General features: G+C 45.6%; 1 protein-coding gene across 1 annotated transcript; it reads right to left on the reverse strand.

Annotated features, from left to right (window-relative positions):
* Positions 1-19,141: 19,141 nt before the first annotated feature.
* Positions 19,142-43,846, reverse strand: Slc22a16 (solute carrier family 22 member 16). The gene is given in 11 exon segments (XM_028890234.1): positions 19,142-19,252; positions 23,882-24,000; positions 26,155-26,674; positions 30,307-30,457; positions 37,295-37,448; positions 37,451-37,509; positions 37,511-37,554; positions 37,557-37,611; positions 37,613-37,676; positions 37,679-37,743; positions 43,794-43,846. Coding segments are annotated over 11 exon segments (1,395 nt in total).
* Between the last annotated feature and the right edge of the window lie 28,243 nt (positions 43,847-72,089).

Here is a 72,089-nt window from a genome sequence, read left to right on the forward strand (position 1 = left end):
GGGAACACTGGGGGGTTCCTGGGGTTTGCAAGGTCACGAGTATAGGGCACTTTGTAAAAAGATGCTTGTGTTGGCCGGGCAGTAGTGGCGCACACCTTTAATCCCAGCACTCGGGAGGCAGAGCCAGGTGGAACTCTGTGAGTTCAAGGCCAGCCTGGACTACCAAGTGAGTCCCAGGAAAGGTACAAAGCTACACAGAGAAACCCTGTCTTGAAAAACCAAAAAAAAAAAAAAAGATGCTTGTGGCTGTCACACTCTCAGGTGAGAACACGGTGAAATGTCATTCATCTTTAAGATACGGAAGGCAGCCTCTTAATGCAGCCTACTCTATCAACATCTTCACCTTGGACTCTGTACCTTTCAGAACAGTGACAAATCACTGTTGGTCCAGCCAACTAGTTTATATTTGGTATTGCAGCCCAAGCTGACTGGGACATCAGGCAATAAAACGCAAAGAAATGCCCCAAATCCCTGTGTTGCAATCTAAACTCCCCAGGGTGTAACCGCAGGTGGAGATGAGGTCTTGTCAGATGAAGCTGAGTGAAAACGAGGTCTTTGCATTGCAGCTCTCCTCCATGGCCTCTGCATCAGCTCCTGCCTCCAGTTCCTGCCCTGCGTGAATTTCTGCCAACTTCCCTCAGTGACGGGGAACTGTAACCTAGAGCAAACCTTTTCTCCCCCAAGTTACTTTTGGCCACAGCGGATTCTGTCACAGCAATGGAAACCCGGGGACACTCTTCTCTCTTCATGTCCCGTTTGTTTTATTTTGCCTATTTCACAAGAAAAGAAATGGGGTCTTGGGGGAGGCTTGTTTTAGCTTTTATGTTACAAATGTAAAGTCCATGAATGATTACCCCAGGAACTGGATTAATATAAAATGCTTAAATAATTCTTGTATTTCCCTTAGCAACTTTTTTTAAATTCACGTCGTTGCTTCGCCAGGCCTCCTTGTTAGACAGAAGGGACACCCAGAAGCAAACTTCCAAGTACAAAGGAAACGAAGAGTGAGCTTGTGATGGAACCATAATCAGGAAAAAGCCCCAAGCCCAAGAGAATGCTCGGTAAATCTGAATCGCATTAATAGATAAGAGCACAAAACCATTAGTAACTGAAACATCCAAGACGTCGAGCCATTTTTAAAAGACCTTGCTTTAAAAATGAGATTGAGGACACAATTTCTAGAAAATTAAAAAGATTAATTAATTAAAAAAGTTATCTTATAATGAGAATTTTTACAAGATCGATTGATTTGTATTTTATGTATATGGCTGTTTTGCCTCCCTGTCTACCCACGTACCACTTGTATGCAGCACAGCACCTACGGAGATGGGAAGAGAGCATCAGGTCCTCCGGAACATGAGTTCCACATGGTTGTTAGCAGGTTATGAGTGCTGGGAACAACCCCAAGTCTTCTGCAAGAGCAGTAAGTATTCTTTTAAAAACTATATATATATATAATTATGTATATGGTGTTCTGCCTGCAGGCCAGAAGAGGGCGCCAGATCTCATTACAGATGGTCGTAAACCACCATGTGGTTGCTGAGAATTGAACTCAGGACCTCTGGGAGAACAGCCAGTGCTCTTAACCGCTGAGCCATCTCTCCAGCCCCCATATATGTTCTCTTAAGAGAGCAGGAATGCACACAAGTTAACACTGGCAACAGAGCCAAATGGCCCCTGAACGCTGTGCTGACTGGGCAATGCGCACCATGAGCTAGCATGCCACCGTTTCTCTGTGCTGTCAAATAAACCTACAGAGAGAATTCAGTAAATTTAGGAGGAAAATTAAAATATCAGACTAAAAACTCATTTCCCAGACCCTGGCAGACATAACTGGCCCAAACCTGAGTTTGCACCTTCAAGCATGCTGGAAAGTAAGACATCCTTTTGTAATTCTGGTTTCTTATGGTTTCATTATAAAGGCAAACATCATTTAACAAGTTTGGAAGAAAGATTCACCATCAAGGAAAGAATGTCAGAATTTTCAAGGGGCTTTGATTTAAAAAAAAAAAAACAAAAAACAAAAACCTGTAGATGTAACCAACCGTCTTATTAAATAAGAAACACAGAACCAATGCAAAGAAGAAAGCCAAGAGATCAGAGCTAAGAGCCTTACCCGTCTGCTGCAGCTAGCCTCTTCAGCCAAGAGACCTACTTCCTGTCTGTTTTGTCTTTATATAGACTTTCTGTTCTGCCTTCTCATTGGTTGTAAACCCAACCACATGACCTCCTCATCACTGTCTGTTTGTACAGACCTCCAGATCTTCTATGGTTGGTATTGAGATTAAGTGCTGGCTGTATCCTTGACCACACAGAGATCTACCTAACTCTGCCTACCAAGTGCTGGGATTAAAGGCGTGCTCCACAAACGCCCAGCTCTGCTATGGCTTACTATTAGCTCTGACTCCCAGGCAACTTTATTTATTAACATACAAATAAAATCACATTTCAGTACAAATAAAATATCACAATAAAAACCCACTCATAAAGCCTGGTGTGTAGCATGCCATTCTCCCATCCAAGTACTAACCAGACCCGACCCTGCTTAGTTCTGAGATCAAACCAGATCGCATTCAGGGTGGTATGGCCGTAGACAGCATGCCATTCTCATAACACCGGCACTCAGGAGGCTGAGACAAGGAGACTGCCGTGAGCTTGGAACCAGCATAGGCCACAGTGTGATCCTCTGTTCTTAAAAAAACAAAAAGAGCCGGGCGGCAGTGGCACACGCCTTAATCCCAGCACTCGGGAGGCAGAGAGAGGCAGGTGGATCTCTCTGAGTTCGAGGCCAGCCTGGGCTACAGAATGAGATCCAGGACAGGCACCAAAGCTACACAGAGAAACCCTGTCTCGAACAATTAAACAAAAAAGGGGAGGGGGAGAAGAGAGGAAAGGTGAGCATGGAGTAAGAAGAAGAAAGAAAAAATCTCACATACCCCCTTCCTAGATGATGGTCCTTGGGGAGGGAAAAGGTTGGGAGCACTGGTATCCTCCAAACATATGCAAGGGCAAGGGGTGGGTAGGAAACCAAGGCAAAGGAAAGCAAAGGAGGAACAAAGAAGTCACAATCCACAGCTTCAAAGAATTAGAATTCTCAGACTGGTTTTTATTTCTTTGACTTTTACAAAACAATTGTTTAAAGCTTTCTCACAACATTGTTATGCAGATACAAAAGTAACGTCGGAGGCCAGAATAACACCTCTCCAACAGAAAGTCACGATGGATGTCAACATCCCAAGTGCTGGGTGCCATGGATGACTTATTTATCACCCTCAGAATCCCCCAGGTTAATCACTTCCGGGTTTTCCATCTCAGTGTTCTCAGCTTTGGGAGCGGCTCTACCTGAACTGCCTGCTCAGGTTCAGAAGGGGCTTCACCTGAACCATCCTTGTATGGCCAGGATTCCAAATACCATCTAGAAGAAATGTAAAATAATAATAATAATAATAAAAAATAACAGTAATAGTAAGTGATACACAAAAAGAGATGTACCCTTCAGAGAATAAGAAGTTACTGAACCCTTCTTTCAGAGGGCAGTAGAGTTGGGAGTGACATTAGAAACTGGTGTGTCTGTTGCTGGCTGAGGTCTGTAGGTTGCTTGTACTGGGGTGGGAGTTCATTTTAACATCATTGAGGCTTAGTCTGCATCCATTCACAAACCACTGAGGGACATCTGGCCAAGAAGCACCAGCTCCTGCTTGCATTATTTCCCTTCCAGGCTCTGCCTTAGGAGCTGTGGCATAGGGAAAAACAAAAAAACAAAAAACAAAAAACAAAACAACAACAAAAAAAAAACTGCATTTTTTTTCTAGACCCCAGAGTATACAGAAATCAGGTAATTGAGCCCTGAGTTCATCAGCCCTGTCCATATTCAGGGATTAGTATAGTGCATCATCCAGTGTCATGGAGTTCCTGACCCTGGGGAAAGACCACAGACTCAATTCAATTCTAATTAAAGGATTTATTGATTACTGCTGTCAGGACAACAGTCTCTGAGCTGAACTTGAGGTTGCCGTGAGAAGGGGTTGAGGGAGGGATTTTCAAAGGTGAAACCCACAAGAAGACCTTGAGCATCCGCACAAGTGAGCCAAGAGCTGTTTTACTCTGCTGAGATTAGGTAGCCAAGGCAACCCGAATGTCTGCATAAGCAGGTTCCAGAGCCACAAAGCAGTTAGCCAAAACATAGTAAGTAGATGGTCACAGCTTTACATCTCTGGGTGGGGATGAGGTCACTGAGTCAGGGTTACTGGGAACTTATCTTCCAGGGACTGGAGTCAGAGACAAACAGGTAGTGGGTACCAAGAGGGATGCCTGGCATAAAAAGGAGTCTTTTTAGCCATCACACCAGTAAACGATGAGGAAGAGGAACAAATAACTAAATGAGTCTTCCAGTGAGTCAGAACCTACCGAGACAAAGCAAAGATAATGAAGAATGATTGCTACACGGCATGGTGAGGAAGAGCGCATCTGACTTCCTAAACAAGTTCAGTTTTTTTGAGACGTCACCATGCAGCCTAGGCCAGCCTCAAACTCACAATCCTCCTGCCTTCGCCTCCAGAATTCTGGGATCCCAGGCACACTTCCTTGCCATACCATGTAGGAATAATTGCTAGCCAGGCAGTAGACAGGTCCTCAAGTCCCTGGTCCTCCATCCTGCTGCCCCTACCTGCTCCCACCACCCCACAAACTTCAAAAACACCCCGGCAGGCCTCCACCTCTCCACCCTCCTGGTCAGACAAATCCCTCCATTCCAGTTAGACTCTCTAGTCCCTCGCTGACCCCTCAGCCACCTCTGTCACCCTCCCCAGGAGTCCTTCCCCCTTCCCACATCCTCTTGACTTGTTCCCTTCCGGGTGACTGTTTCCCTCAGTGAAAACCAGTCCTAAGCCGATTATAACTCACAAACCCACTCAGCTCAGGTTCTTGTCACTTGGCACCCCTGGGATCTTGTGTAAACTACTTTAATGCCCTGGCTTCTCCGTTTCCTTATCTGTAAGACAGAACTAAGACCAGCATCCCCTGGGGCTGGGGAAATAGCTCAGCCAGCAGTGTCTGCCACATAAGCATGAGAACTTGAGTGTGGACCCCCAGCACCCACGTAAAAACCCAGGCGGAGCAGCATGCACCCATCATTCCAGCACCGGGGGACTGGAGACAGCTGGATTCCTGGAGCACTGCCTGGCAGTCCAGCCAAGCCGCTGAGCTCCAGGTCAGTGAGAGACCCTGTCTCAAAATACAACGCGGAGGGCCGGCCAGGTGGCTCAGCAGGTAGAGGTGCTTGCCGCACAAGCCTGACAACCTGAGCCCAATCCCCAGAGCCCACGTAAAGGTGGAATGAGAGAACAGGCACCACGGAGCTGCCCTTTGACCTCTGCACACAGGCTGTGGCGCACATGCCCATATGCACACGTCACAAACCCATAAACAGCGTCTTTAGAAGGTGGAGTTGGAGAAGGCATCTGGTAACAACCTCTGGCCTCCACGTGTCCAAAGCCCTGTGCATACGCCCCCGGAAACACACACACAGCACACACACAGGGCAGTACCTGCCCACAGGGACTGCTGAGGTGCTGAGGCATTTAAGGCTGAGAACAGTGCCTGGCTCATCATACATAATCCGTACACCCAAGCGGTCACCGTTACTGTCTCATGACAAACATGTTCACGATCCTGTCACTGCTGCTGCGATAGTCTATCAAGCAGGACGTGTGTTTGATTTCCCTTGCCCCCCCCGTCCCCAGCTCCCCCTCTATCCCCCTTCTCGGCTCTCCTGGCCCTGGCCCTGGGCAGCGTGACAGCCCCTCCCCGACAAGTTGCTCTTCCCAGGCACTCAGGGACAGGTCCTGCCCTGTCCTGGCTGCTATCCTCACCACCTCACTCCCGCCCTGGGGAGCTCAGTCATTACTCCTGTCTGCCCTTCAGTCTCCTCCTGGCTTCCTCTTCACACCACCCTTTAACATCTTTGCTCCTGGGCATCTGCATCTCCGAGCTCAGGGTCTCATCCTAAACCATCTACAGGCACCCTGCCCACATCGTATTGACAGGTCTTTCTTCCACGTCTGCTCCTTCTCCTGGGATCCCTCCAGCTCTTTCAGTGGCTCTTCCTGGCCTCAGACACCCACACAGCCACCAAGGACCACCAGAGACTGTGGATGTGACTGTCCCACTTGTAGTTTGAACGTTATCACGGAAGATGCTCTTCTGGGCTGTTTGCCATCTTCCCAGGCTCTGTACAATAGTTATTGGCCACAGTGCCTGTGACCAGTGCCCCTTCTCCTCCAAACCTCGGCTTTTCTGTTCCCTGTGCCTGACCTCTTCTCCCCTCCCGCTGGCTAACTCATCATGGCCCCTGTATACAGACAAGGTCCCTTCCTGCAGAGAGCCTCTCTGACCCTAGCCTGGGATAGCATCTCACTTCCATGCCCTGTGCTCCAGCCAGATCTCTGCCAGGCAATGTTAGCTCTTCTGCCCTTGCCACTGACTGGAAGTCTTGGGATAACGGCTGTTTCTTTCATTCTTGCTCTTTTTTTTTTTTTTAACCTAGCAGGGTGGTTATTTTAACATCAACACTCAAAATACAGTTGCTGCCTTCTCTGCTTCCTGCCCACCCAGAACTACCTCCTCCACCACATACCACCAAAGTGCCTGGGACCAAAGGACCGTGGACTGAGCCCTCTGAAACTGTGAGAAAGTAATTCTTCCCTCCCTTTAAAAAAAAAAAAAAAGAAGACAGAACACAACTTTGCCAAGTGAGCCGACAAGCACAGAAAAAACGAATTCATTGTTGACCTTCTGTTGGATTAAGTAACGGCTGAGAACATACGCACAAAAACAAGTGATTCTCGGGGACCTCTATTCAAAGGAGAAAATAAAAGCTTCTCAATTAGTGTTTTCCATCACTCAAGGAGAAAACACTGGCTCCCCGAGGCAATTTAATATCAACAAACAAGCTGAATGGGAAAAGTAATCATTTTGTAAAACTCATTCCACACAGCAGGCAGCATCTATTGTACCCAGCAAAGGCACATTGACACGAGGTTCCAGTGAACATGGAGCGTCCCTGCAGCCAGAGCTGTCCAGGAGGAGGGACTGGCCCTCAGGGACAGGAAGTGGAGGGGGAACTGAGGGCACGACATTCCCTTTGGTGCCATTCTCTTGTTGGACTGACTTAATGTAACAGATACTGGCGTGTGGGCTGGAGTCCAAGCTCTATGTCTTCATCAGTGTTCAACTACTGTGAGGAGACACCATGACCAAGGCAACTCTTATGAGAAAAGGCATTTAATTGGGGCTTGTTCACAGTTTCCCATGACACACTTCTCCAACAAAGCCACATTTACTCCAACAAGGCCACACCTCTTAATCCTTCTCAAGTAGGGCTACTCTGATGACTAAGCAGTCAAATACATGAGCCGATAGGGGCCATTCTTATTCCAACCACCACCTTCTACTCTCTGGCTCCCATAGGTTTGTAGCTGTGGGAGTTTCCCTGCAGGCTTCACAGCAGGCAGGGATAAACAAACAATTGATCAGGGTGAGAAAAGAATGAAACTCAGCTCAGTCCGATTTTCTAGCCTCTGGCCCAGATCATTGTACTTCAGCCATATGTGAGCACAGCACAATTTTGGAAAGAAAAAAAAAAAAGCATTCAGATAACAATTAACTCAGCCCCATGAGTACAACAAAGCTGAAGACATGTTTACACTGAAGCTCTCAGCAAAGTACATATGGCTTCGTTTGTAAGATGAGTTCTTGTTGACTCAGAAACAATGCTCAAGATAAGGGAGAAAGACTGAGGTAAACACATACCTGTGGGTGTCAGGATTGGCCTCGCCCTAAGATAACATAGAGGTCACTTAGGCTGTTGTAAAGCACAGGTGACATCACTCATAAGAATGGGTTTGTGGTCTAAAAACAATGCTCCAGATTTAGGGGGAGAGGGTCTTGGAGAAGTAAAAACATAAATTCTGGGAGATATGAACAGAACCTCTCATCAGACCGCAAAGAATCACCAGGATGAGCAGCTACATGTCTCATTCGGTTGAAGATGTAAACTGTGTGTTTAACCTTCCTGGCTTCTCCAGAGCTTATCTGTTTGCCCTCTACATGTAGCCATACCATAATGTAAAAATGCATTCAGTCCAACTTCAAAAGTCCCCCAAGTCTATCAGTCTCAACACTGTTTAAAAGTTCAAAGTTTCTTCTGAGACTCATGGCAATCTCTTAACTGTAACCCCCACACACATCAAAACCAAAAGGCAGATCCCATTCATACTTTCAACAACAATGCACAGGATGTACATTATCATTCCAAATGGGAGGAAAGAGGACATAGTGAAGAAATACTGGACCAAAGCTACACCAAAAACCAGCTGGGCAAACTCCAAACTCTGCCTCTCCATGCCTGATGTCAAAAAGCTCTTCAGAACTTCAACTCCTTCTTTGTTGACTGTACTACAATTCTCTCCCTTGCGCTGGTTCTACTCCCTGTTGGCAGCTCACCTTGGCAGGTATTCCATGACTCTGGCATCTCCAACACCTTTGGGTCTCCAACACAATCCAGACCTCATCTCCACAGCTTCATTTAATGGCCTCTATGGGCCTCCATGCAGGGACCCCCCTGACATATGCCTGGCCATCGTGGCTTTCCTTAGCTGCAGAGGGAGATTCCACAATCCCTCTTATTATATCCTTGACTCTAAAGCCAGAATCATGTGGCTGAAGCTGCCATGTTCTGCTGCTTGATGGAGCTGGAACTTGGCCGCTCATTCAAATACATTTTCATCAGCTTTCTGGTTTTGATGGCTTCCTTCACTGCTTAAACTTTCATTTAATTCCTTTTCATGAGTTGGAAGTTGAGCTGGGTGGAGTCTTGTCCTGAGGTTACCACTCCCTTTATTCCACTTAGCATCAGGCTTTTCTTTAAACTTTTTATCTCCTGGAGCACTGGACTTAGCTCCATTACACTTACTAGTGCTCCTTTTTTCCTCAAACTATACATTTTGATCTTTCCCTTCTCAGTTTGCTCCTTTTTTTTTATTTTTTATTTTTTTATTTTTTGGTTTTTCGAGACAGGGTTTCTCTGTGTAGCTTTGTGCCTTTCCTGGAACTTGCTTGGTAGCCCAGGCTGGCCTCAAACTCACAGAGATCCGCCTAGCTCTGTCTCCCCGAGTGCTGGGAATAAAGGCGTGCACCACCACCTCCCGGCTGCTCCTTTTCTTTATAGATATGATTTATAGAGCAGCCACTAATAACCATATGACATGCTCAATACCAGGTTCTCTTGAAATCTTCTCTGCCAATATCATTAATCCAAAGCTCTTCAATTTAGCCTCAGGCAGCCATATTCTTTACCAAAATATCACAAGAATGTTCTCTAAGTCACTTATTAATTTTCTTTCCATCTGAAACCTCTTGAGCTGGACCATTATAATATGCATTGTTCTCAGCAATGCCGTCTTCCACACTCCTGATAACATGGCCCATTAAGCCCCACTTAAAACATTCAACTGCTTTCCTAATCCAAAGTCCCAAAGTCCGAATTCTGCCAACAAGCTTCATGATCAGGGCTGTCATAGCAACACCCCACTCCTGGTACCAACTCTGTTTTAGTCAGCCTTCTGTTGCTGTGACGAGACACACCATCGCAACAGCAACTCTTATGAGAGAAAGCACTTAATTGGGGCTTGCTTACAGTTTTGGAGATTTAGTCCACGATCATCATGGTGGGGAGCATGGTGGCACACAGGCAGACATGGTGCTGTAGAAGCAGTTGAGAGTTCTACATCCAGATCTGTAGGCAGCAGGAAGAGTGAGACACTGAGTGTGGCTTGAGATTTGGAAACCTCAAAGCCTAGCCCCAGTGACACACTTCCTCCAACAAGGCCACACCCCCTAATCCTTTCAAATAGTGCCGCTCCCTTGTGACCAAGCATTTAAATGTAAGAGTCTTTGGGGGCCATTCTCATCCAAACCGCCACACTCTGTCTCCTTTATGGTGTGAGACCTTGGCTAATAATTATTTTCTGCAAGTCTTTCTCTTTGCTTGGAAACAGAGGAAACAGTAGTATCTGTTTTATATAAAAATTAACATCGGCAAAGCACTTAAAACTAAGCCCATGTGAGTATCTGTTAAATGAAAGATCCTTTCTATTCTATGGCTGTTAAAATGCCCTTGCAAATATCCTTCCCTACAATTATTTAATTTTTTGGTGTGAATTTATAGCAGTTTGCTTTTATGGATCTGTCTGTCTTCTTTTGTGAATTTGGTTCCTCGTTTTAAAGAACATTTTTATCTCCCTCCTTGCCTCCCTCCCTCCCTTCCTGTAAGAAAAAAGTGCTAGCTCAAAGGAGATGTTTTCGCAAAATCCCATGCTTTAAAATGGGTGGTGGACTTTCTGAACACCTTCTATGTACATCAGGTGGCCCCATATTCTTTCTTTTCCTGTAAATAAGCTCTCTCAAGTCTTATTGAACTTCAACTTGCATAGCTAACTTTATTCCAGTCTGTTCTAGAAGCTATCAGTGACTTCAAAATCACTTGGATCAGTAAGAGCTGGCTACTCACTGTAGTGTTTTCTGAACCACTGTAATTGTGGGCATCAGATTTCACCGACATGGTGTACTGCTTAATTCTCATCTCCTCAGCACTAGGCAGTCATTGGCAAGGACGACCAATTTCACTCGACTCAGCTGGTCATCTTCACGATTTGCTTTCTACCCTAGCATCATACGCTTTCCCCTTTCATAACAATTTTGGAGCTTAGGGGTAACTCACCTCCTTTACCATGTGCTCTGTGGCCACCATTTTCCTTTAATATTTGAATACAAGAGAGTCCCCTACCAAGAGCAGTTGCCCATGTATCCAAAGAATGTATCTAGAAAAGCAAGCCACACTGACCAAAGCTATTTCTCAACCTCAGAGTCAACTGGTTAAAGAGGCTGGGCTCCAGTACCCCAAGGAAGCAGACTGTACTGAGCATTTGTTCCTGGGATATGGGTGCTTGCTGGGGGATGCTCTGTATGTCAAATCTATTGCTCTGATTGGTCAATAAATAAAACACTGATTGCCCAGTGGCCAGGCAGGAGGAAGTATAGGCCGGACAAGGAGGAGAGGAATTCTGGGAAGTGGAAGGCTGGGTCAGAGAAACTGCCAGCCGCCACCATGACAAGCCGCATGTGAAGACACCGGTAAGCCACAAGCCACGTGGCAGGGTATAGATTTGTAGAAATGGATTAATTTAAGCTATAAGAACAGTTAGCAAGAAGGCTGCCATGGCCATACAGTTTGTAAGCAATATAAGTCTTTGTGTTTACTTGGTTGGGTCTGAGTGGCTGTGGGACTGGTGGGTGACAGAGATTTGTCCTGACTGTGGGCAAGGCAGGAAAACTCTAGCTACAGGTGCTACTCCAAAAGGCCATTGATTCCTAAAAAGGAATTTACGTACCACTTGTGTGTACAGGATGACACTGATGAGTCTCAACACTTTTTCTTCTGAGGTTACGCTAGTGTATTCTACAAAACTCTATTAGTTGAAGAGAAAGTGCAGTTAATAAAATGTTATCTACACAAGCACAAAGACTTTGGTTTGTGCCTGAGAATCCACATAAAAAGGCTAGAAGTATTAGAGCATGTTTGTCTTCCCAGCACCAGGGAGGCAGAGATGGGTAGATCCCTGGGGGCTGGCTGCCCATCCAGCCTAGACTACTTGGTAATACCCAGGTCAACTGGTGATCGTATCTCAGAGATGGGTGGCTCCTGAGGAAAGTATGAGGTTGATCTCTGGTCTCTGCACACATATGCACACATGCACACACACACAAAGTACACATGCACCTGCACACACATACTACACACGTATACAAATATATTAGTAGTCAGGAAGTGTGTCACCAGGGTGGGCTTTGAGGTTTTAGAGACTGCCCCCCCCTCCTTTTGCTCTCCCTTAAGGACTCCTGATGTAATAGGACAGGCCAGCTTCATGCTCCTGCTTCCAGGATGGACTGTACCCCGAGCCCCAAATTATAAACCAAAAAATAAACCCTTTCTCTCTTAAAATGGGCTTTGGTGGAGGATTTTACCATAGCAACAGAAATAAAACTGATACCAAGCACCACGAAATTGGTACCAAGTATTGGGACCATTGCTGTGTGAGCCTGACCATGTGGATTTTAGGTCTTTGCTCTATGGAAGGAATTTGGGAGATTTTGGAACTCTGGGCTAAAAAAAAGCCACCGAATGCTACAAGCAGAGCCTAATGGGAGCCTGGAAGACAGTGATGCTGAGAAGTGGAGAGTGAATGCTGTACTGGGTGGTTTTGTGTGTCAACTCGACACAAGCAGAGTCATCAGAGGAAGAAGCCTCAGATAAGGAAATGCCTCTCCGAGATCCAGCTGTAAGGCATTTTCTCAATTAGTGATCCATGGGAGAGGGCCCAGCCTATGGTAGGTGGTGCCATCCCTGGGCTGTTGGTTCCAGGTTTTACAAGAAGGTGGGCTGAGCAAGCCATGGGAAGTAAACCTGTAAGCAGCACCTCTCCATGGCCTCTGCATCAGCTCCTGCTTCCGGGATCCTGCCTTGTTGGAGTTCCTGTCCTGACTTCCTTCCCAACTTTTTTTTTTTTTTTTTTTTTTTTTTTTTTGTCACAGCAATAGAAACTCTAAGACAGATGCCTAGCTCAGGAATTCAGAGGAAAATGAGAACTAACTATCATGTCCTATTTTAGCAAAGAATCTAGCTGCATTCTGGTTATGTTCTAAGAATTTACATGAGACCAGATTTAAAAATAATAGACTAATTCCATGACAGCATAATATTGAATCTGTGGAAAGTTATTATTGATTACTCCTATGCAGATCTGTAGTTAAAATGAGCAATAAATAGGACAGAAAGTAATCAAAAATGTGCAGTTTAGAGAGGAAAATAACTCTAGGAAGCTTAAATGTACAGCCAGGGCATGTCCTGAGAAAGAGGCTGTATTAAAGAGAAGGCTTCTGCTCTTTTGGGAAATAGGAAAAGCACCTGAGGGCTTGTAAACTGGGGGCCCAAGGGCATTTCTTCTCCTGGAAGGCAACTGCCTGGGAAGTTTTCAACCAGCTTCAGCAAATGGAAGGTGCTGGAACTGTGGTCCACAGTGGCCAGTCTCCATCCCCAGCTGGAAGCAGAACTTGTCAGTGTTGTTGACATGATTCTGACTTTAGAGGCATGAAAGATGCAAGATTGAAAGAGTCATGAATTCTTCCTCCACAGTTTTCAGAGAGCTGATAAAGTCAGGCAATGTATGCCAGGGGCAGAGTCCCTGGAAGCCCTGAGAAGCCACTGCCTGGAGATACGAAGGGGAAGCCTAGGTTACAGTGATTAGAGATCCAAAGCTGTGGAGTGTCTGCCAAGGCATGCTGTATACAGCGTGTGGGACCAGCACGAGAGAAAGACAGGGGTGTGGCAGGCAACAAGGCTGGGTGAGTGGAGCCACCTAAGCTTTTGAAAATGAATCTCTAGACACTGGACACAAAGCTACAAGATCTGGTGTTTGTCCAGCTAGACTTTAGGCTAGCTTTGGTACAATCTTTCAATTCACTGAGAAGGCCAGGCAAATACCATGACAGGCTCCTAATAACTCAGTTAAAAACTAGGCTTCAGGGCCAGGCAGTGGTAGCGCACGCCTTTAATCCCAGCACTTGGGAGGCAGAGCCTGGCAGATCTTTGTGAGTCCGAGGCCAGCCTGGTCTACAGAGCGAGATCCAGGAAAGGTGCAAAGCTACACAGAGAAACCCTGTCTCGAAAAACCAAAAACAAACAAACAAACAAAAAAAAATTAGGCTTCAGTTCCTGCTTCTTAAAACTGGACAGACAGTTTCTGAGGAAGTCATGAACAAAGGGCAATCAATCACCAACATCCCCCCAAAAGAGATGAGGGGAACTGCAGGTACCAGACCTGAGCCAGCCCTCCCTGTAGCTCAAGGTAATAACCGAATAAGGACAGAATCTGGGATTTGTCCTTACTTGCCAAAATATGGTAAAACTATGGCCTTAGCCACCCCCTGCTACCAATCAGGAAGGTACTGATATGGTTGCCACTCACACAAGCCAATCCTAGATAAAATGACCTCACTGCCTTTAGAATTCTTTTGGCTGTATATAAAAGGAGCCGGCAAGCTTCTCTTGGGGTTGCTATTTTGCCTTTGTGTCAGATGTGTGACCCTAGCATGCTGGAACTCTTACTCTTGAGATAATAAACACTCTTGTTGATTGCTTACATGGATGGTGATCTTTTGGGGGACTTCTCTAGGCCCTAACATTCACTATGCTTCAATTTCTCCCTTTGGGGATGGGAATATATACTTTATACCACCATAAGTTGGAAGTAGATAATTTGGTTTTGTTTGTCTTTACAGTGGGTCAGAGTTGAGAGGTTGCCTTGAGTCTCAAAAGAGACTTTGGACTTTTAAACACTGCTGGGACTGTTAAAGAAAACTACAGGGACTTTTCAAGTTGAACTAAACACATTTTGCATCATGAGATGGCCATGAGCATTTTGGGGCCAAGGGAGGAATGCTGTGTTTTCAATAGGAAACATCTCCTGTGGACTTCTATGTCTGAACAATTCATCTCTACCAGCTTGTGGCACTGTTAAGGAAGATATGGAATTTAGGAGGTGGAGCCTTGCTAGGCAAAGTATGTCACAGGGAAAAGCTTTGAAATGAACCTAACACAGATGCTCTACCACTGAGCCACATTGCCAGCCCAACAAAGATTGCTTTTAATGTGCGTCTTTCAAGTCATTGGTACTGCTGGGCATGACTATTCATGTTTGTAATCCCGGCATTTGGTGAGGAAGCTGAGGCAGGAGGATTGCCACAAGTTTGAGCCTACCCTGGGCTATAGTGTGAGACTCTGTCTCAAAGGACCAACAACAACAAAAAGTCAATGGTAATTTATCTTTTCCTAGGTCATACACATTTGTAAGTAACTAACTTATATGGTGGTATTTTATTTGTACTGAAATGTGATTTTAATTGTATGTTAATAAATAAAATTGCCTGGGGGTCAAAGCTATTAGAGCCATAGCAAGAGTGTGGCAGTGGTGGCACACATCTTTAATCCCAGCACTTGGTAGACAGAGCTAGGTAGATATCTGTGTGTTCAAGGATACAGCCAGCATTGGAGACACATGCCTTTAATCTCAATACCATAGAAGACCTGGAAGTCTCTACAGACAGGCAGTGACGAGGCAGTCATGTGTTTGGGTTTACAACCAATGAGAAGGCAGAACAGAAAGACTATATAAAGACAAGCATACAGGAAGTAGGTCCTTTTCGGAGAGGTCTCTTGGCTTAAGAGGCTAGCTGCAACAGGCAGTAAGGCTCTTAGCTCTGATCTCTTGGCTTTCTTCTTTGTATTGGTTCTGTGTTTCTTATTTAATAATATGGTTGGTTACATCTACAAACTTATTTAAGCGTGACACTCTTCTGAGAATTAACACATACGCAGTTTCACATGCAATCTTAAGATGTTCAGGAAGCCTACAGAATTTGTTAAAGATGCCTTGTATTAAATATTCATATACTGAGTTCTCCTCCTCTCTCCCCTTCTTTCTTTCCTCCCTCTGTCCCTCTGTCCCTCTCGCTTCCTACCTGTCTGGCTTATTTTTGAGGAAATGTACCTGTGGCTGTAAACTAGCCAACTAAATAAAAGTGGTCTAAAAAATACCATCATATACATAATGCAATGCCAACCAACGTGGTTTGTTTGGATTGCCATCTTTTGGCATATAATACACATTCTCTTAGCAGATACATATGCTGTGAACAGATCTGGAACTAGGGGTACCCATGCCATCCCTCTCCCTCCCACCCCACTCCACCTGCCACCGTCCCAGGCTGGGCAGAAATCATCCAAGAGCTCAGAGGCACCCAGAGGCCACAGCCAACCATGTGCTCTGGCTTATAGAATGCTATCGTCTCTGCACTATCAGTGTGCCAGCCTAAGTTGGCAAGTATACAACCCCCCTCTGTGCTGTGTCATGCCAGTGTCCCCAATGTCCTCTGCATTCTATCCTGCCTATTGTTGGGTAGCTGCACAGGGCTGCCACCGTCCTGGTGTGATTTGAGAGGACTCCCAGAACCCCTTGCCCTGAACACTTTCTCCTACTCCATTCCCAAAATTCAGAGCAAGCAGCTCACCCCTTGCTAATGCCCAGATCTGTTTCCACAAATGCCCTTGCCCATCTCCACTGAATGGCGGAGAGGGTCCAGAAATGCAGAGCTGAGTTCCTCGTGTCTTTGGCCAAGAACCTGATCTCATTTGAATCTCAGTTCCACAGTGTGTAAACTGGAGACGATGGTAGCGAGTTCACAGAATCATTTTGAGGAGTAAAGAAGGTGTGTTTATTATTCACACACACACACACACACACACACACACACACACACACACACACACACACACACCAAACACTCCAGGTGACCTGGAGGGGAAAAGAAAAGCCCACCTCTACCCTCAGACAACTGGGCTAGTGCACAGTTGTTTGGGAAGGTAGTCTGCTTCTTTCCCCGCATGGTAGCGGGGGCTCTGCTAAGTTCCTTTTTGGATTTATGTCTGTCCACCTGTTCTCTACCTAACCACCCACAGAGCCATTGACCTACAGCCAGAACAGTGCATTTACCCAGTCAGTCATGCCCTGACTGTCTCTGCCCAAGAAGGCAAGTAGACACAGCCAGTTCCTAGAGGAAGACTGAGCTGTGTCTAGACTAATAAATTTTCTAGGATGGTGTTGTATGGACTTATCTCTAAAATCAATTTCTTTCCACACTTGTAACGCATGGCAGTAACAGACTCACGGGCAGGGTACCACTGGGCGAGCAGTTAGCCAATGTCCTTTGAAAAAGCTAAATGCCAGATTCTCCTTCCGTTACCAGTAAGATTGGCTTTTCTATAGGCTAAGAAATAGACTCACTGAAAAAAAAAATTCCTTAGAAAATAAAAGCTTCTTCCAGGTATCATGGTACATGTCTGTAATCCTAGTACTCAGAGGGTTAAGGGAAGAGGAACATAAGATCAAGGCCAGCCTGGACAATTTAGCAAGACCTTGTCTCAAAATTAGAAATGAAGGGGGAAAAGAGATTATAGATATAGCTCAGTGGGAGAGTACTTGTCTAGCAGGTGTGAGCCTCTGGGTTTAATGTCTGTACAGAAACAAAGGAGGGAGGGAGGAGGGAGGGAGGGAGGAAGGAGTGGGGAGGAAGGGGAGGGAGGGAGGAAGAACTACTCAATCAAGAGGGCGAGAGGCAAAGGTTACTTGGAGGATCTGGGGGAGAACTGTCAGCAGGGCTGCTGTATCTTTAGAGGGGAAAGTAGGGCACAGGCCTTTCATGGTATTACTGTAACTCTAATCCCTATTTTAAACTTTAAAATAAGACGATTATGCAAAAAAAGGTTGGAAGATCATTGGAGAAAAGACCCTTTCCTGACCTCTCAGGGTCCCACCTATGTGTCTGGCGGCTGATGTGTGACATCTCTGGCCTCAGCTATCCAATCCAGACACCACAGGCTGCAGTAAGAGTGGGAGTCGCAGGATGCACCCCTGAAACCTGCACGTTCTTCTACGGGGTGCTGGCTGGTCTTATGTCAACTTGTCACACAGTCATCTGAAAGGAGGGAACCTCCGTTGAGAAAAGGACTCCATAAGACCCAGCTGTAAGGCATTTTTCTTAATTAGTGATTGATGGGGGAGGGCTCAGCCCACTGTGGGTGGTGCCATTCCTGGGCTGCTGGTCCTGGGTTCGGGAAGAAAGCAGGCTGAGCAGAGGCAGCAAGACAGTAAGCAGCACCCCGCCATTGGTTCTGCAAAAGCTCCTGCCTCGAGGCTCCTGTCCTGTTTGAATTCTTGTCCAGACTTCCTCAGTAATGAACAGTGATATGGAAGTGTAAGCCAAATGCACTTTCTTCCTCCAGGTGCTTTTTGGTGGTGGTGTTTCATCAAAGCCCTTGAAACCCAAAGACATGACAGCCCAGAACAAAAGAAGCTAAGACAAAAGGAGACTCCAGCACCCAACCAGAACTTCCAAAGGACCTGTGTCATTTTCATGGGAAATGGTAGGAAGAATCTTTCAAGGTCTGGAAGGGCCTGGACTCCCAGATCTCTGAGACAGTCTCCAAGAAAGTAAGAGACAACTCAGAATCACCCATGAACTTGGTTAAAATCCTGCTCTCCTGGAGTGTCTGCAGGTGTAGCATGGAGACTCAGGACTGAGGGTTTCTATCAGATACCTCAGAGGTTCTTACAGCTTGGGGATGTTCCTGATGAGGTCATCTCAGGGAGCCAGGGACATGTTGTCAGGGTCTAAACTGTGTCCCCTCAAAATGCAAGTGCTGAAGCCTTTACCCCCCCCCCCATATACTGTCTTAGACTTTGGAGACAAGGTCATTAAAAAAAGAAGTTATGTTAAAATAAGGGGTCCTAATTCAATAGGACTGGTACCCCATAAGATGGTGGCAAGTCACCCACAGCTTAGACCTTGTGAGGACATGGTGATAAGGTACAGATGATAAGCCAAGAGTGGCCTCCAGTATCCCAACACTTGGATCTGAGACTTTGTGCCTACTGAACTATGAGAAAGTATCTATTGTTTACCCATCCTAGAAAATGCATCAGACCACCGTCAGAACACAGAGAAACACATCAGAGGAAAGCAGCCTTGTGTTACGTACAGAGCCAGGAGATAACTATTTTATTTGAGATTTGGTGTTAGGTTAATAGTGTTACTTCAAGCCAGATGTGGTGGCACATGCCTTTAATGCCAGCACTCAGGAGGCAGAGGCAGACAGATCTCTGTGAGTTCCAGGCCAGACAAGAGTTCCTGGACAGTCAAGGATGAACAGAGAGACCCTGTCTCAAATAAACAACAAAAACAAAACAAAACAAAAAAAAATGTTACTTCAAATTAACCCCTTAATTTCCTTGCTAATGAGTTATAAACAATGCCTTGAAGTCAAATTTAACACCATCATGTAATTTTCTCATATCTCAGAGTTGTGGGGGAACATCCACAGAAAGAATGCATTTGTATTTAAAGGACTAAATATGATGAAATGACGGAGTGAAAAATAACAGGAATCCAACAAAAAAAAAAATGTGAATCCCTACCTTACAATTGTTGGGCACAGCTCTGCTGTGTAAACATAGATGAAGGCAAACACTGACCCTATGGCAGTTTTGACAGCCACAACTGCCACGTCTTCAAAGTCTTGTGACTCTGGGGACACATACATAAGGAAATAAGATGTCGCTAAAATTACTTAAAACTTTCTTATTCCACCAGGATGTTTTAAAACAACCAAGAGTTTTAATTTTCCTATTTGAATTTATTTTATAAACTCTACTCATGGACTGCATGATAGAGTTTCCATCTTTGTGAGACTCAGGGGGAAAGTTTTTACTGTGCCCTCCCCCAGCTCCGGAGGAATTGGAAGCCTGTCAGGAAGAAGGCTTTGGGCTGGGATTCACCCAAGTGGTATGTGTTCCTTGTACCAGTCCCAGACCCACCCCTCCCAGACCAGCAGAATGAAAGGAGCCTTCAAAGCAAAATACACACTGTTTATGAGTTATCTCTGAACACAACCATTTGTCTGTCTGTCTGTTGTGACTCATCCCTCAGCACCTCTCAGTTGGGGTCTCCACCCCATTTTCAGCCATCTCCAATGTGTTCCACTTCCAGGGTGGCTCAAGGGGACCTTCCACGATCTGCACCCTCCTTCATCTGGCAGGTGGATGTCAAGCTCTCTAACCTTGGGGTTCATGCGTTAAGAGTGGTAGCCCTGAGGCTGAAGAGATGACTCTGAGGTAAGTCACTTAATATACCCCCCCTTTTTTTTTTCACTATTGCAGTCCTTGAAATTTTTATTTAAAACAAGATAGCTCCAGTATCGCTTTGGCATAAGAGGGAGATGGGGGGAGAAGAGCGGGGGAGATGGGGGGAGAAGAGCGGGGGAGCAGGGGCAGCCCCGCTCTTGTGACCTCATGGCCCGCTCTCCCACCTGTCTCAGACATTGATGGAGGGGGTGGACATCTCTCCCCTGCACATCCTGCCTCATGATAGATGGGTGATGTGGACAGGTCATACTTAGTCCTATTGCAGAGGACCTGGGCTTTGTTCCTAGCACCCACATGGCAACTCCAGTTCTTGGGAATGAGACACTCTTCTAGCCTCCCAGTACACCAGACATGCACATGGTACACAGACATATATGCAGGCAAAACACCCTTACACACACACACACACACACACACACACACACACACACACACACATATATATATATGATATATAATAATAAAATTAATAACAATAATAATAATAACAATGACAGCACTGAATGACTCCTTGGAGCCAAATAGGAACTCCCTAACTCTGGCTAGATACCACACAAACTTCCTCTGAGCATGTAATTCATATTATGTTAAGTCACAGGTTTGGGTGGCTCCTAAGACTGATAGTGTCACAGTTATTGTCCTCAATATTGTGGGAGGCCACAGAGAATCTCTAGTCAGACCTTACTCAAGGTCAGATAATCCAAGCTTGCTTTACCCAGCAGGGCTGCATAATGGGATGATTTGGCCACAGGCATTGTTACCAGGTGTTTTGAAGGGTCTGCATTTGGCTGTACATTGTACTTTGATCTTGAAAGGGGGAGGTCATTTGCCTTTCCCCTTTGCATTGCATGAAAAACCCTTTGGAATAAATCTTGAGGCAACTGGATATTGATCAAGGGCCCTCCCGAAGCTATCCTGTGTCTCTGTCTTTCTTGTCGTCTCTGTCTATATTTCTATCTAACACTTCCTCATTCCTCTCCCCTCCCCACAAGAACCCTTCGACAGGTCAGAGCTGGACTCCAACAGACTCCCACACAACATTCGTTAAATGAATTGGTGTCCTGTTTTGTTTTTCTTTCCTGTGCTAGAGAGTGAACCCTGGGCCTCCACATGCCAAGCAAGCACAATACCACTGAGCTACAGGTCCAGCCCCAATTAGCATGAATAAAAAAAATAATCACTTGCACTACATTGACATTATCTCTGAGGGAGAGATTTTATTAAAGGAAATACATTTGAAATTGTGAGCTACTGCTTTATTTCTAAAATTCTCCATCAGCCACTCTCCTTTCCTTCCCTACTACTTAAGAAATGTAAACTTTTTAAAGATTCTGCTAGATTCAAAAGCGGCTGCCACCAAGCCAACCCGGCTACCTTTTAAACGGCATAGATCAAGTTCTCTCAAACTGTCAGGAGACTTCCCTGCCCCGAGTGGTTTTATTCATCTTAACTTGTGTGCCAACCACTTGGGAATTCAGAAATGTAAAACATTTGGTTCACCAGCCCTGATAACTAGGCAGTGTTACCAATAAAGGGGGTCACCTATAGCTTAAACTAACTTGCAAGCAACATGCAAAAGTTAAAATGCTTTGCTCTAACCCCTGCTACACTGTCATTTAATAGAGATGTTTGTTGAAGGAATTGACACAAACTATTCTAAAATACAGCTATAGTCGCCACAGTTTCCAAATTAGCATTAAAATTCAGGCTCCGGTAGCACTGGGGTTAGGGGTCTTCTAGAGCCATGATTATTGTATGTGCTTGCGCTTCACCAAAATACAGTGACGAAGAAGTCGCCTCCATCACGCAAAGGAGCACTTCTCATTAGGAAACTGCATCTTCAAAACCATGGTTTGGGCTACAGAGATGGCTCCGTGGTTAAAAATGGGTACTGCTCTTGTAGAGGACTCAAGTTCAAGACCCAGCACCATCAGGTGGCTCACAGCTGCCTATAATTTTGGCTTCAGGGAGATCCAGTGCCTCTAGTTCCCACAGACACCATGCATATGCCTACACATAGGTGCGTGTGCATGTACACGCGTGTACACAGACACACACAGACACACACACACACACACACACACACACACACGCATTTAATTTTTTAAGTTAAAAAATATAATTGCTTAGGTCCAACTTTCTCAAAAGATTAATGTATATTACATTCAGAATCACTGGCCGGCCGTGGGAAAGGCAGAAATGGTCTGAGTGTTTGACTCATCGGCTCATTCAAATGTCCCAATGGCTCCTCCACTCAGGTTTCTGATCTTAGAACACTGGCCTGCACGTTCAGGCTAGCTCCCACAACTCGGACTAAGCCACGCCCTCCTGCCCCTCTCTCCGGGACAGCGTTAAAAGTTAGCCTGTGCTGTGACTGCCAGCTCTCTCCGTTCACCATCCTTGGCTCCCCCATGCTCTCCGTCATGTACATTATTGCTGAACTAAATCGCGTGATGGGAAACTTCCTGCTACCTCTGAAAGCCTCTGAAAATCAGATTTCTCCTTCGTTCGGGAGACTGGTCCAGAGGTTTCTCAGAGGGTGGAGGCATGGCCCGGAAGTGCTCTGAGGAAGCTCCTCTGGTTCCCCAGTCCCTGGCCATCCCTCTCATGGCCACTGTCGTCCTCCCTGTCTCTCTCTCTCTCCCTCTCCACGAAGCTTCTCCTCCCCACACTGCACTATTCCTGTCTAATGTCCCATCTCCCACCTCGAGAGGCATCCATTCTAATAGACCTCATCCCTGAATGGAACTGTGTGTCAGCCCCCTTACCCAGTGAGTGATGCTCTGCAGGGAACCATGCAGTCGGCCTGGCCTCGCTGCCTAAGGTCATTGGTTTCTCAGGTTCTGAGTCCATGGCTCCTGGGGCATAATGCGCCTTCCGGTTCCTGAGAGACTGACGCACTCCTCAGGCAGTGAAGCGTTCAGGCTGTGTGTGTTTCTCTGTGTGTTCCCTTAGTAGTCAAGGACGCATGGGAACGTGACAGCACAGTTGGTCTTAGACATTGATCTTGTGGACCCTGTATGGCTTGTAAGCTTTACTGTATCCTGGCCACTACAGCTGTATGGATCCTGGCAATTGCCATTATCTTCCGTTTCTGATAAAGGCATGAAAAGTCTGATTGCTCTCAATAAAACTGTCACAGCCTCAGCTATGCCGTGGCCCCTCCAACCTGACCTGATTTCATTCCTTGAGGTTGTACCAATGGCATTGGCCCGGTAAGTAAACACGGACGCTTACAATGCTCTCCTTGGTTTGTTTAACACTGATCACGTGTCACCTCTGAGAGGTGTATCACCCTAGACACGTTCCTCCCTCCCTCCAATTCACACAAATATGCCACCAGCCCCCTTCCCTCATCCCGTTTGTTTTTTGTTTACAGAAACTTGATTCGCTTGTCCTCATTCCATGCTGCATAATCCTTGCTGGATCAACCCTGCTGAATGGATAAGTGAATGAGTGTTAAGCTCCATACAGTGCCCTGCGGGTAGTACGGTAGTACGGCTCAGTTGGTAGAGTCCTTGTTTGGCATGCATGAAGTCCTGAGGTTCCGTCTCAAGCACTGGATAGAGCCGGCCATGGTGGTATAAGCCTGCAATCCCAACGCTTAGAAGAAGTTCAGGGTCATCCTTGGCTATATAATGAGTTTGAGGCCAGCCTGAGCTACATGAAACCCTGTTTCAAAGAGAGGAAATTCCAGAACCACTGGCAGATGTAATCAGCTTCCCTCCCAGGAAATAGTTGGGTTTCTAAAATTGCACCATTTTTGGCAAGTGGGGTTATGGAAGAGATAGATAGATAGATAGATAGATAGATAGATAGATAGATAGATGATAGATCCCACACACACACACACAGTATTTACATAAAAGAAACAAATGTGTTTTTAAGATGACACCTTTAAATATTATCTATATACTATGTCTACATGTCTGAATCGGTCTTCATACTAAAAAACACTAAAAGTCCATGAAACTGCCACAGCCATTCCATAAATAAATGAAATGACTCACCAGGGGCATGGCCACATACACCGCACGGGTGAGCAAGGCTGACAAAAGGCAGAAGTCCACGGTGTTTCTTCTTCCCACCCTCTTCAACATGAAGAAGTAGGCAGGAATTTCCACAGCACCTGTCACTGAGCTGAAGAGGGCTGTGTGAGACCACTGCTCAGACACACGGTCACCCCACTCGTCAGCCCACCACCCAGAAGGAGCCGGCAGCCCACTCCCTGCTTCCCAGGCTTTAACTCACTGGTGCGAGACAAGTGTTTCCTGTGACTGGAAGAATCCTCGGAAGCCCTTTATGCTGCCCTAGGAGCAGAGCTCTCTAGGACCCTGTGCTGCCCAGAGGTCTGGGCTCCGGAATGAACGGAGAAAGTGCAGAGAGTGGGAATCTTGTGCTGGGCAGAACTGGGAGACAATGGTTTGGATGTGTAATTTCAAACAAGTGAAAATGGAGGGCACAGACTGTGTAAGACCCCTGTCGTCACCAACAAGCCAACTGCGTTTAAGCACCCTGATTTCTACCATCCGCCTCTAGTCATGAAAGTAACACAAGACCAGTGTAACGTAGTTCTTAGCATGGGGTGGGGAAATCAAACCCGTCCACCACGGACAAATCCACCTCAACAGCTCCGCTCCTCCTAAAGAATGTTGGCGTTACAGCCAGTTGTAAAGAAGGTCAAGACGCTTCCTCCTCTACGTTTTCAACAGTGCTGCCTCTCACTTCAAAACTATTGTTTTGTGGCACAATAAACTTCTAAACTTAAAAAATTGATGTGATTTAATTTTTTGACAAAATTAAAGTAGTAAGCTGCTAACTAAATAGGAACTAATTACATTAATAACAATATATATATATATATATATATATATATATATATATATATATATATAAATTTTTTAAAGATAGGGTCTCATGCATACCCAGGCTAGCCTCAAACTCACTGTTTGGTCAAGGTTAGGGTGACCTTGAAGTTTTGATCCCCTGCCTCTGCCTCCTGAGTGATGGGACAGCTCAAGCCACCAGGCCCTTACTGATGTAGTGCTGGGCATTGAACCCAGGGCTTCAAAGATGCCAGGCAAGTACTGTGCCAACTGAGCAATAGCCTGACTCCCCATTTACCAGATTCGAAACCGAAGGGAAAACATTTTAAAATCTAATAGTCCCCCGCTGTGGAACAGGGTCTTTGTCTTGGATCTCTTCACTTGGCTAGAAGAATGAAGAAAAGCCTGAACCCATACATTTATAGATCCATTCATGCACAGTTCCTTACCTTAGGGAATCAAAGCTTGACTCTTGGACCCAAAACATGAAACTACTGGATCCAGCTGTTCCAGGAAGCTTCCCAACCCCCTCCATGTACACTGCACCCAGCTTCTGCAGCTGTTTGCTGCCATTCTTGAAAACTACATCATTTCTCAAACTGACATACGGAGAGGGGTGGGCTTTTCTTATAGACTTGTAACATTGGCTCCCAAAAATGTACTTCTTAAAATGATTTCTCTCATAATTCTTGCTGAGTGATAAACAAAAATAAATATGTCATCAGGGTACTTTGATGAGAAAATATGATATCTACATATAAAATGGTAAAAGCCATATTTTTCTAAAGATAATATAACGTAGCAGTCCACACCAAAACAACCAGTGCAGAGCAGATAGAGAAATACAAATTTCTAACATCTCTCTGGGTCTCCCCACCCTACCTATTTAGCTAACGTTTGGTTATCCTTGGAGTTACAATCTGCCGTATCTAAAGTTGTTCTAGCTTTTACTAAAAAATAAATAAACATGACAACAATAATAGTTGCAAGCAATGAAGTTCTTTTTTATTTTTTACAAATTAAGGGCATTTGGAAGGGCTCAAGACTTGTTATATCAAAAGAAAAGCAACTTACTTAGAACAGTGTGTTGTAAAAGGATTTCATTCATGCCAAGCCATGGAACATTTATGTTGCATACGGAGGTAGGATGCATAGAAAGAGAGCTGAGTATGCACAGGCCAAACATTCTAGAAGTTATCTCTGGGAAGAACTACAGGCTAGGGATGAAGGAAGGAAGGAAACAAGGAAAATGGGGAATTAAAATAAAAAAGAGGGGACCCAAGCCCTTGTAACTTTTCCTTTTTTCAGACAAATATGACACTCATCCTATGGTATAACGACACTAAAAGATATCACACTAATATGGTCACCAATGTTGCTCCTAGCTTTAAAAGATAATCACAACACACCAGAAACTTGACCTCGACAGCCCTAAGGAACATGTATTTCCCACTTACCCACTAGGAAGAGGTATAGGTACTCATGCTCTCTTCCCCAAATAGTCAGGTAGTATCCAAAACTTGCTGTGAAGAAAACCAGCCAAATGATGGGAGTCCTTTTTGCAACATCCGGGTCACAAAACAGATCTGCTAGGCCGAGCTTCCTGATGCCCTTGCAGTTTTTACCACAGGACCTATTCATGTCCAGTGATAAAAGCTCTTCCAGGTGACAGGAGCCCGATTCATCCCACTCAGCCATGGTATCGACGGTTCCTTGTGCTTCTCTGTATCTCCCTTCTGAGAGTAACCAAGCAGGAGTCTCCGGGAGCATCCAGTAGCACGGGATGAAAGGGGCAGTCACTGTGCACAGGATGATCTGATAAAGCCACCGGGTTTTGACTAAATAGCTTGCCAAAGCCACCAACATTACTCCAATACCAAAGAAGGTATCCAGATGCATGGATGCCCACGTGCGAGACTTCTTGCCGATGAACTCCATCATGTAGACAAAGACCACCACAAAACAGCCGCTTGCAGGCTGACAGACAAGTAAGGAAACAATACAGTTACAATGACTGGGAGGGCTGAGACCCTCTGCAAACTCACTTTAGTAAGAAATAATCTTTCTTCTGTAATCTTTTATCTTTCTCCACCCTCCCTACTTCAGGAGCAAACATGAGAAGACTACAATAAAAGTATTAGATGCCACTCTGTTTAAGAGTTCCATTATAAGGCGGATTTATTTCTTAGTTTCTTCTGAAAGCACATACCTTCGTATCTGTATGTCGTTGTTATATCCTAAGTGTAAAATAGGTTCAAGGTTTTATGGGGACCAATGGGAAAAAAAGTAGACTTGGTTAAAACTTTATTTTGACAGGCCACAACAGTAAACAAATTAGATTTGATCAAAGTTAAAAACGTCTATACTTCAAAAACTATGACCAACAGAGTGAAAAGACCACCTACAGAATTAGAGAAAATACACTGAAGTCACGTGTCTGGTAAAGGATTATACAGAGAACTCCTTACAGCAAAACAAAACGCTCAGAAGACCAATTCAGTTCAAAAATGGACAAATGATCCAAATGATCTGAGTGAGCATTTCACAAAAGTTACCGAAGTGACCGAAAGCACGTAAGAAGGTATTTGACATCACTGTTAAACAGATGCAGGTTGGTGACACACCCTCATATTCTCTAAGACATGGCCCAGGGCTGGAGAGATGGCTCAGTGGTTAAGAGCGATGACTTCTCTTACAGAGAACTGGGGTTCGACTCCCAGTATCCACATGGCAGCTCACAATTATCTGTAACTCCAGTTTGAGGGGATCTAATGCTCTCTTCTGGCCTCCGAGGGCATTGCACACACGTGATACACAGACCTACAAAACACCCAGACACCTAAAATAAAAATAAATATTTTTCAAAGACACCTACTTTAAAAAAAAAAAAACAGAAAGGAAATGCTGGGGATATAGAAAATTGGAGTCCTTTGTGCACTGCTGATAGGAATGTAAGATGTAAAATGGCCTCTGTGGGGAGCAGTATGGCAATTCCTCAAAAAATAAAAATATTACACAATCCAGTAAATTCACTCCTTCGTATATAACCCCCTCCAAGAAATGAAAGGGAAGCAAGACCTCAGAGAGGTGTCCATGCACCAATGTCAACAGCAACAAATTCACAGCAGGTAACAGAAACAACCCAGATGTCCATCCTCGGATGAACAAGTAAGAGAAAGTGTGGGATATTCAGGTAACTGCCGTGCGGTCCTAACTACAAGGTAAATTCTGGTGTAAGTTAAAGAGGATTTAACTATGAGGATATCGTACCAAGTGAAATAAGAGAGTTACAAAAGAATAGAAATTATCCTGTACCACTTGAGGTAGCATCCAGTAGTCAACATCATAAAGACAAAACGTCCTGCTCATCAGGGGCTATGAAGAGGGGGAAGAGTGAATTATCATTTAATGGCCAAAGAGTTTTGGTCTTGTAAATGACAAACATCGTTAGACATAACCTGCCCAATAGAAGTTTGGTAATTTTTTTTATTTTGAAAATAATGTTGTTTTGCTATTGTTTTATTTATCAGTACATAGCCCAGGTTAGCCTCCAACTTGGGATCTTCTTGCCCAGTGCTGAGGGTATAGCCTGCACTACAACCCCTGGCTAAAATATGCTTAACTTTAATTTAGCAAAACTCAGATCACAAAAACAGTATCTCCATGCTCTTGTGATGAACAAAGATTAAACCAAATGATCAGTTCTAGATGGTCACGGTGTCACGTGCCTTTTGTCCCAGCACTGAGGAGGTAGAGGCAGATCTCTGTGAGTTCAAGGCCAGCTAGGGCTGTATAGTAAGACTCTAGCAGAAAAAAAATAAAGTCCAACATGAATAACTGTGAGAAAAATTAATCTCTGCAACCATTCCCAGCTGATGTCTTATTTTTGAGAATTTCATACATAAGTACTATATATTTATTTCTCTCCCCCTCCAACCCTTCCCATATGCCCCCTCTCAAATTTAAGACCTCTTCTTTAATTACTAGTGTTTTACACACACACACACACACACACACACACACACACACACACAACTTGATGTTGCTGGTATCCATATGTGCTTAGGAATGACTTTGGATTTGATAACCTCTCAGTGGGTCTCATCCTTAAAGAACTCTGATTCCCCCTCCTTAGTGACCATTCGTTTCCCTCAGCTATTCAGGGGTGGGACCTGGTGATATTCCCTCCAGGTTGGAATGCCAGCTGGTGGTGTCATCGTACAGGACTTGTTTAAGTGACCACGATGCCAAGACTTCGTGGGTACAGCTCCCTGTTGTGTATGGACTATATCAAAACCAGCGTCCTGGTCCTCTGCCTCTAACAGTCTTTCTCCGCTCTTCGGTGACCTTCCCTGACCTTTTGTGCAGAGGTCCTGTACAGATGGATCAGTTAGGGCTGGGCACTCCATACTCAGTTGTTTCCTGCATGGTGACCCGGTGTGGACTTCTGTGATGGTCTGTGTCTGCTGCCAAAAGAAGTTTCTTTGATGAGGGGTGAGAGCCATACCCCTATATGGTATGCGTATGAAGGTAAATATCAGAATGTGGTTGGGGATCAGAGTGGCTTAGGAAAGCTGGGGTAGTAGATTGTCCTCTTGGGGCTATGACCTCACCAGCCATGGGAAGTTGGCTGGATCCACAGCACTAGCTGAGCTATCTCAGTGACCCAAGATGTTTATAAGTTGTGCACTTTTATGTGCAAGATTTTATTTATTTGTCATAACAGATAATCTGCACTCAACTGGGCAGTGGTGGCACACGCCTTTAATCCCAGCACTTGGGAGGCAGAGGCAGGTGGATCTCTGTGAGTTTGAGGCCAGCCTGGTCTACAAAGTGAGTTTCCAAGACAGCTAGGGCTGTTACACAGAGAAACCCTGGAGTGGGGAGAGGATGTGCACTTGTGTTCACATACACATAATTTTAAAATAAAATCTTTTAAAGAAATCAGTGCTGCTGCTGCTGCTGCAGGAAGCCTGTCTAGAAGTCTCGGCCAGCATGGGAAAGCACCCTTGCTTGCTGACCCACTTCCAGTTACGGTGCCGAGCAGCCACCGGCTCTGTGCCAGCTTCCGTCACTGTGGGTGCTTACACTCCACGCCACTGAGTCCACCGGCAATCCATGAGATGGGTGTCATCGTCCAAAGTTTACAGAATGTAAACTGTGGCCCAGAGGGGCTAACCTGAGCTCAAAGAGAGCAGAGCTAGCAAATTCACACCTATCCATGACTCCCCTGCTCCCCATAACCCGCACAGGCTTCCTGTCTCCTCCACATTCTGCAAAGTCATTCACGAATGACTTTAACAGTACCCTTTACCTGTCTGGTGTGTGCATAGAGGTTCCAACTAGACCAATACAGTCACTTAGAAATTAAATAATGCTTTCTTAATGACAGGCCATGTGCCAAGCAGAGCCAAACCAAAGATTTATTCCTAGTAAGCAGCAATTTTTTTTTTTCATTTTAATGAGTGCCATGCTAAACAGAAGGTATTAATATTCACAGAAAGTTTTCTGCAGTGGCCAAAGATCAGTCAGCCTGTGATCTCTTTCAGTAGATCCTAAACAGGTAAATAAAACAAACATAAAGGAGCTAAACTGAATATTCAATAAGCACAACTCATCATAGCAAGAAAAAATCGGGCTGCCATGAAGCTGAAATAATCAAATATATGGATTGATGCTACTCGGAAAAAACAAACAAACAAACAAACACAAAAACCACACCACTGCTCATGCACCAACAGGGCCACTCATCTTCTAAACCTGAAAAATAAATTAAAACCACAGTGGGAAATGCTAGTGTGGTTGTCACAGTTTAATCAGCCTGTCCTGTTCATGAAGGACCAATGTTGCCAACATTATGTATTTGATTTCTATTACCCATTTATTTTGAACAAATCATGATTAACCCCCGTCTTCAGGAGACCAGCCTTTCAGTGGGGAGGCCTCTAGTTAAGCTGCTGATATGCACAGCGAAGCACTCTGGGCCTTGCCCTTAGAATTGAGTGAAAATTTGCCCTTTCCCAGCCTTCCACCCTGTTTGTTTATTTTCCCTGCTGGCTGATTCCACCAGTTGAGGCTGCCACAGCTAACCACCTTTAAAAACTGATCCCTGGGGCTGGAGAGATGGCTCAGTGGTTAAGAGCACTAACTGCTCTTCCAGAGGACCCGGGTTCAATTCCTAGCACCCACGTGGCAGCTCACAACTGTCTCTAACTCCAAGATCTGACACCCTCACACAGACATACATACAGGCAAATACCAGTATAAATGACATAAAAGTAAATAAATCATATATATATATATGACCCCTGGGGCCTGAAAGATCCCTGGGGCTCTGTGGTTAAGTTAAGAGGACTGGCTGTTCTTGCAGAGACCAGGATTCACTGCCCAGAACCTGCATGGCAGCTCACAGCTGTCTGTAACTCCAGTTCCAGGGGATCTGACACCCTCTTCTGGCCTCTGTGGGCACCAGGCATGCAGGTGGTACATATATTCATGCAGGCAAAACACTCATACACATAAAATTAAAATAAATAAATCTTTCAAAATAACACTGGCATCTTGCTACCTTCTACTCCTGAGTAGTATCATAACTGAGGGGGGGATTTCTTGGGGGAAAAAAATCAAGTAACATTCCTGACATTTTGATAGGATTCAAATCCTTAAAATAAAGCCTTTCTGGGTAAAGATGGCAGTTTTTAGTAGATTCACAAAGTTGTGCAACCATAGTCTGTCTTATTCTGAGACCTACACATCACCTCCCCAGAAGAGGTGAACTGAGGCGCCCCCACGCCCCATTCCCTGTCCTCCTAACCTCTGGAAACCACCAATACATTTTGTCTCCTTGGCCTTTTGGGAAACTTCATCTAAGTGGAATAAACAGCATGTGGCCTTCTGTCTGTCTTATTTAAACTGGCATCGTGTTCTCATGATTCACAGCGTGACTCAGTTCTTCATTTCTTTATTATAGCTGAATAATATTCCCTCGGGTTTTCAATTCCTCGGTGAGCACACACTTGGTTCTTTTAATGTTGCTCTGAGCATTCCTGAACAATGTTTTTCGGGAACTTGCTTTCGACTCTCCTGGGTTCATTCACTCCATTTGACTTTTTGTAGAACCGCCAAACTGTTTTCCAAGACGGCTGCCCTGGTTTTACCGCCTCACCAGCACTGGGAGTCACCGTTCCTCCACATTCTCACCAGTGCCTGTAGGTTACTTGCAGCCATCCCAGTGAGAAGAAGGAACCAGTATGCCACCGTGGCCCTGCTACATTGTGCTAATGATTCATGATGTTGAGAACTTTTTCAAGTGTCTATTGGCCGTCTGTACTTATTCTTAGTGAAATACTGATCCTGAGTCTCTTGTGTGGTTTTAAATTATTTTTTAATGTTGAATTTTAAGAGTTATGTATATTTTTGTAAGTGTGGTGGTACATACCTTTAATCCCAGCACTCAGAAGGCAAAGGCATGTGGATCTCTGTGAGTTTGAGGCCAGCCCAGTCTACCTAAATAGTTCTAGGACAGCCAGGGCTATGTACAGTTTTCTCAAACCCACCCCACAAGAAGAAAATTATGTATATCTTGGAAACAAAATTCTTGGCAGATATATGATTTGAAAATACACTCTTGCCTGTGTGTGATCCTTGGCAAATAGTTTTAAGGAGATAGATATTAAATATGGATGCATGTATTCTGCTCAGTAGGTTTACTTGGGACAGCAAATGAAATACAATTACACAGGAAACTGTCATGGCCACGGCCTTTGTGTTAGTTAAGGATCCTATTGCTGTGATGAAACATCATAACTAAAAGCAAATTGGGGAGGAAACAGTTTATTCTACTTACACTTCCATATCATAGTCCGGTCAGAACAGGAACTCAAACAGAGTAGGAACCCAGAATCAGGAGCTGATGCAGAAGCCATAGAGGGGTGCTGCCTACTGGCTTATTCCCCATGGTGTGCTCAGCCTGCTTTCTTATAGATTATAGGACCACTAGCCCAAGGATGGCACCACCCACAATGGGCGGGTGGGGCCTTACTAATTAAGAAAATCCTACAGCCGGATCGATATTGTGAAGGCATTTTCTCAGTTGAGGTTCCTTCCCTTCAAATAACTCTAGCTTGTGTCAAGCTGACATAAAACTAGCCAGGACAATTGACCCCCTTGTCAACTTGACACACAAACACATCACCATTAACCTTTCCTTTCTTGTTTATCCCCAAGATCTCACATTAGTATGACCATCACAATATAAAATATTCCAAATTTTGAAAGTCTCACAGTCTTCAACAATTCAGTCTCTTTAAAAATCCAAAGTCTTTTAAAATTCAAAGTCTCTCAACCCTGGGATCTTGTAAAATCAAAAGTCAGTGCATCAGGAGGGAAGATCCAGAGCACAGTCACAATCAAATCAAAGCAAAACCAAATTCCAACAATATAAATAACTCAAATATCAATTATCCGAGATCCACTCATGATCTTCTGGACTCCTCCAAGGAGCTTGAGTCTTTTCTCCAGCCCCGCCCTCTGCAGCACACACAGCTCCTGTTCTAGGCTCCAGCCGGCTCCACTCCACTGCTGCTGCTGTTCTTGGTGGTCATCCCATGGTACTGACATTTCCAAAACGCTGGGTCTTCTGCTGCAACCGGGCTGCACTTTCACCAAGAGCCTCTCATAGGTTCTCCCGTGGTGCCAAGCCTCAGCTTCTCTGCATGACCCCTTCAGTCCAGGGCCTTCAACTACCACTGAGGCTGCAGCTTCACCAATGGCCTCTCCTGGCCCCTCACAGTGCCAAGCCTCAGGGGCTCTCCATGACCCCTTCACACCTTCAAAACCAGTACCATCTGGGTGACTCTTACACATGACCAAGTCCGGTTGCCAGCACAAGGTACAACCTTGGCCACCTCTGCAATGCACTGACTCTCAGGAAATGCTTCCCAGAAGATTTCATCTCTCTCTCTCTCTCTCTCTCTCTCTCTCTTCTTTCTTTTTTCTTTTTTTTTTTTTTGTATTTCAAAACAGTGTTTCTCTATGTATACCTGGCTGTCCTGGAATTTGCTCTGTAAAGTAGGCTGGCCTCGAACTCACAGAGATCCACCTGCCTCTGCCTCCCAAGTGCTGGGATTAAAGGCATGCGCCACCACTGTCAGGCAAGGAAGCTGGTCTCTTCTTAATCACCACTAAATTCTCAGCTCCAGCTGACCAGCATTAAGTATCCCAGCAAAGTAAAGTTTTGCTTTAGTGGTTCTGGGATCTTGTTAATCATGGCTGATTCTTCAGCCCCAGCTCACCAGCACCACAGAATCTTAATTCAAAATAACAAAAGGGCCCGTCGAGTCTTTAAACTTCCCTCAGGAACTCCACAAAGCAGGCCTCCATCCTCACCACCCTTGTCTTCCAGGCTCCCACAGAACAGCTCACCAAGCATTAAGCACTCAATGGCTTTTCTAACCTAAAGTTCCGAAGTCCTTCCACAGTCCTCCCAAAACACGATCCAGTCTGTCACAGCAACACCCTACAATCTTGGTACCAACTTCTCTTAGTTAGGGTTTCTATAGTTGTGATGAAACACCATGACCAAAAAGCAAGCTGGGGAGGAAAAGGTTTATTCGGCTTATACTTTTTGCATCACAGTTCATCATTACAGGACAGGAACTCAAGCAGGACAGGAACCTGGAGGCAGGAGCTGATGCAGAGGCCATGGAGGGGTGCTGCTTACTGACTTGCTCCCTGTGGCTTGCTCAGCCTCCTTTCTTATAGCACCCAGGACCACCAGCCCAGGGATAGCACCACCCTCAATGGGCTGGGCCCTCCTCCATCAATCACTAAGAAAACGCCCTGCAGCCGGATCTTATGGAGCCGTTTTCTCAGGTGAGGTCCCCTCCTTTTAGATGACACTAGCTTGTGTGAAGTTGACACAAATCATCCTGCAGAGCTTTCCTTAGGCTCCTCAGCTTCCACACACATCAGTAGGGACTGCTGGCTGAATTCATGAGAGGGGTGCCTACGGGTGCCATCGGAGACCTGAACAGCACCAGAAACTCTTTTAACTGTTGCCGATGAGGCCCTTCTGCCACGCCACCGATGTCTTCACTCTCTGCAGGAGAGCAGCCACCTCTGATGACCGTAGACCATCAGAGGATGATCCTCAGCTTCCTGTCCTGCCCACTTGCCTGCACAGCCAGCACCCTCCCACCTCATCTACCACCTAATCTACCTGGATCTTCTTTTCCATCTTTTCTAGCTCCTTCCTTGCAGTTTGATCTCTTCATCCTAAACGATAACCTTCTCTTGAACCCATGGCGCCGACAGCCAGCTTGCGTTTACTTCGTCATGTAACAGACGGACTGCACCGCTGGCTTGTTACCTGTCTTCGTGTCTTCCGGCCCAGGTCACTCCCCTGCACTCTTCCGCCCTATAGGGCTACAGTCTTTCATCATGATTACAGGTGGTATTAACTTTGAATATCCCATGCCCATCTTTTCCAGCATCCAGAGATAGTGCAAGCTGCTGAAGGACCAGGCATGCCATTCTCTCTCCTAGTACCTTCTGGCAACATCACCCGCTACCCAGGCTTCTAAATCTTAGCACATGTGCATGCACATGCGTGCACATGGCGTGTGTGCACGCGCACGCGCACACACACACACCAGCCTCCCCCGCTCCCTGCATAGTCATCACTACATCGTTTCAGAATGCCTCCCAGATAAGCCTTGGTCCTTCCCTGTCCACTTTCCCTGCTTTCCCTCCACCCTCCATGGTTTACATCGTGGCTTCCAACTGGTCTTTCTCACTCACATCACTACACCACCCACCTCTATAGAAAGTACCCAATGCTGGCCCTACTTCTGCATCTGGTCGTTTCCTTTATCCACCCTTCTCTTTTGCTATTCAAACCTGCCTTGAGCCGGGCAGTGGTGGTGCACACCTTTAATCCCAGCACTCGGGAGGCAGAGGCAGGCAGATCTCTGTGAGTTCGAGGCCAGCCTAGGCTACCAAGTGAGTTCCAGGACAGGCTCCAAAGCTATGCAGAGAAACCTTGTCTAAAAAAAAAGAAAAAGAAAGAAAGAGAGAGAGAGAGAGAGGGAGAGAGGAAAAAAGGAAGGAAGGAAGGAAGGAAAGAAAGAAAGAAAGAAAGAAAGAAAGAAAGAAAGAAAGAAAGAAAGAAAGAAAGAAAGAAAAGAAAAGAAAACCTGCTTTGAATCTGCCAGACACAGAGGAAAGAACTCAGTTTGCTTTTGAGTTCCTGATGTGGGTTTTTCAGCATCCGTTCTATGGAGCAAAGGTATCTCAGCACATTTACTCAGTGCACAGATTGCATCTGCGTGAAATATGTTTAGTTTCAGCCTCGAGCGCTGAGCACATTTCAACCAAAAATGCCTAGATGATAATTTGTGCGCCCATCTGCCAGATAAAAACAGCGATCTCAGCACCTACGAGCTTTCACAGTAACAGGAATGGCCCCAGCCACGACAAAGTCCTGCTATTCTCTTCAGACATATTCCCCAGCTGTCTTGGGTTGCTATCCCCTAGAGGCAAGGCTTTCTGACTTAAGCTGTTGTCTTTAAGTCCCCAATGCCCAAAACACTTGTAAAACTCACAGCTGTGAAGACCGAACACATCCATCTCTGTTTTGGCAGAGGCACTTAAAAGAGGAGTCTGTACGTCCAAGATGAAGTTTGCCTTATTTTAGAGTTCTACATTTGTTTTAGTGTGAATGCTTAAAAACATGACTGTTCTGTGATTTGTATGATGGCATGCCCTCCAAAATTAGTGTTGAAATACAATCCCCCAAATGCCCAAGATGATCATTTCACAAGGACTCCTTCCTCCTGAATGGAATTAGACCCTTATAAAAGGACTCAAGGTTGACAGGGTAATTCTCCAGCCCTCCCATCCCATCCCCGCTTCTGTGTGAGGACATCGTATTAATCTCTGGAGACTGCAGCAACAAGACACCATCTTGGAAGCAGAGAGCAGCTCTTCACCAACCATAAGTCCTTCTGACGCCTTTATCCAGGACATCCCAGTCCCCAGGAGTGAGAAATAAATCCCTATTTTTAATAAATTACCAATATGTGGCATTCTTGCTACGGCAGCGCGAAGAGACTTCCACAAACCAGCGAATCAGATTTTCATATTTATAGATACTATGGCCTAAGGTCAGGCTACCTCTCTTTAAAATCAAGTCTGTTTAAAGGAAAAATAAACAAAGAAATAACCATTATCCATCAAGTGGCTATATGTCTGGAGTAGTTTCTTCTGCATTTATCTTTTCAAGAAGGCTTCAGGGTGAATGTTTTTTTGGGGGGGGAGCTCAGTTTATAAAGTAGGATTCAGAAACAGGTGAGCAAGTCAATTTTCCCAGCAAGTGCAGCTGATAGGCAGTACACACAGCATCAAAGCCCAGGCAAGCTGCTCAATTACCACTGTGTTACTCTGCATGCCTTAGTGCCGGATCAGTAAGAGGGTACACTTTAGATAGGAAGTATGAAAATAACAGGAGCTTTGAACGTGATGCTCTGTCCTGCCAGGAAACCCAGACAGAAAACTGAACCCTCCACCATGCAACAGTGCTAAATATTTCATTTTTACCTGTCAGAAAGGTAGCCAAAAATAATTGCTCCCAGCAACATGCCGAATATAAACAAGAGCTGGATCATGTTTGCATACCATTTCTGGTTGCAGACCAGGTTCAGGCTGCTCCCCACAGAACTTCTGCATTTAATTTGGTCGCATACATAGCAATGTCGAGATTATAGTCACTGCACTCATAACCCAAATGCGACGTGTTCTCCCTCCAGTCCTGCTACATCTGTGAGCTCCCAGATCTCCCCATCCTGCAGCTCCACTCTGTAACGTGATCTTTCTGGTCTGGGGACCTCAGGGCCAGTATGTCCTCCACCTCCAAAAGATAAGTTGTGGAAAATAGCCTTCCGAACTTTGCCTGGGGGCTTAGAGGCATGCTCGGGATAATCGACGTGTACTGGATGCCACAGGAGATGTTCTGGCAGACACGAATGAGATGCAGGACTGTCTGGAACCTGTAAAGAGAAGAGAGGACTGGTTGTTATATCTGGCCTATGGATGGGAGAAGGACACAAGTAAGTATGGAGGGACTCCATCTGCTTAACCTTAATACACTTATACACATATAGATGGGTAAATGCAAAAATAATTATAGGTGCTTCTCTCTTAAGTGTGTGTATGTGTATATATATATATATATATATATTCAAGTACATGCACTAAATTTTAATTTCATCCTTATCTCAGTAAGTCATTCCAACATACAAGTTTGCAAGCTAGTTCAAGTTTATTGACCAAACAACCTTTACTTGGCAAATAAGTCATGGAGAAGATTGGAAAGCCAATTTAACTTAAGAAAACTTATGTACTAATTTTTCTAAACCATACGTGAGCGTATCTCTACTTTTCAACATGCAATTAGAGCACTGGATGTCACCATTTACCCTTGAAGGTAATAAAACCTGCTCTCGCTGTGACCAGAAGTCAACATCCACAGCCCCAAACTTAAGTTTCTTCATTCTGCCTCTAACTGCAGAACATTGAGATCTTGGCTGGTTCTCAGCAAGCGACTGGTTAAAGTTACAGGCAGCACACGCTGACACCTGGGAGATGCAGAATCTAGGTGTGAAATTTAAAGAGAGCCGCGGTGTACCCATTAGTATTTGTTTTTCAACTTGACACAAGGGTCATTTGGAAAGAGGAAATCTCAATGGAGAAAATGCTTCCATCCGATTCGCCTGTAGGCATATCGGTGGTGGGTTTTCTTGCTTTGGGGGGCCCAGCTCACTGTGGGCAGTGCCATCCTTGGGCAGGTGGTCCTGGGGTATATAAGAAAACAGGCTGAACAAGCCATGAGGAGCAAGCCAGTGAGCATCACCCCTCCATGACCTCTGCATCAGCTCCTGCCTCCAGGTTCCAGCCTTGAGTTCTTGGCTTCCCTCAGTGGACTATGACCAAGCAAGACATTTAAGCCTAATAAAGCTGTTCCTCCCCGGGCTGGTTTTGGTCAATATTTTTATCATAGCAATAGAAGAGCAAACTAGATATGCTGTTTATCTGAAGCCTTTGGGATTGTACCCAACCAGTCTCATCCTATGGAGTGGCTCCACCCGAGACCTCATACTCCATGATCATCTCAAAGGTGATTTGCATAGACACGCTTCCTTTCCCTAGCAACACCCACTGAGACAAGAGGGGCAGTCAGGGCTTGCCACATAGTGCGTTCACTAGTTTTCCATAGGAAACTAAACAGCCACACGCAGCCTCTTCCTCTAGCTGTAAATAATAAGGAGATGTTACCCTAGCAATGCTGTGTTTTTGTGTGACCATTAAACACGAATGTAGTGGTGAAGGAGATGGTGTGGTTGGTGAAGTGCCCTGCCACACAAGCAGGAGGACCTGAGTTCAGATCCCAGCACTCACATAGAAAGCCGGGTGAGCAGCAAGTATGTATAAAACCAGTGTTGGTGTGGTGACTGGGAGGAACCCTGAGACTTTGCTGGCCATGGCAGTCTCTAAGTGAGCTCCCGATGCTGTGAGAGGCCCTGTCTTAAGAAGTAAGATGGAGGAGCTGGAGAGATGACTCAGCAGGAAAGGGCACTTACTGCTGTTGGTGAAATTATTACGGCCACTCCACGTAGTGAAAAGGGAGGTTTATTTTGTGGGGTAACTTACAAGTGAAGGGATAGGCAACAGGGTCTGAGAAAGGTGTGGCACAGTCTGGCAGTGTTCTCTGGAGAACTCTGCTCGGTCTTATTCCAGCGTCCAGGGTCCAGGAACCAAGAGAGCCAGCTCATCCGGATCCCGGGTCTTCAGCATCCTCTCTCAGCCCCACCTTGTAAGTGTGACAGTTACTGAAGCCTTGATGGGGGTTGGAACTTCCAGATCAAAGCTGGAATGGCTACCCACTACATCTCCCCCTTTTGTCTAAATAAGAAGGTCCTAAACTAATACAAGACTATATACAAAGGAATGGTTATCAAATATTGTCCAGGAGTAATGAGGGATAATGACCTAGATAAGATGGAACTACAACCAATGCAAACAATATCAAGCAAGAAACACATACTAAAATCCAGAGAAGTATAGAGCATAGGTAAATGGTATGTTACAAAGATCATTCCAGCCGGGCGGTGGTGGCGCACGCCTTTAATCCCAGCACTTGGGAGGCAGAGGCAGGCGGATCTCTGTGAGTTCGAGGCCAGCCTGGGCTACCAAGTGAGTTCCAGGAAAGGCGCAAAGCTAAACAGAGAAACCCTGTCTCGAAAAAACCAAAAAAAAAAAAAAAAAAAAAAAAAAAAAAAAAAAAAAAAAAAAAGATCATTCCAAAAGAACCTGAATCTAATACTTAATATGGTCTATCTAAGATAATATATATATATATATATACTAAGTTGTAACTATAACTGCTAGTCTTCAATCACATCAAAGACCTGAGAAGGAATATAATGATACCTGAGAAATGGAAGATGGATGCAAGCAACTTTCAGGAATCTTGCAAGAGTAGACAGAGACAGCTGGCAGCCTGGACAATCACCTAATGTTTCTCAGCATTGTTGGTGCGTTCAAATTGGCTACAGGCCTAGAGTATCTGACAGACCATTTTCAGAAGCAGGAATTCTGAAAGACCATCTTACCCTGTCTTGGCAGAATTCAGAAGTCACTTTTCATTTTGTCCCACTTGTCCAGAAGGACAGCACTCATATTGTCAGCAGTTGAGGCAAGGGCAGTTCTTTGCGCAATAGGCCATTTTGTGCCAAAAAGACAAACTTCCAAATGGAAATGTCTTAGAAGCCCAACATTCTCTCGGGATCAAATTGGTGCTGCCAGGAGCAATTGTGTCTCACATCAACAGAATTCTAAGTTATTCAAATGCCATATTCTCTAGGTCTATGAAGTGTTTGAAGATTACCTGTCTATCTGATCTATGTATCTGTAAATCTGGATAACCTAACTAACATAACTATAGAGATGACAGGCATAGGTGACTATGAATCTATAAGTCTTATCTACTGAAATAACCTAAGGACTAAGGCTTCATGTAAACAAGGTAAACAGTCTATAAGCAAATGTATGGTAAAGGATGATGATTTCAAAATTGTGACAATACACAAGATATTTATAACAGAGGTAGGAATGTATAGTGCAATATGCAATATGACAATAATCTTAAATATATATCAGTATACAGAATATCTTAAACAGAAGTAGAACATACATACAGTATGACAGATATAAATTTACATTTGTATCAATATATGAATATTTCAAATAAGAGTAGAAATATGTGTACATTATAACAAATATAGTTCTGTATTTGTATCAATATACAAATTATCTTAAATAGGAATATGAAAATAGTTTATATTTGTATCAACATATAAGAATTCATTACAGTGCAAATTATCTAAGGCTGCTATTTTACTAAATTTGTTTACTAGTGTATACAATAATCTACCATAATACCTTATACCTATCCATTCCATTTTTTCTTTTCCCTTTTTTTTTTGAGACATCTTTTTTTTTTTCTTAAGGAGAATACTGAATTTAAAATGGATCTCAGGTCTTCAGCGTCCTCTCTCAGCCCCGCCTTGTCGGCGTGACCCTTACCGAAGCCTCAATGGGGGTTGGAACTTCCAGATCAAAGCTGGAATGGCTACCCACTACATACTGCCATATGAAAGGACCAGAATCCCATCCCACCACCCACATAAGGCAGCTCACAAACGCCATTCACTCCAGCTCCAACAGATATGACAGGCCCCCCCCCCCCCGCCTCTGTGCGCGCGCAGACACACACACACACATACACATACACGTATACACATAAATAAATAAATTTTGTTAAAAATATAAAATAATAAAATGGAGGGCAACCGAGGAAGACTTCCACAGCTGAACTCTGGCCTCCACTTGCACATACATGTGCACACACAGACACATACATATCCATACCACACGTACACAAAAAGACCAATGAGAACCAACGGCAAAAGCATGGGATGGCATCCAACAGGCACACTGACCTCACTTTCTGCTACAGACATTGGACCGTTTCCCCTGCCGCCAGCTGATCCCCAAGTCAGCCCTGCTCACCATCTGTCACGGGGAACTAGAGCAAGCCGGGACTTCCTGAGAACCTACTAGATAGTAAGACTTTCACATACATCACCGTGACCAACTACAAGCCATGTCTACAAACACATAGGCCACCTTCTCACACCCAGGGAGCAGTGTCTGACCCTGAGGACAATGGGAGCGGGGGGGGGGGGGGGGGGGGGGGGGGGGGGGGGGGGGGGGGGGGGGGGGGGGGGAGCAGCAGCCGGCATGTCTGAGTGACCGGTGCAGACATCGAACAGACTCCCTCTAGTCCAGACTGCCAGAACTCGCTAGGACAGGCTGCCTCAACACAGCAGTCCTGATCAGTCTCCCGATACACATGAGCGACAGACCATGATGACTAACAACCTTAAAAAACAAAACAATAACACAAACAAGAAAAAAGAGACACATCCGTCTATCGAAACTTCTTAACCAGAGTGCACAGAACCAGCCTTTGCTCTTTGTTGTTTCTTTTTAAAACAGTGTCTTCCAGAGCGCGTGTGGCTGGCAGGCGTCTGCGGGTGGTGACCTGCTGATGTCCATGAACTGTCAGAAGCTCATTTTAGTAAGGGGGACCTGTAGGGCCCTGGCCCCCATTTTGGGTAACTGTTGCCTTGCTTGCTGACCTTGATCTTGATATCCTCCCTATGCTAATTCCCCCCAGGTTCCACCCTCCTGAATGCTTAAGGGAAGTTCCTTGTCTGTGTATCCTACATAATGGGCGTTAACAGCTTAGATGCAAGATTGTAAAACATCTGTAGCGAACTTCTGCCCTCCGGGGTTCTCCCCTTGTGCTGTAAGCCTGTATTTAAGACCTCCTACCCCTTCAATAAACAGCATTTGGCATTAAAAAAAGAAAAGAAAAGAAAAAGAAAGAAAGAAACCAGAAAGAATCTTATTCACAACTTCCTCAAAAACAAACAAACAAACAAACAAAAACACCTTGGAATAAACCTAACCAAGGAAATAAAAGAGCTCTACAATGAAAACATAAAAAAAAAAAAAAAAGGAGAGAACCAGTTTCCACCAGCTGTCCTCTGATACCCATTTATGCGCCATGGCATGAGAGTGTACTCACATGCATGCATGCGTGTGCCTGTGCATGTGCAAGCACACACACGCACACACAGAAAAATAGTAAAATAGTTAAACAACAAAAAAATTAAAAATAAAACAGTGTCTTCCTATGTAGCCCAGGCTGGCCTGGATCTTCAGTCCATTCCTGTCCTGTCATCTCCCCCACACTGGAACTACCTGTGCGTGCCACTTCTGACCGTAATACATATTCCTGCCGTTATTTTTAAATGTCCACTTTTCAGATGAGCACGTGGTAAGTGAAACATCCAGGCCCATTGCAGTTCGTACATGGGAGGTGATCCCTTCGTCTCTGCCACTCTGCTGCGGGCGGGTCTTTAACCCCACCCCCTCCATTCTCCAGCCATTCACACAAAGACGCCAACCCCTCCTGTGCAGTGAGCATCAACTCAAGAGCTGTTTGTAAGCTCCCTACACAGGGTACCTGTCACGTGTTGGGTATCTTATATGACAACCAGCCCAGAGAACCGTCCCGGGCAGAGGGAGAGCCATCTGGAGCAGAAATAGGTAGTCATCCTGGACACCAGTGGGGCTGGCAGTTTGCCTACACCTGTGACTGTGCCTCCCAATCGTGGTCTTCTTTTTCCAGTCGATGATCTAGAGAGCACCCCAAGTCCCAATTTCCCCGTAGGGGCGCGACTACTGCCTGCACCCACCAAGTCCAAATGGACTCCAGAGCCTCCTGGGGCCAGAAGCCAAGAGGACAAGTCAGGTCATGGGGGGCTGTGGGCCAGGCCTCTGCATGCACGGGGCAAAGAGGGCGTGGAGAAGCTGTAGAACCCCATCCCAACAGACAGAACAGATGCCCCTGCGCCCCCAGCGCGTGACCCGCCCCATTCTGGCCCCATGTCCTTCTCTGCCTCCCTACCTCCCCAAGTGTCCCACGTGGTCAACAATCAGTTCCACGTTGCAGGACTCCATGTCCCTGTAGCAGATCAGACGCCCTGCTTGCCCTGCCCCCGCCGGGTGCCCCTGCCGGGGTGGCCTTCTGCCTGCCTTCCCAGCAGCCCACACGTCTTGAGGTGGCGACTCGGGGCATACCCCGCTGCTCCATTCTACGTGCTTTCAACCTCTGCCAGATGGTTCCTCACCCCCTCCACGCTGCTCCCACATCCCCATGATCCAGGGAAGCATTAGCATGTCTAGAAAACTTCATAAAATCAAAGCCCCTGGCTTAGCCTCGAGACTTCAAGAGCACCCCATCTTCAGCAGGACACGCCCTTGCTCCCTAAACTTTAATGCTTAAGAATCCACTGTATAGTGGGTTTTTAAGTGCACATTTATTTCTTGACTCCACTCCCGGTAGCCAAGCTGTCCTCACCCAACTCAGGAGCTGCCTACCTCTTCCTGCCCTGCCCACCCGTCAGCCCCCAACAATGGCCCTCAGTGTCAGGACTGCAGGCCAACTTGGCTTTCAATTCACACTCCATAACTTTTTTTTCCCCAAAGAACATTCTTGTTGCTCAACCTTTAAAACCGAACTTGAGAGCCTGGAGAGACTGCCCAGCAGTTAAAGAGAGCACTTGCTGCGGAGCACCTACCGTCAGTAACTTCAGCTCCAGGAATTGGTCGCCCTCTTCTGGCCTCCACAGGCACCTGCACTTAGGTGCACACACCTAGTTATAGACACACTTTCAAAAGAAAAAGGACTGATGACTCCTCCCCACTATGCCGAACTATTAACTGGCTTGTTCTTATGTAGGTCTTGTACAGGGAGCCACAGTCGGTGTGAGCTGTTGGGTACAATGGTCTTGTCACACCCAGGCGATACTGTTTGATCAGGTCCCCCTCCTGACCTCTGGCTCTTAGAATCCCTCCTCCCTCCCTCTCTCCCCTCCTCCAATGCTTCTCTGACTCATCACACTCTTCATCACTACCTCTCTGGCACCTGGCCTCCTCACTCATCCTCACACACAGCACTCACCCCAAACTCCAGACTTTTACACTCACTATTCCTTCTACCTGAAACTTCCTGGCTCTCCAATCACTCCACTGTTTAGATGCTGCTTCTGCTCCTGTGATACCTGTCATCATTACTGTATAGCCTCCTTTCAGGCTGCTCTTTTTTATTTTTCTTCAACCTGATTACACACATAATACAACATGTAGAGCCTGATCTCACTTCTATAAGAAACAAGCTCCATGACAGGAACCACTTTGACACATACTAGGTGCTCGATAAATATGTGTTAGATGAATAAATGGGCACAAATCTATGTATACAAAATAATACAAAACTTAAGCAATGTCCTTAGAATAGCAGTTTTTCCATGCTTGGATGGAAGAAGGGAAGAGACTAGCTCAAACTTCTCTTATGACCTGGCAAGGGTCAGACTTCCTAAGGAAGAGTCTACTAACAGTGTGCTTCCCCTTAGAACCACAAAAAAAAAAAAAATGCATATTGACACCAACAGAGAACACAGATAGGTTAGCCAGTGACTGGAGAGATGTGGGAGGAAGCAGGTAGGAAAAGCAGGAGACTAAGAGTCTTGCCCGATGCCTCAGCTTTCAGAGTGTTTGTGTGTGTGGCTTCGTCTCTGTATAAGGAGTCACTAAATTGAGTAACTGGCACCCTTGGCAGGAAACTGTTCTGATGTCCTGTAGCCCGGTGGCCTCCAGACCCAGACCATCCTTGAAGCCTTGCTTTAGAATCATATCTAGTTCCCCACAAGAGACCACCGCAGTAGAAAGAAGACAGAGCAAGGACAGTGGTTAAGTTTATGGATAGACAAGGGTGGCCCAGAGCCATGCTAATAAAAAAGACAATTGTTGTGGGATGTCTTCCTGTACGCTGTGACTGTGTGTTGCTCTCATCGGTTGGTAAAAAGCTGTTTTGGCCAACAGCCAAGAAGTATAAGGTTAGGAGGTAAATCAAACTGGAAATGAAGAAGGGTGACGTCTAGTTCTGACTCTTCACACTCTTCATCACTACCTCTCTGGCCACCTGAACTCCTCACTCATCCTCACACACAGCACTCACCCCAAACTCCTGAGAGGCACCAGCCAGCCACCGGAGGAGCAAAATGTATTAGAACACAAGTAAATCCACAAGACATGTGGCAAAACATAGATTAATAGAAATGGGTTAATTTAAGTTGTAAGAGCTAGTTAGTAATAAAACTGAGCAATAGGCCAAAGAGTTTGTAATTAATAATAAGCCTCTGAGTGGTTATTTTAAAAGCAGCTGTGGGACCAGGTGGGACAGAAAAGCCTCCACCATTTACAGATGATGAATTGCCATAAGGCTAGTTTCCAGTATACTGGACAGATACTCCCCAGTCATGCACAGGAAGTCACCAACAAAGCCACACAGGGATTTGGCATGATGGGGAAGAATGGCAAATGATACTCCATCCTGCATGCCTTGGTGAAATTCTCTCACGCTGTGCCTCCCTGCCCCCTGCCCCATCCACCCCACAACCCAGACAATCTGCGGCAGTTTCTCGGGGTGCATGATCGTAGAGAACCTGGCTAGAGGGCAAATTCCAGGGGTAAGTTTTGTTTTAGCCTCCATCCCACTCCCCTTCTGAGAGACTCCATCACTTCTGCATCTTCTCCTCCACCATGTCACCATACTGTACTCCGCTTTAATTTTAAATTTAACTTATCTTTAAGAACAACAGGCCGGCTCTGCTGGCGCAGGCCAGAAGGATTTGCTGAAGGAGGCAGAGGCATGAGGATCTGGAGTTCAAGGCCAGCTTGGGCTACACATTTGCGGGGCAATGGTGGCGCACGCCTTTAATCCCAGCACTTGGGAGGTAGAGGCAGGTGGATCTCTGTGAGTTCGAGGCCAGCCTGGGCTACAGAGTGAGTTCCAGGAAAGGTGCAAAGCTACACAAAACAAATAAATAGGGGTTGGGGATTTAGCTCAGTGGTAGAGCACTTGCCTAGCAAGCGCAAGGCCCTTTGTTTGGTCCTCAGCTCCATAAATAAATAAATACATAAATAAATACATAAACGAACAAACAAATAAGTAAATAAATGGAAATGATGACCCTTGGTTAGGGGGACTGGGCTCACTCTTGGCTAAATGATTCCAGAAGGCTGTCTCTTCTATGTGACACTGTTACAGTGTGCAACTTTTAAAGTTATACTATGTTTTATTTTGTGATATTAACCTGGTATCTTGGGGGATAAGCAAGAAAGGATAGGTTATGGTTTAACAGTGATGTGTTTGTGTCAAGTTGACAAGGGGTCAGTTGTACTGTTTAGTTTTTGCCAACTTGACGTGAACTAGAGTCACCCGAGAAGACAGACTCTCAACTGAGGAATTGTCTCTATAAGAGTGGCCTGTGAGCATTTCTGGGGAGCATTTTCTTGATTGATGGCTGATGTAGGGCCCAGGCCACTGTAGTCAGTGTCACGCCTGCACAGGTGGTCCTGGGTTATATAAAAAAGCAAGTTGAGTAAGCCATAGAGAGCAAGCTGATCAGGAGCATCCCTCCATGGCTTCTGCTTCAGTTCCTACCCTGAGCTCCTGCCTTGAAGGACTGGAAGCTGTAAACTCCCCCAAGTTGCTTTTGGTCAGTGTTTTATCACAGCAACAGAAACCAAACTAGGTGAGTGAGACAATAAATTTCTGTTATCTAAGTCACCCTCATCTGTGGAACTTTTATTGCAACCCGAGACACTTGGGTATCCATTCAAAAATATTTGATTCTGGAATGTGGAGATGGCAGAGGGGTTAACAGTGATGCTCTTCCAGAGGACCTGAGCTTGGTTCCTAGCATCCATGTTGCGTGGCTCACAACCACTGTAATTCTAGCTTCCGGGGTCTGACACCCTCTTCTGGCCTCTGCAGGCACCTGCGCTCATGTGCACACACCCATGCACAGACACATACTCAAAAACAGTAAAATAAATCATTTAAAAAGAAATAGTTGATCCATAAACAAATAAAAATAAACATAATTCCCTTATTTTTCATACAAATAATTATTCAACTCTCCATGCTCTAACTGGAAAAACAGCCCAACTTAAACCTTGCTCTAAGAAAAAACTTCATGATAGCTTTCCATTATATGAAGGTACCCACCCCTGCAGTCTGTTATCCAGACTTCTACTGCTAAACATTTAGATTGCTTCCAAATTTTCATGATTGTAAATGATTCTATGATGAATGGCTTCGTCATAAAAGAAATGCCACTTGCATACGCGCGAGTTGTTTGTTGGTTAAATTCCTAGAAATGGATTACTGAGTGAAACTCAGATACTCACATCTGTAATGCTGATGGACATCGGCGAATCTCCCTTTCCAGTCCATGTGCCAGTTTTGACTCTATGCAGTATGCTTCCATTTTCCTGACTTTCACCTACACCCCGGGTTGGCAAACATGAGAGCTGCCAGACTGACATATGAAATGTCCTTACTCTATCATTCTCTGTCTTGTTTCCTGTGTGGGGAAGTGAGCGTCTTCTTGTGTGTTTAGGGACTTTTTGTGCTTTCCCTCTGCAGGTCACACCTTTTTCTTTGGGCTGACATTTTTCCTATTGCTTTTGCGAGTCAAGTCCAGGACCTCTTGAATGCTAGCCAAGTACTCCATTAGCTACACCCTCACCTCTGGTATTGTTTCATAGAGGCTCCCTTGGGAGAGAAAAATCAAACCTTTGTGAGTAAGAATAGCACATTTTCGGTTTGGGGTTTGAACTTGTTTATGATGATCTTGTCATAATGAACGTTTTACTTTCATGCAGTTCATTTTCTCAATGGTTGGTTTTAAGCCTTCTGGGTTCCCCATTACACTTAGTGTCCCTTCTCCATTCCAACACAAAAAGACGTCTGTGCCTTCTTTTATTTCTCTTTATTTCATATATGTAAGGCTTTGATCCACCAGAAACTTATTTTGGTACGACATATGAGATATGCAGGCAACTTTAATTCCAGAAACTCACTCATATTGTCCCAGTACCATTGACTGAAAAACCGCCTCCTCTCCTCTGGTTTGAAATGCACCTTCATCATACACCAGAACAACAGCAAATAGATTCTACCATGTCTAAGAATTTTATACTCCACTCCACTGAGCTGCGTCTCATAGGCCAATGCTATACAAGAACATCATCATGGCTTTATAATAGGTTTATAATCTTTATTAGAGTGGAGGTCCCACATGCCACAGCACATATGTGGAGGTCAGTGGACAACTTGCATGAGTCCACTCTCTCCTTCCACCATATTGGTCCCTAGGTTTGGTAGCAAGTGCTATTACCTGCTTAGGCATCTTGCAGCCCCTATTATAGGTTTAATATCTGGGCTACTTGCCACTACTCTTTTCATGGTTTTCATGTCTCTTCTTGTCCGTTTCTCCTTCGTATTAACGTGAGAGGCATTGTACTTGGTCTCAAAGATGCTCTGCAGTGTCTTCACTGAGATACATTAAACTAGCGTTGACACGAATGTCACGTTGAATCTTTCTAGTCAAGCACGGCACTGGCCAAGGCTGCCCAGTGCTGTAGGTCTGGGTTTCCTGGTTGGATGTGGAAAGGACCGTGTCTCTGTGCATGGCAGTCTATTACCCTCATGACCCTCAGACCACCAAACACACAGAACATCTAGCTCTCATGAATGTTTAAAAAATGTTCTAGAACATCCAAATTTCTTTTAAATTAAATATACTTTGTCTAAGTTCCTCTATTATATCTTCTAATTCTCTAAAAAGATGTTTATGTCTCCATATTTATTTTTCATCAAAATTGCTTCTAATATTGTTTAACATGATTTTTCAGATGACTCTTTTAAGTTTTTAGATGTAACATCTGCAAATAATAATCATATTACCTCTATTTAATGTCTAATTTCCTCTAGCTAACTGAATTGGTAGCACATACAGCCTACTGTTAAGGGGCACTAACTGTTTCTAGACATCTTTTCCTTGCTTCTGTCTTCAATGGAAACATATATTACATCTCCATTATGTTCATTGTTGAGCTTTAGGCTGAAATAAATGCATAAATGAAAGTGTTCGTCTGTTGCTGGCTGACTCCATCTTCCATTAATGAATATCAGCTTTTATCAAATGTTCTCTTAGTTCCTACGGAAAAGAAAAGAATTTTCTCCTCATAATAATAGATGTCCCGACTGTGGGAAATCCTTGCAATCCCGCACTAAGCCCTAACTGTTGATTCTGTTGATTCTGTTAATGTGCTGCCAAAGTCCGGTTACTGATATTGGAAGCTGGACTTTGGGCTGGTCTTCAGAGCTGAGCTTTGGTCTATGGTTGCTAGTTGTAGCCATTGTTGCATATAATTTTCATTGTTATTTCAGATTCATATCAAATAGTGTAGGCTCCTCTTTCCATGCTAGTTTAATCCCACTGAACTCATCTCTATTTCACATGAAAATTTCCTTCTTCTTTTAAGTTTTATTTTATGGGCTCGGGTGTTTTTGCCTGTATGTACGTTTATGCGTCACTTGCATGGTTTGTGCCTGAGAAGTCAGAAGAGAACTCTGGATTCCCTGGAGTTACAGTCAGTTGGGAACTGTCATGTGAATGCAGGTACTCAAACCTGGGTCCTCTGGAAGAGCAGACAGTGAGATGATGACCACTGAGTCGTCTCTCCAGCCCTCCTCTTTTAAAAAAAAAAAAATCTTTTTTCTTTTTTTCTACCAGTGTTTTTAGTTAGGCATCAATAGGTTTCAATTGCCTCAGACAAAGATGAGTTTATTCTTTCAAAAAAATGTTACAATAAATGCACATTACCATTATAATCATCAGGTGTCAGAATATCATAAATGAGGAAATAATCATAGAAATGCATAAACATCTCTATGCAAAATTTTCAACAAATATTACTTATAAAAAACAAAAAATAAGCAGCTGGGGGCTAAATGTTAACAAAGAACTAGTTGAATAAATTATGGATGTTTTCCATACAGCAAAACACAATGCAGTATTGAAAAGGACGTGTTGGTGTGAGGGTAGATACACTCCTCATCTTCTGAAGTGTTTAGGAGTGGGAATTTTTTACTTTGTAATGAACAATACATGGCTTACAAATAGAAGCCATAGTGTAGTTGTGTACCAACATGAAAGGACATTCACAATATGTGGCAGTGTGGGGTTAAGAAAAAAATACGACTCCAGTTTTGTAATGTGTGTTTCCACGTGGGTAGACGGAAGGTGATTTTGAGGGGTCACTTAATGTGAGGTGATATTATTTACATTTTCTTATGCTTCCTACCCAGCTTTCCAGAGTGATCAATAACTACTCATGTCAGAGGATGGATTTGCTGTACAAGGTCAGGCTCAGGTGCCTCCAGGTTCTTGACCCCTTAGCCAAACAGCCGGAAACAGGATTCACAGCAACTTATAAAATAGCAAGTAATTTCATTCAAAGAGAAGCAATGAGCACATCAGGGAGAGACACACCGCCGTGTGAGGTTGACAGCAGTGGCTGTGTGAGGGCTAACGGCCGGGCACCGCCTAGGGTCCATTTTAGAGCCAACAGGAAGAAGGGGTCCCACTCAGTCTTGAACCGTCTCTCTCCCTTCAGTTGCGTTTACCCCGGTATTTTATCAAGGCATCAGAAAAAGGAACTGTTACAACATACAATTTTACATACACAGTGCTGCACCAGGGAAAGAATGCATACAGCAAGACTGAAAAGGAAATAGATTTTCTACATTCTCTTTGATCTATTAAAAAAAAAAAAGAGAGCCAAAACAAATCACAAAATCCCAACATTCAGATCTGTATAGGGTGCAATATGGATACTGTTTTTTCTTGGTGGTGGGTTTTAAAAAGAAAGAGAAAAAAAGAAGAAATCAAATTCGTTAAAATATTTTTTCTATCCAGCCGGGCCGTGGTGGTGCACGCCTTTAATCCCAGCACTCGGGAAGCAGAGCCAGGTGGATCTCTGTGAGTTCGAGGCCAGCCTACCAATGAGTTCAGAAAGGCGCAAAGCTACACAGAGAAACCCTGTCTCAAAAAACCAAAAAAAAAAAAAAATATTTTTTCTATCCAAATAAGGAATAATAAAAAAAAAAGCAGCTTTATTTGCCGACAACCTGATCTAGGTATGTAGAAAACCATCCAAAAATGTTCAGTTTAATGAGTCATTTTGATAAAGTTGCAGAAAAGAGATCGTGGAATCTCTGGAGACACTATTTGTTTCCAGATAGATTGGAGGTCCGCACACTCCGGATGATCTGAAGAAGCTTCCGGCTCCCAGGGGGCTGGGCCAGTGGGAAGGGGGAGCATGCCTGTGCTCTCAAGACAGGGTCCCAGGATAAGGAACTCGTAAGAACCTGGATTCATCCTGGAACGACTCCCCTGTTTTCAGACAGGACCTTCTGAAAACTGAGCGCACGCTGAGAGCGGTGCCATGCCAGCAGGAAACGCAGACAAGGACAGCCGCGGTGGATTGGAGCCCCTCGACTCCAAGGAACGCAATGCAGTTTCTCAACACGGTGTGGGGCGTCCCCTGAAACTGGCAGATGAGGAAGTCAAGACTCTCTCCATGGGTCAGACTTTGGCCTCTCAAGTGTAATAATGTTATTTTTAACTTAAAGTCCTAACTCATACAGCAATTTATGTTCAACTCATAATGAGGTGAGGATTTTTTAGACTGATTTTTTTGTTTGTTTGTTTTTTCCAGACAGGGTTTTTCTGTGTAGCCCTGGCTGTCCTGGAACTCGCTCTGTAGACCAGGCTGGCCTTGAACTCACAGAGATTCGCCTGGCTGTGCCTCCTGAGTGCTGGGATTAAAGGCGTGCACCATCACCGCCCAGCTAGATTGATTTTTATGGTGTGTGTGTGTGTGTGTGTGTGTGTGTGTGTGTGTGTGTGTGTGTGTGTGTGTACATGTGAGGGCAGTACTCTCAAAGTCCAGATGGAGTTACAGGTAGTAATGAGCAACCTGATGTGGGTGCTGGGAACCAAGCTGGAGTCCTCTGCAGGAGCAGTGTGTAATGTACTCTTAACCACAGTCATCTCTGTGTCCCATTTTTTTGGTTTTGGTTTGCTTGCCTAGTTTTTATTTTATTCATGGGGGGGGAGGGCTCTGAGGATCAAACTCAGGTCATCAGACTTTGGAAGCAGTGGCTTTTGCCCACTGAACCATCACACTGACCCTGTAAGTTTTGATACTAGAGAGTCCTAAAATCATGAATTTATTCAAGTTTTCAAAATTCAAAATATTTGTGATACCTCAGTAAAACCCCCCACTCTATCCCCTACAGACAAAGAGAAGCTTAAACCAGGATTCCTAAGTGTAGATAAGAACTTAGACCCCTTTTCCCCAGGTGGCTGTATCTGCTACAGGGACTTTGGAAACACAGTCAGGATATTCGACCAAAAGACTAAAAAGGGAGGCAGGTTAAAATAAATTATATGGTCTGTGCCTTTAAGAACTAGCCTCACAAAGAAAGGGGAGCACTCCTTCCAACCTCCCTGCTGTGAGTGAGAGATTTGGAAGAGCCTCCCTGGAGGCTTGTATACTTAGACAACACCTTACTTTTCCATTCTGTACCTAAAGTCTCCAGTGGCGGCTTTGGGGATGAGATCTAGGCACAACAAGACCCTCACTCTATTGTCTCAAAAAGGGGGCCTTAGACAAAGATATCTCAATATAGATAGACCCAGGCCAGTTTCAAGTCACCAGAAATGATGGCGCCAGCCCCAGGAACTCAAAAGAACAGAGTCAGGATGTCTGATAGTAACCAATTAACCACGAGATGACCCTCTCCGAAGATAACATGACCAGACCCCGGAGATGAGTTTTAAAACTCCTGACAGGGCAAACAGACAAGCTAGAATAAGATAAAGTCCAGGCCCGGGAAAAACTGGACCAATCAAGGATGGACCCATACTAACCCCCTCCCCTCTAAGAAATTTTATGGGTTTTGCCTATAAAAACTAACTGCCCCAAGAAAGAGTAACTCTTCCCTGCCTCACTTGAGATGGCTTGAGATGAGTTCCCTGTCATGACTTGCAGCAGAAGTAAACCTTGCTTTTGCATTCTGGTATGCTCGTCCTTGGTGGTCTCTCTGGGGGTTACAATCTGGGCACAACAGTGTGATCACATGGTGATTTCCTCCAGTAGGCGAAGGAAACCCAAAATGTGATGTGGGGAAATGAAGTAGGTTAGAACAATGTGTCACAAACACTATTACTGCTGTTACTGGGTATTTAATGCTTGTCTTTAATGGAAAGTGAGTTATGCATCTCCCCACAGAGGACTGCCAATAATTAATGATTGCCTGTATTGCTTTGTTTCCAGTGGGAAAACGAAGTAATCAACTGTGTGAAGATTTCTATTTTTGTAGAAAAAGTTCAATTGAATAAAAATGCATTTTGTAAAAATAAAGGGGCTTTAAGAGACAGAAATGGGTACCACAACTACAGCAGCATTAGGTAATAGAGCTTTGAGACATAACTGTGCCATGGGGAAGCAACGGCTCTAGAAAATTCTGTGGCTTTTTGAATTGCAAAACAAACAGCCATTTCCAAAATGCGTGAGTTCAGTGTGGCTCTGTTTGGAATCCTGAATGAAAGGGTCAGAACAAGAATTGAGAATGACGTCTTGGAACAGGATCCTGTGGGACTCACTGTTTGAATGTGGCCAGCCAAAGGGCAGAGGCCACAAGCACATAGTGCTTTAATATGTCTTCTAGAATTCGGTTTATTTAATGATGCCTTGCTTGAAGACCTTTAAAGTGGAAAGGGACAGGGTGATTTGAAAAGTTCATCAAGTCATTTCATGTATAGGAGGGGTTCCCTTCCCAGTCATTTGCCGCCTTCCACAGTCATCGCTCAGAGTGAGAACTAGGTCTTGTGACAGAATCAGGCCCCCACCGCCCTGGAGGGGTAGAAGAGCCTCTCATCCAGGACTCCTTGTGCACATTAAGGGTCTTAGCAAAGTCCACCCAGTCTTGTAGCACGTAGCTCTGCAACACTTCAGTAAAATGGTGAGTTGAGGGGGCTGGAGAGATGGCTCAAAGGTTAAGAACACTGGCTGCTCCTCCAGAGGTCCTGAGTTCAATTCCCAGCACCCACATGGTGGCTCCCAACCATCTGTAATGAGATCTGGTGCCCTTTGCTGGTGTGAAGGCACACATGCAGACAGAACACTGTATGCATAATAAATAAATCTTTTTTTTTTAAAGGGGGGAAGTTGAATTCCAGGAAGAATGTTGGCATTTGTGGTAGTTTGATGTAATTGGCCCCCATAATCTCATAAGGAGTGGCACTATTAGGAGGTGTGGCTTTATTGGAGTGTGGGTATGGCCTTGTTAGAGGAAGTATGTTAGGGGGAGGGCTTTGAGGTTTCCTATGCTCAGGACACCACCCAGTGTCTCAGTCGACTTCCTGTTGCCTGCAAGATGTAGAACTCTCAGCTACTCCTCCAGTACCATACCTGCCTGCCTGCCGTCATGCTCCCTGCTGTGAGGATGATGGACTAAACCTCTGAAACTGTAAGCTGTCACCTCAGTTAAATGTTTTCCTTTATAAGAGTTGCTGTGGTCATGGTGTCTCTTCACAGCAGTAGAATCCCTCAGTAAGACGGTGTTTATTCCAGGTTGTAAAATGAAGTCTTCCAGCCACCTACAAGTTAATTCTTCAGTTTTTCCCAACCTTCCTTCTCTCCTCTCCTCCTATCTAATACCTAAGAATGCCCCTTCTCCCAATTCTTGGGCTAGACAGTAACATATAGCTCCCTAGGTCCCCTGGTCTGTGAGGAGGTGAGCTCAGCGGTCTATCACACGCCCACCCTTCCAGTGTAGTACAGCTCTCAGTCAGTGTTAAATGAGTGAGTCTCTCAGGAGAGTCTGGGACCCACCATACCACTCAGCACTTTACTGGAACAGCTTGCCAGTCTGCTTTCAACTCTTAAAAAAAAAAATTATTATTTGTATTTCATGTATGTGCACCACATGCATACAGGTGGCCATAGAAGTCAGAAGAGGGCATTAGATTCCCTAGGACTGGAGTTACGAATGTTGTAAGCCGCCATTGTGAGTCCTGGGAATGGAACCCAAGTCCTCCAGAAGAGCAGCCAATGCTCGGAATCACTAAGTTGTCTTCTTTCCAGGCCCTGTCCTTTTCTTATTATTACAGCAAGAACAGAGGTACAACCGGTAGAGAACGTTTGCACACCCCACATTCATGCCTTCGTGATTTGTTTCCCTGGGGCTGTAGAAGGGCCCACTCAGCCCCCCAGTGCCCAGGCCTGCAACACGTGACCCGGATCCCATCATGTTTATTTGTTTGTTTGTTTTTTAAAGACAGGGTTTCTCTGTGTAACAGCCCTGGCTGTCCTGGAACTCGTTCTGAAGACCATGTTGGCCTCAAGCTCAGAGAGATCCCCCCTGCCTCTGCCTCCACCACTCTCCAGCCCTAGTTCCCATCTTGCCACTTGCTTCAGGACATCCACCATCATCTCCTCAGTTACCTCCATGCACCCTGCAGTCTGGCCTCCCTCTCCTTATGATCTGCCAGCAGCATGCCGGGAGCTTGTGTTAGCTTGGCCTGGCATCCTGCCTTCATGCTACATCTACATCCCTCCAACCTGTCTTGTATAATATTAGAGGGACCAGCCTTAATATTGTACATCCCAGGGGCTCAAGAGAGAAACTACAAACGGTGAGGACTATTTTCGGAAAATTAGAATCTCAACACACAGAGCTCTTTGGTTTAATTCCCAATTCCTCTTTCAGTCTCTAGCTTTACAGTCATATACCCAAAACAATCACAGTCCTCCCCTCCAGCCAGGTCCTCAGGCCTGAATTCCTGCAAGGTCATAAAGGCAGGTAAGAGTTTCCTCAGGCAGTGAGTGTCAGGCTTTCTTTTCCAACCTGAAAAGGGAGTGATTAAGGGAGGAAGTCAGCTGAGAGCTAATATCAATTAGTATATCAAAAAGGGAATTTATGTACTCAACCTATATTCCTAGAAGTGGTTAGGTAAGAAGTAAGGGGCCCATAAAGTTAGTAAGGCTGTAAGAAAGGAGGGTCTGAGCTAAATTGTGCAAAGCTATTACTTAAGGTCCACCTAACCTAGGCGGTGTCTCCTTGTGGAATTTACCTTAAATCAGGAGAGTAACATGTGGACTATTATTTCTGTTAGTCCTTGAAAGTGGCTTAGGGGGGATACCTGATTCCAGAGAAAGCCTTGCCTGAGGCTGTTCTCCAAATACCTGGAATGTGTATGTCCAGAGAGTGATCAGTCCACACTGTTAGCCCTTCTTAGGGGAAAGTCAATTGGGAAAACTATGAAGGCACACATGATTTTCATAACAGAAGACAGCTGATATATAACAAGCCAAGTAACACCAAAAGCTCCTTGGAATTTGGCTTCCTCTGGAGGAATTCCCTGATTCCTCCAGGTAGTGACTTTGCCATAACCAGCTGAGTTCTTATGATATTTTCCTGCGACCCACAGCACCGGAGTCCTCAATGGGGTTGATGTTATCCTCAGTGTTTCCAAACCTCCGGTTGTTTTGAGTCCAACTCAGCCAGGCACTGTTCCATCAATGGACTCCACTGCCGTTTCCCACAGACACTGGCTGACATCAACCTGTCAGCAGCTGTCACGGACTAGATCACTCTCTCTGCCTGAGAACCAGAGATCCACAGTCCCTAGATTCTTCCTGTCCCACCGGCTCCTTCTCAGTGCCTTCAGCTGAAGCTTTTCCCCCTGTCAATCTGTCTTTGCGACGTGAGGGTCCTTGGAGCAGATTCTCCTCCTCATGTTCATTGTTTCACAGATCCAAAAGTCCTCTTGACACCAGAGAGCCCACTCCAGTCTCTCCAGCTGAAGTGCCTAGAACTGGTTCTCGGAGAAGATGCCATTCAGGGCTCAGTCTTAACATATCTGTATCGGTTGCTTCTCTCCTCCCTGAAACCAAGCAAGCATGCACGCATGCACGCACGCAAGCACGCATGCGCAGAGGCAACTAAGGAGCGGGGCACTTAGACAAGAAGTAGGGTCAAAGACCTGCCCCTCATGGCCCGCCCCCACCATCCCAAAGGCTTCACAGCCCCCCAGAACAGCACGAGCAGACAGGGACTAGATATTTAAACACATGAGCCTGTGGAGCTGTGTCACAGTCAAATCATACCAATATCCACCGCAGATTCGGTGACTCTGGTCTTCCCGAACTGCTCTGCCCCCACCGTCCCAAATCTATTCTTTACATTTACTTTTTCTTTCTTTCTTTTTTGTTTTGTTTTGTTTTTTGAGACGGGGTTTCTCTGTGTAGTTTTGGCGCCTTTCCTGGATCTCACTCTGTAGCTCAGGCTGGCATCAAACTCACAGAGATCTGCCTGGCTCTGCCTCCCGAGTGCTGGGATTAAAGGCGTGCGCCACCACTGCCTGTCTGCAACAAATGCTCTTAACTGCTGAGCCATTTCTCCAGACCTATTTCTCTTTCTTTTCTTTCTCTCTTTCTCCCTCTCTCTCTTTTAATGTGTCGGCGTGTTTTGTCTGCTAACATGTCTGTGTACTACTTGCATGCTGTGCCCATGGAGGCCAGAAGAGGGGGCAGTTAGCTGGGTAAGAGGTCTCTGTAGTAGTCCCAGGAGGAAGAGGCTTTAGTTGATAGTCTCTGCACACACTGACTTTAGCTTAAGGTCAGTCATTCTTAACATCTGAACTTGGACAAGAGGAAGGCTCTGCCATTCCCATGGGCCTGAGGCGTTTGGGGTCCTTGACATGGCTGTGCTCATGTCAATAACACATTCACTCAGTACCTCATCTGCTTCTCACAACTTATGAGAACCCAGACATGCTTTATGTATATACTGTGGTGGTATGAGTAAGAATGGCCCCCAGAGGCTCATATATTTGAAGGCTCAGTCACCAAGGAGTGGCACTGTTTGAAAGGAATAGGAGGTGTGGCTTTGTTGGAGGAGGTGTGTCCCCTGAGGTGCGTTTTGAGGTTTCAAAATCCCATGCCAACCCTAGTGCCTCCCTCTCTGCCTGCAAATCAGGTGTGTAGCTTTCAGATCCTTCTCCAGCACCATGGATGCCATACCTGCCGCCACGCTTCCCACGACGACGACAATGACAATGGACTAAACCTCTGGAACTGTAAGCCAGAGCCAACGAAATGCTTTCTAAGAGCTGCCTTGGTCACGGTGTCTCTACACAGCAATAGAACAATGACTAAGACAGATGCATATGTAAGTACATTTTTACTGGGGCTTTAAGGTTGGTTGGCTGTGTTTTTATTTTAACATCAATGTTCTTCTGAAGTTTATGGGAGTCAAGATAAGGACACACATGTCAATAGTGATGCTGTACATGTGTGTCTTCTCCACTGATTCCAGTGCTGGTTTAAAATGTACTCCATTGCTACTGCTCTGATTCTTGGTGGTGGGGCTTGAATCCAGGGCTCATCCTAACTACAAACCCTACTGCTGATCTGTACCCTGGCACTCTCCTATTCATGTGTGTGTGTGTGTATGTGTGTGTGTGTGTGTGTGTGTGTGTGTGTGTGTGTGCAAGTTCACATGTGCATACAGAGATCAGCAGTGAGTATCTCCCTCTGTGCAGTTGAGTTGTATGTTAACTTGACACACGCTAGAGCCATTTGGAAAGAGGGAACCTCAACTGAGAAAACGCCTCCACCAGACTGGCCTGTGGGCAAGGCTTTGGTGCGTTTTCTTGACTGGTGATTTGACGCGAGAGGGTCCAGCTGTACAGTCCCTGAGCTGCTGTTCCCGGGTGCGATTAGAAGGCAGGGTGAGCAAGCCATGAGGAGCAGGCCGCTCGGCAGCATCCCTCCATGGCTTCGGCATCAGCTCCTGCCCCCACACGCTTACCTGGCGCTCCTTGCCCTGCCTGTCCTCAGTGATGGACTGTGACGCGGGAGCATAAGACGAAACAAACGCTTCCCTTCTCAAGTTGTTCTCGGCCATGCTGTGTGGTCACAGCAATGGGAACTTGAACCAAGGTAGTGCTCCGCTACGCTCCACCTTATTTTTTGAGACAGGGGTCCTCGTGAACCTGGAGCTTGAACCATTTTGGTTAGAATAACCAGCCAACAAGTGCTTAGAAGCCACCTGTCCATCAATCCCCAGGGCTGGAGTTGCAGACCTGTGCCGCTACATCTGGCTTTTCCATGGTGCTGGGGATCCAAACTCAGGTCTCATGCTCGAATGGCAAGTCCATTATCCACTGAGCCATGTCGCCTGCCCTCTAGCCTTACTCTTTTAATTATTATTTTTGTCAGCTATGTTTAAAAAAAAAAAAAGTACATTACCAGCTTTAAATTTTTTTCCCTCGGTCTGTGCTACAGGATGATGTAACAGAAATGCACAAGAGTAAGGAGTATGCACAGATACTGTAACGTTCATGTTAGTAATAGGTGTCCAAGACAGTTTAAGAATGAACTGCCGTATCACTTTTTTTCTTTACAAAAATAAAACGTGAAGGAGACCTGGTTTTTCCAGCCACGTCATCAACTCTGAGAAACTATGCTGGTGCCTGCTTGTCCACATGCCTTCAGTCCCCTCTTGGAGAGCAACTGTGTGTCCCCAGCACGCCCTGAGTTCACAGCGTCCTGCTGCAGGCAGCTGCTAACGATGTCAGGCTTGCCTGCTGCTGCGGGAAGCCGCCACCAGGGGTGCGCTCTGAGCTCCTGGAAACTACATCCACACAGGGACGCTCTCAGAAGCGTCAGCCTTCCTGGGGTCTGAGTCCCTGTCCCTCGACATTGCTCGAGTTCTCCCTGCCGCTTTTGTGTCCCGTGACCGCCCTGAGGACACTGTATGCAGCCTGCAGAAGAATCTAGAACTTGAGTGGGCCTAGGAGAAAGACGGCATCCGGGAGAGTTAGAACCTGCATCACATCGATTTGAGGAGTGGTGCCGATTACCTTCCCCGAACGGCCCTCTTCAAAAGCAACTGGAAAGTCTAGCTGAAATTACCTAAAGGTGCAACATTCGCATTAACGTGTGCAGCCGAACGTTACCTGGGGAGCTTGGAGCGCAGTATCAAAATGTGCGACTATCAGACAGGAAGCAAAACTTTCAGAGAGACCAGGCTAACGTTGTCGGGTGTGGGTGGCCGTGAACCCAGGCCAGGCTGAACATGAGCAGCCGCTAGCTGCCCTCGGAGCGCTCTGGGAGGGCTATGGAGCACTTCGGGAGAGGTGGTGTTGGCTGAACCGGGTAATGGCTCCGCTCTCGCCTGGCCTAAAGAAGACCACGTGTAACCGCTCAGAGAGTGTGGTGTGTGTGTCCCTAGAAACTGTCAGGCCTGGGGACAGGTGACTCAGGCCTGGGGTGGGAGGTCACTGATGGCTTTCAGCTGGGGACAACGGAGCAAAGGAATGCTGCTGCTTTATGATAAATCTGCACCTAGAATAGTCCAGAACTCTCTTGGGGTGGGGGTGGGGGGGAACAGTAAAGGATCTGCACCACCCAGTTTCCAAAATTATTGTAAAGCTACAATAATTAAACAGCAGCAATGAGATTAGTTAACAGAAAATCCAAAGAAAGACAGAGGTTTGGTCCCAGTGCCATTCAATGGGATAAAAATATGTTCAGTAATTGGGACTGAACAATTGGAGAGCCATACTCATGAAGAGTGAGAAGGGGCTGGATGCAATGAAAAGCACCTTGAGCCCCAGTGCTCCGGAGGCAAAGGAAGGTGGATCTCTGTGAGTTCAAGGTCAGCCTGTTCTCCATAGTGAGTTCATGGACAGGACTACACAGTGAGACAGTTTCAAAAGAAGAGGAGGAGGAGGAAGAGGAGGAGGAGGAGGAGAGGAAACCACCCTTGCCTCCCACCTTCATGTTGTCTGTACAGACTATCCAGGGAGCAGCCATAGACTTAAATACAAGAGCCAAATTATAAATCTTTAATGTTTAAAATGTGTAATTATTGTGTGTGTGTGTGTGTGTGTGTGTGTGTGTGTGTGTGTGTGTATGAGAGAGAGAGAGAGAGAGAGAGAGAGAGAGAGAGAGAGAAACTTCCACCTCTTTGTGGGTCTTGGGAACCGAACTCAAGTCATCAGGTCTATGTGGCAAGTGTCTTTTCCCACTGAGCCATCTCACCAACCCCAAATTTTAAGAAGTTTAAAGATAATTGTCCTACTTAGCTATTTCTGAGTAACAATGTTATAATTAGCATCATGGCTCAAAACAACTCACATTTATTATGGGACAATCCCCTGGGCCGGGAGTCTAGATTCTCTGCTGTGAGTTCCCACGGCCTCTGGCAGGCTGTGGTCTCCTGCAAGGCTCCAGTGGCTACAACTACTGGAAAAGTCAGCCTTTTGCAGTTGCTGAGCAGGACTTCACAGTGTGGCCCTCAGCTCCTAGATGTCACCCCAGATCCTTGTCATGTCATCATTTGCTGCCTCAAAGTCTGATTCTGCAGCTAGATGGAGACTCTAACGGCTAGCTTATGTAACACAGTGTGATCACCCGGGATCATGCCCATGCATCGGCTTTGCCCATTCTGCTGCCTAGAAGTGAGTCACAGTCCCTGCCCACACTCAAAGCCAAAGAGCACTAACATAACATTGGGGAAACACAGTCACCCTGCGTGTGTCTGTACTCATCCAACTGCACAGTTACCCTGTCCTGTGTCTGTACTCAGTCAACTGCACAGTTACCCTGTCCTGTGTCTGTACTCAGCCAGCTGCACAGTCACCCTGTCCTGTGTCTGTACTCAGCCAACTGCAGTTACCCTGTCCTGCATCTGTACTCAGCCAGCTGCACAGTTACCCTGTCCTGTGTCTGTACTCAGCCAGCTGCACAGTCACCCTGTCCTGTGTCTGTACTCAGCCAGCTGCACAGTTACCCTGCCTGTGTCTGTAGACTCAGCTGCACAGTTACCCTGCCCTGTGTCTGTACTCAGCCAGCTGCACAGTTACCCTGTCCTGTGTCTGTACTCAGCCAACTGCACAGTTACCCTGCCCTGTGTCTGTAGACTCAGCCAGCTGCAGAATGAACATCTGCAGAGGAGGAAACACTTCTGGCCGAACATGCATAGATTTGCTCTCTGGTCACCTTTGCCTGGGCGATCTGCTTGGTACCCACTTGAATACGGCTCCCACTGTATTCTGTATTAGAAACAACCTAGAGATGCGCCGCAGTGCACAGGAGAAAACAAAGAACTTGAGCTTCCCCGAAGGCCCTGGAAACCAAATTCCCAGGGCTCTCCAAGGAGAATAATAGACGGGAAGCTGCTTTTCTGTATGGAGGTGAGGACAGGGCCATGCAGAAGTCTGTCTGTTTAAACCATTTCTCTGTAGATGGTCATTGTGTGCCCTGTCCACTCGTTTCTCTCCCGCATGTGGTTTGTTTCCCTACTCTGGCCCTCGAGCCTGACAGAAGGGGAAATGCACACACTGTCAGCATCATCGCATGCACAGTTCTCAAAATTTGGGAACAGCCAGGCCGTGCCATGCAAAGTGCAGTTTCCTGGAGCTGGAGGTTTCATCCAAATCCCAGCTCAAATCTACTAATTGGGAGAACAGTAGCCATTACTACATATTTCTCACTCTGAGATAACTTTGTGGGCTAGAGATTAAATGAGATAACATGAGGAAACTGGCGTCCTCGTGAAATGATAGAAATCACTGTTCTATATAGGTGATCATAACTTGCAGTACTGTGCTGTAAATGGGTACGTCCAGTAGGAAACAGAAATGGAGATGTTTTCTGCGACAGCTGTTTCTTTGCATCTGTTGAAACATCAGGATCCCCCTTGACTGCTGTTTCCCTGAATAAGGATGACCACAGACAAACGTGCATGTCCCGACAGTGGCCTCCTTGCCAACCACCTTCTTCAGGGCGTCCCTCACTTGACAATGATTTCTACATGAGTCTGATTGATGATTAACTAAAATGCACCGGCGTCATCTGCATGTAGTAAGCATGTTAGCCACAAGGGGGCAGAATGTGGCTGTATATACTGTTTTTTTTTTAAAGGGGAGCAGTATTAACACTGTAAGACACACGGTGTTCCAGTCATGGCCTTAATTTGACTTTTATTTCCTACATACATGAATTAATTGTACTCTTAAAGGCAAGAGAGACGGAAATCGCACATTCTTTTGGGAAAATTTTGTTCTTAGCCCATAGCCGGCTAAATAGCAGCTTAATTCTCTGTTTAAAATGCTATGATTCATCTGTTTTCTGGGAGTCATTTCCTGTAGGTCTTAAAGAGGCCTTATGGCTCTAAATTGCTCTACATTCCTAATTCTTGTTATGCTTCCTGCAGGCCATCAAGTTCATGGGTTTTATTATAGCCTTGCAAATTAGTAGAAAAAATTTACTAGCCCATAAACATTTTCTCAGTTTCATCATACTCCTGGGGGCAGATTGGTAATAGAAGCTGAAAGCGCTATTATTCACAGCTCACTCAGCTGGAAAACTGACGGTTGTTATGCAACCACCTTCTAGCTTGCGTTCCTCTCCTCAGGAGGAGCATGCAGGATCCTGGAAGTGGGAATGTGTGCCCAAACGACCCCACCCCACTGCTCAATGCCTCCTGCGAGCTACGGCAAAAGCAATATGTGCACTGTCTAACTTAGTGACCGATAGCGGTTACCTGTACTGTGGTCCGAACGCTTGTGTCTCTCAAATCTCATATATTGAGGGACTGGTGATATGGCTCAATTGGTAAAGTACTTGCCACACAAGTGTGGGGATCTGACTCCAATGCCCAGAAGCTGTGTAAAAACAGATACGGTGGTATGGAGTTGTGATCTGGGCACTGTGGAGGTGTAAAAGGCAGATTTTTAGAGCTCACTGGCCGGCCAGCCTAACCAACTTCAAAGTTCCAAGCCAGAGAGAGAGAGAGAGAGAGAGAGAGAGAGAGAGAGAGAGAGAGAGAGAGATCCTGTATAGATGTAACCGTTTTATTAAATAAGAAACACGGAGCCGATTCAGAGATGAAAGCCAAGAGGTCAGAGCGATAGCTAAGAGCTGAGATTAAAAACCTTACCCTTCACTGCCGCTGCTGTCCTACCTCTCCGCAAGAGACCTACTTCCTGTCTGTTTGTGCTTTTTATTGACTTTCTATTCTGCCTTCTCATTGGTTGTAAGCCCAACCACATGACCTCCTCTTTACTGCCCACCTATACAGACCTCCAGGTCTTCTATGGTTGGTATTGAGATTAAAGGCGTGTGTCTCCTTGCTAGCTGTGTCCTTGAACACACAGAGATCCGCCTAGCTCTGCCTCCCAAGAGCTGGGATTAAAGGCGTGCACCACCACCGCCCAGTTTCTGCTATGGCTTGCTATTAGCTCTGACCCCCAGGCAACTTTATTTATTAACATACAAATAAAATCACATTTCAGTACAAATGAAATATCACCATAATCCTGTCTCAAAAAAATAAGATGAAAAGTTCTAGTGGAGAGAGAGGACAATGTGGGGTAGCCAAAGCCGGCATGCCTAGGGTGCTCAGCTATGTGCCATATCTTCTCCTGTGAGCTAACAAAAAGCCATGACGTTCTAGGCCTCTAGAGACTTCCTGTAAAGTGTATCTGGTGAACAACCAGTGACGGGCTGGCCCGAAAGGTGATCAGCCGGCTTCTTCCCCAGAGCCAAACTCAGCTAAGCATTCTGAGCAGTCCAAGTTTGACCTTAAGACCCAAAAGCTGAGTGAACCCAAAAGCTGGGTCACACCTGTGACCAAGCACTGTGGAGACTGAGGCAGGAGGATCACCACAAGCTTCGGATCAGCTACAGAGTGAGAACCTGCAAAAAAAAAAAAAAAAAAAAAAAAAAAAAAAAAAGGAAAGAAAAAAGAAGGAAGGGCCTTTGTTTCCATCTAGGCAAAGAGAGGAGTCACAGACCAACCCTCATGGTCACACGGACTGAGGACTTCAATGGTCCAAGAAAAAGAAAATGCCATTCTAATTGGAGAAGAAAACAGCTATTGTCTAGTAGTTAGGGGAAAATCCTGTGTAAGCAGCTGTCAGCTGTTACAGTCTTTGCTTTGGGAGCACAAGCCAGTGGGGTGGGGGGGGGGACGACACACTCTCTTTCAAATGTGGTTTTTGTTCAGAGCCCAGATTTTCTACAACTAATTTCCAACCCAGAACTAGGGCCTGGTTCAAAGTTTGATGTTGAAGATTACAGACAACAGCAGACTTGAGTCAACCATCGAGGTCCAGACAGAGGCTGCACGCAGCTGGCAGCTTCCCCACACCGAGGAGGCGCGGCCCGCAGCCAGCCTGCCTTCAAAGGACAGAGAGTGAGGTTCCCACTTCTCCGAGGAGGGCGACAGGAAGACACTCACCCGCAGGAGTGGGAAACAGCTCTTCAAGATTGTATTGGGCGCCAGCCCGTTGGCACTGTCCATGCGAAAAGCTCTTCCACAGGACCTAGGCTCTAACGAACACTCCCCCTGTACACAAGAACAGTGGAGAGGTTTCCAAAAGGGATACTCACATGAGAAATGACCAGCTAAGTCCTGTAATTATGAAGTCAGAGGGTCACCTAACAGTGGGACAAGGCCCGTTCTTTAAACAGAATTGGGGTGAGTCTTACCTCTTCCACCTTGCTAGCTCTGTTAATATTCTTTATCCCCCAAACACCAGGCTGTCCTTCATGGAAGTCTTACACTATAAGTTATCTCTCTCTCCCTTCTCCCTGTCTCTCTCTTTCTCTCTCCTTCTTCTTTTCTTTTTTTATTTTTGGTTTTTGAAGATGGAATTTCTTTGTGTAATAGCCTTGGCTGTCCTGTTGCTCTGTAGACCAGGCTGGTCTTGAACTCACAGAGATCCGCCTGTCTCAGCCTCCCAAGTGCTGGGATTAAAGGCGTGCGCCACTGCCTCCCGGCCACCCTGTCTCTTTTTTAAGTGACATGTACAAATGTCATTACAGCGAGAGACAGCGCTTCAAACAGTTCCCTATTTCCTGTATCATTGTTTTATTCTCAAATATTTGTCCTGAGGACCATGACGCCGGCTGCTGTGTGTCTTGCCACTGTGTCTATATGTGTCCAACATTATGCACACACACAGCATCCACTCCCACTATTATGACAGAGCCAAGTCCCTGAAGGATGTCCTGCCATGGTGTGATACACTCGGACACACAATACAGTATTGTGCACAGCTGGGCTCCCAAAGAGCGGAGAAACTTTCCAAGGTCCAAGAAAAGTGCGTGAGAAGAAATCTGGGAAGGAGGAGATGAGATAAAAGGGAGTCTGCACCGAGCCCTGGGCCTCCCACGAGGTGGTTTCCTCCTTAAATCCCAACCTTTGAGCAGGGCCACAACCTCCTGCATCCTGGGAGAAACTTGTGGAACCTTCTGGAGTAGATAGCCTCATTCACGACCTCAGGTCTCCTACGGACCATACAAAATCAGTTCAGAGTCAAAGAACACTGAACAGCAGAGAAGAAAAAAAAAAAGACAAGAGTTGAAAAGAAAATTAGATCTATCTGAAAATTACCCACAATACGACATGGAGAGATGAGAAGACAGAAAATGGGAAAGAGGGGTTAAGACCTGGAGGCTGAAAGGATACACTTACTTAAGACACTCACAACCGAGTCTCCAGGACACAAGGAGAACAGAGAAAAGGTGAGATTTGAACAAATAAAGCAATAAGTGAGTTTCCAGAACTGATCAGGCCTGCAAGTTCAAGGGCACCAGAAACCCCAGTGTCCTACGCTGCGCCATGAACCTCTACCTCTGTAAGTCGGCACCCAGACTCATCATAGCAAAGCTGCAAACCGGCCAAACTCAAAAGGGAAATAAGGAAAACAGAGGTAGATCTCCTACAGAGGAAACAACTGGTCTGTCATCAGGTGCTGTTACAGAAGCGAGAGCAGGGTGACGGAGATCTTCAAAGCAGGAAGAGCAAACTCAGCACTACCCACAATGCACAGCTCCTTTTAGGAACGAGTGGGAGACAAACTTTTGAAATAAGCATTATGTGTGGACAGGAAAATGAGCAATCTTTAAGTAGTAGCAATCTTAAGCTTCCTCCTGAACACATTCCAGGAGTCCTTTTCTGTGAAAAACAAATTTAATAGGAGGGTTAACATTTACCGAGCTGAGTGGCAAAAACGGCCTTTCATGTTCCCTGACTCTGGGAATTCAGGAAACAGCTGAGTGATGGCTGGTTTAGCATGTCGGAGAGCTTCCCACTCTCGATTACCTCCAGCACTGTCTGCCTTTGAGTCTATTCGTGAGAACTGAGATGTTTTTCTAAGCCACGCTGTGTAGCTTCCACGTGCTCAGCCTGACTAATGCATTAGCCACAGGTTACAACATGAGAGACTCAAGAAACAGTCTCCATCTTCAACAACCTTGCTTCCCCAGTCCCACGTCCTCCATTCCAATTTGCCCCCAGCCTCTCTCCCAGACTCATTCTCTCCTGGAAACCTTTAGTTCGATTTTTTTTTTTTTTTTTTAAATCTCCACATTCACCATAGATCTCTCATCCTGGTCTCTCTTATCAGCCGGTCAGAAAGTGTATGAGCCCAGCTGCCAAGGGAGCTGAGGATAGGAGACCCCGGAGGAAGACCATGTGGAGCTGGAGCAACATGAGCAAAGATACTTTAAGCTATGCTTTCCGTAAGGTAGGAAAACATGGGCCAAGCCAGGACCCAAGAGTCGGAATGAGCTTGGCAAACCTTGGCTTGAGGATAAAATGGAACACACATGGCTACGATTGATGATAAATGCAACGGCTTGAGGCGGGGGGGGGGGGGGGGGCAGTAGTAGCTACATGTGGCTTCTAAGGCCATGAAAATGTTCACAGAGAGTAGCAACAAGTGATAAACACGAAGGGTAGACTGTACAGCGCTCAGGGTCTTCACCGCTCAGGGCCCCAAATCCGCAATCGCCATGCCAACGAGAGAAGGGAGGGCTGAGAGAAACCGTAGGGTTCTCCAGCTCACTGTCACTTGTGAAGTGTGTCTGTCCTTTCTGCTGCATCTGTGAATCTGTGGGTTTATCTGTGCAAAGGGGGCCGTGTTTGTTTTAACGGGTGGACTAGAAACGCGGCGCCATGCACAGTACTTCGCTGGTACAGACCACTGAACTTTGAAATATCCCCTTTTTGATTCCTGACTAATTTATGTCTGTAGAGGGCTGGGAAAGGTCTAGAAAAGGAGTTTGTGCTGATCAGGCTCCACCATTGGCATCACAATTCTGTTCAGTGACTGCTGGGACAGAAACATGGCATTAACAGGCTGTGCTACACAGTCCTGGGTCCTGAAGTTTTGAGTCTGAGGACCCTAGTTGTGTTAAGTTTGATGTGGGAGAGACTCTTGATCAATCGAACTGTCTGTCTGTCTGTCTATCTATCTATCTATTTACCTATCTACCTACCAATCTATTTATCATAGACAGAGTTTCTCTGTATATCCCCAGATTGCCTGGAGCTCACTATGTAGACCAGGCTGGCCTTGAACTCCAGGAAATCTGTCTCTACCTCCTAAGTGCTGGGCTTAAAGGTTATTTCATTTTATTTTATCTTGAGTCAGGGTCTTACTGTTGTCGACGCTCAATGTCTGGGCTTCTGTGTCAGCCTCCTAAGTAGCTGGGACAACAAGCATGCATCAGAGTTGCCAGCTCCTGTTTAAATACTTTTTTAAATATTTAACTTTTTTGCAATTGTGTTCTATGTCAGACATTCTGCTGTAAAGCAATAGACAAAGACATGGCAAATTACATAGAATTATTATATATAAATTATTAAATATGTTCTGTGAAAATGTATGTAATTATTAAATATTATATATATATATATATATATATATATATATATATATATATATATGAGTCCAAAGAGGAGGCAGAAACCTCCTCATAGTAATTTCCATAAGTGAACTCTAAAGAGTGATTACCAGGTGATTGACAATAGCCGGAATAGGTCAGTGAGGCCTAAGGAAGCATTAGGAATATCAGAAGAGCAAATGGAGAAAGAGCAGCTCGCATCCTCCAGGCCCACATAGAGCATTCCCGATGGAGGCCCTCTTACCCCAGGCCTCATGGGTAGAGAAGGTCATGAGGGCTGACCTTTCCATAAACCTACTGTCTGGAGGACTGAAGAAGCTATCTGCTGAAAAGCTGGGGGTGCCAGGGAGGCCGGCCAAGGGAAGGCACCCTCTCTTGGCAAGCTCTTGCAGAGCCTGCAGGGTTCCCGCAGAGGTCATTCACTAGTAGGTGCCAGGAAGGCTGCCCACAGGAAGGCATCATGTGCTGTTGGCACTGAAAACCTACAAGGTAGCCCCTAGCCTAGAGAGAGAAGCTCTCCTCCCCCAGAGTCTGGTCCAGAACGGCTCTAACAAAGCTTGGCCCACACTGGTTAGCAAAGGGGGATGGCTGAAAGGGTCCTGACCTCGTCACAAAGCAGGTACTGAAGGGTGGATCTGGAACAGAGATAACAAACCCATGGCTGCCCTAATAGGTAGCTTAGGGTATTGGGACAGACTTATTCATCAGAAGAAACCGCAAGGTAAGAGGACATTAGCGCCACTACAGACCCTAGCAGAGGTCTTACCCTGGCCTGGCCAGAGGGAGTTCTAGATGAAGTAATGTTTGCATGGGTATCAAAAAAGTCAGATGAAAAGTTTTAAAAAAGCAGACACTCAAGAGAGCGTAATTTATAATGCCTAAAAACCTACTTGACTTGACAGAAGTAATAATAATCAAGGGTTCTGGGGTGGGGAAGGGGCAGGAAGCTTTCCTGCTCTGACTTTGGCAGGCTGAGGTGGAAGGAAGTCGGGCACCGTCAACACTTCCTGAACACCCACCAACTAGCTGTGTCTGAGGCTTGAAAGCCGAGAGACAAATGCGAACTGCCAGACGGGAGCCTCTCTGCTGCACCCAGCCCGGCCTCTCCTTTCCCAGGACTTCAATTCCCCTTTGCAGAGTCATGCCTACTTTGTTGCCATAGCAACAAACCAAATGGGGCATATGATCAATGCTTTGGCCGAGGGTGGACACGGGGCTGAAGTTTTCTCTTGAGTTTTGTGCTTGTTTTCTTTTCCTGTAGCCGAAGCTCAACTCCAGGGCTTTGTACGTGCTGAGCAAATGCTCTACCACTCACAAAACACCCCCAGCCCTTTCCGAGAAGTTGTGTTTTAGACCAATGACACCAGGAATAGAAATCAGGGCTGGACATGTAGCTAAGCGATAGAGTAATAGAGTGCGCGATTAGCAGTGGGAGGTCCCGGATTCAATCTCCAGCAAAAAAGAAAGAGAAGAAAAGAAAGGAGGAAGAGAGGGATGGAGGGATGAGGGAGGGAAAGAGGGAGGGAGGGATGGAGGGATGAGGGAGGGAAAGAGGGAGGGAGGAAGGTATGGAGGGAGGGAGGAAGGGAGGGATGGAGGGACGGAAGAAGGGAGGGAGGGACGGAGGAAGGGAGGGAGGGACAGAGGAAGGGAGGGAGGGACAGAGGGACGGAGGGAGGGAGGGAGGGAGGGAGGGAGGGAGGAGGACAGTAGAAAGAAGGAAAAGAAGAGAGAGAATTCTGCAATGCTCGGCAGCTACACAGCACCTGTGTCCTGGTTTTAGACTTTCTTATTCTTTGACATTCAGTACCATGAGCCCAGGCTCTGAGCTACCTACTAATTGCATAACCTTGAACAAATAAATTGCCTTTGTGTGCCTCAATTTTCCCTTCTGTAAAGTGGGGGAGATGATAATACCTATTTCACACAATTGAGAGATTAAATGTTAATATATAGATTGAGAGATTAAATGTTAATATACAGAAGTTTTTTTGTTTGTTTGTTTGTTTGTTTTTTAGGACAGAGCCCAGTACATAGTAAAAGCACTCTGGATCTCAAACATTACTGATATTTTAAAACAACAAAACCCAGGCACTATCAGGGGTAGTGATGCACATCTGTAATTCCAGCACTAGAGAGGCTGAAGTAGGCGGTCCAGCCTCAGCTACACCGTTAGTTTAAGTCCAACATGAGCTAAATGAGACCCTGTCTCATTAAAGAAAATCAGTACAGAAAGGAAAACGCCAACCAAACCCTCCAGTCTCCAGTGGTGAGCACCCTACAAGCAGGCTGGGGCAATAGTGGTACAAGGCATGTGGGGTAACCAACCAGGATGGGATCGGATCCAAGGCCCGCTCCACGAGGCAGAACCCGAGACTAGAGAGGCCAAGGGCCTGTGGGAAAAGCAAATATTGCTCTTCTGCGGAAGCAGTACTTCTCGCCTTCCTAAGGCTGTGACCCTTTGACACAGCTCCTCGGGTGGGGTGTGCTGACCCCCAACCATAAA

This window comes from Peromyscus leucopus, chromosome 8a (genome assembly GCF_004664715.2).
Source record: "Peromyscus leucopus breed LL Stock chromosome 8a, UCI_PerLeu_2.1, whole genome shotgun sequence".
In the NCBI taxonomy this organism is placed as follows: Eukaryota; Metazoa; Chordata; class Mammalia; order Rodentia; family Cricetidae; genus Peromyscus; species Peromyscus leucopus.